This window comes from Pleurodeles waltl, chromosome 7 (assembly GCF_031143425.1).
Source record: "Pleurodeles waltl isolate 20211129_DDA chromosome 7, aPleWal1.hap1.20221129, whole genome shotgun sequence".
Taxonomy (NCBI): Eukaryota; Metazoa; Chordata; class Amphibia; order Caudata; family Salamandridae; genus Pleurodeles; species Pleurodeles waltl.
The window spans coordinates 261,327,261-261,399,349 of record NC_090446.1 but is presented as its reverse complement, the minus strand read 5'-3'; positions in this window follow the sequence as shown (position 1 = coordinate 261,399,349).

The following is a 72,089-nucleotide window of genomic DNA, read 5'->3' as shown; positions in this document are numbered from 1 at the left end:
AGTGGGCATGGAGTCCCCTCCAGGAGCAGTGGCATTATTCCATCTTCCTGCTGAGGCGCTCCACCCTCCCCGTCCCCCTGAGGTGCCTGTGTGTTTTCGACCTGATGCCCCTGCAGTTTTCTCTCTGTATTGAGGCAGGGGTCAAGTGTGGCTTGGCCTATGAGTTTTGGCCCAGTGGCCCACGGACATTTTGAGTGGACAATATACAGCCTTATGTACATATTGTATATTTTTGTAAATACTGTTATAAAAATTATTACGTATATCTGACTATTTCTAAAATATCACCGATTTGACTCGATTCCTTTTGTCCTTGCATTCTTCCAGGGGGTTATGGGGTGTAAATGTAATGTTGATTCATGTGGTTTGTGTTTATGGTGTTGTGGGTGATAGTGGGGGTGTGGGTGTTGCGTGTGTGTGTGTCACTCTCTTTTTCCTCCCTCCCTCTCCTGTGTAGTAGGTGCAGTACTCACCATGGTCGTCCCCGCCGTTCGTACCCCTGGCAGATGAGGAGGTAGACCAGCATGGGGAGGACCTGCAGCTCGGGCTACATGCCTTCTGATTCTTCATTGAGTGTCGAGAGGTGAGTGGTTCCCCTTCTGGGTACTGTTTCAGCCGTGCTTTTGATGCCGTTGGCATTGCCCTGTTAAAGCTGGCGGCTGGGCGGGTTGTGATGGGGTGGGCAGTACATTGACTTCCGTCTGTCTGTTGGCGGTTACTGCTGCGGTGTTTGTTGCTACCGCCGTGGCGATCGGAGTGTTAAAGGGCTGTATGTGCTGGTGGTTTCCACCGTGGTCGTGATCCCATTTTTTTTACTGCCGGCCTGTTGGCGGTATTACCGCCGCTTTAACACAGACCGCCAGGGTTGTAATGAGGGCCTAAATGCTTTGAGATACTTTGAATGCACCCCAAATATCTGAAGATCCATTGGTTAATATTTTCTGCTGAAGGAACCAGTGCAGCCCCTGCCTTTGAAAACATGGAGATAAACACAACTCTATTCAGAGAAGGTGAATCACATGCTTGGCAGACAGGACACTCAACACATTTTTGTGTTTGACTGCAGGTAAAAAAAACAGGGGCCCATATTTGTAAAAAACGACGAACAACTGTGCTAGCGCAGTTGTGCTTCAATATAACATGAGCTACTGTCATTCCCTCGCGCCATTCGCGCGCCATATTTAAAAAATGACGCACGATGGAGCTGAGGAATGGTTAGAATAAAAAAAATGATGCTAACCATTTCAACATGTCGTAAGGAAAAATTATGCTAATGCTGCAAAAGTGGCTTTACTCCACCATATAAATATGCAGCCCATTGCCTGGAAGTGAGGTGCAATTAGTGTGGCTGTGACTGTGCCACAAGAACACTAATTGCATATTGTCAAAGCCCCTGATCCTTCACAACTTGTTCATCAGAGACTAGGACTGAAGTCAATATCACCCGAGGGGTGGTGTCAGGGTGGTGTAACAGGCCAAAATGTTTCCCTTTCTTCTTGTCTCATTGCCCTTCTCATGTGTGATTCATCTTGCAGCACACATTGAAATGCCACCTTAGCAAAAATAGCTTGTACATGTGCAGGAAGGGACATCTCCATGCCCATAAACAATTTGTCCCCTCAAGGAAGGCATCCCTTCATCATGCTGCAACAATGCCTGTGTTGGTGCAGGGAGAACAAATCTGCAGATGGGGAATTGCAGGGGTGTACAGTATTCAGTAAACAAGGCACCTCCCTGTGCTCCTAAACTGGTGCAGCGTCGTGCAACACATATTGCTGCTGCACTGGGCAGTGCCACTTGAGAAAAGTTCAGGCCTAAAGTGTCAACTTGTGGAACGCAAACCACCCAGGGTGAACCCACAACAACTCACCCACAACTCCATGCGCCACATGGGAATGGCCACAAAATCACATATGACACATGGAGCATGTCTGTGAACATCATGTATGCAGATGTACAAGTAGCTGCAGTCTCACCAGCCAACAAGATTGAGGCCCTCATTTGGAACGCAGTGGTCTTTTTCCAAGACCGCCGAGGTACCGCCAGCCTGAAGACCCAGCGTATTATGACTTCTGGCAGCCCTCCGCCCTTTTTCAGATGGAAAGCCAGCAGCAGCCATACTAGCGGTCGGCGGTGAAGTGGAGGCTGCTCCACCTCCACCGCTTTGTCATCAGAACACCGCTCACCGAATCACAACCCAGGATTCGGCGTGGCGGTGTTCTGGTGACAGGGAGCTGGCGGCGGAGCAGCCCCCATGGATCCTGTTCCCTCCCGGAGGATCACCGGACAAGGTAAGATGATCGTACATTAGGGGAGGGGGTGGGGGGTTGTGTGTTGTGTGCGTGCATTTAGGTGTACATGTGAGTGTGTAGAGGGGGTGTGTGAGTGCGTGTATGCATGCGTGGGGTGTGTTGTGTGTATGGGAAATGTGTACATATATGTCTGTGTGCATATATGTCTGTGTGCATGTGTGCGTGTATGTCTGCGTGTATGTCTGCCTGTATATGTAGTAGTTGTGTGATCGTGCGTGTAGGGGGGGTGTGTGTGTCAATGTTTTGGGGGGTAGGGTTGGGGTGGGGAGTTTCGGTCCTACCACCTTTAGGGGTGGTAGAGGGATCGTGGGTTTGGGGGGAGGACTCTGGGGAGGGGGAGACCCCTATCAGTGCCAGGGAATGAACTCCCTTGCACTTATAGTGCCTAGTGCCATGGAATTCGTGGCGATACAAAACCCCACAAAATTCATGGTGGTATACGAGGTCCTGATACAGCCTGCAGTCTAGTGATGGCCGGAGGGCTGGAGACCGAAGTCTCCAGCCCAGCGGTCATTACCACCCTGAAGGTCGGAGTGTAGAAGTGGCGGTTTGGCATGGCGTTAACCGCCATGCTTGTAATTACATTTTTTTCCGCATGCTTGTTGGCGGTATTACCGCCACTTCTATACCGACCGGCAGGATTGTAATGACGGCATATAACAAAATTGTGCCATGCCAATGCCACCCCTGGGGTGGTGTAATATTTGTAAACTCTGGTTTACAAAAATTCAGAAATCTGAAGCTCTGTCAAAATGCAATGGGTTTTGCTGTGTCACTCCCACAGCATCGCCCATTGTATGCCCCTACCACGCAAAGTGCTGCGTGTGAAGGGACCCCTGTTACAAGATGGCCGTAAGCCATGATAAGTCGCTTAGCTCCACATTGCAAAACTGTCACAGGGCATTGCTCCACCCGAGCGTCACGAAAAGTATAACTCAGGTGGCACTAGGAGCACCTAAATATGCCCCAAATTACCTTGTGAGCTTGACCCATGTTAATGCACAATGCTACACATAATATACAACTACAACCTTGGGTCTGTAACATGTCACTGAGACTCCAGTAGCAAGTCAATGATGTGCCATGTCAACAGCCACCACAATCCAAGATTGCCATTTCACTATCTCATGGCAGAGGATAATGCTTTACCTCCTGCCGACCTGCCTGTCCTGTATTTTACAGATGACATCAATGAGGAGACGCTTTAGGATGTCCTAGGTTCCCTTCAGAAACCACCTCCAGTCTCACGGAGGACATACAGTGTCCTGGGGTCTCCACATGAACCACCTAGCTACCAACACACAGCACCAGCCAGTTCTGACACAGCCCTGGACTCCAAGGACCCATACATCACCTTCGAGAGGACAGTTGTACGAGTCCAGCGAGAGCTGGCCCAGCAGGTGTGGGTGGGGATGGAGACCATGGCAGGCAGCCTAGATGGAGTGCAGCGGTGCCTCAGTCCAATTAAGGACAACTCAGCTGCCATCAGAGGCACCCACTCCAAGCTACATGGATTCTACAGGAACTCTAGCAGTCCCTGGCCAAAATAGCTGCTGTCATGAGGCAGAGGCTTCAACAATTGCCCTCCCAAAGTGACAACAGCATGATAGCCATCAGGCTGCGGGCTATACAAAATACCCTGGAGTCCATACAGCGGGAAGTGGTCTCCCTCAGGGAAAACATGTCTCTCCTCCAGTTCCTCCTTGCTGCAGTGATGCCTTATGGCTTCCCACATATGGCAGGTGCCGGGACCTTTGACTCCACATCTCTAGCTCCTGATGTGTGTGGCCCCCTCAAACTCAACAACCCTTGGTACAGGAGGCACCACACACATCAGAGGATGAAGATGTGGAAGGAACAACATTCACAAGGAAAATCATCCAGTAGCACCAGTTTGTGCCACTTTGACAGTATCTCCTTAGTTCTGGGATTAGGATCATGCAAGTGTTGCGACAGCGTGAATTGTGCTCTCTTCACTCAACCAATGTTAACCTGTCTGCTATGTACTGTCATTGTCTCAATTCTTACTTATTGCCAATGTTGACACCTCCTCACTACTGCACATATCTCCTAACCATGTCTCATGACATGTCCCTCACCTCGGGACTCTGATTGTACTACAAATGGCTAAGGTTCTCTCATAGGGTCTGTGAACTGGACATTGTATAGCATTTTAAATTACACTTGCACCATAAATAAAGCAGAGTGTTCACATGTAACATTTCTATGTTTATTGTGATCCATCAACTCAGCTCAATGATTGCATTGTGTGAATCCATGTCAATGAGTACAGAACATCATTGCATGTGTGAATTACTGTAAGGCACAAAGCCACACACTAGTATCCTAACATGAAAAAGGTGCATGATGGCGTTGTGGGCTACAACTAACTTACAGAGTATTCAATACATATATTGAACAGAACTCCTTCAAAGTTGACATATGGAATGTATGGCCCAGAACCAACTCAATGGTAATTTACCCAGATGGTAGTACCAGTAGAACAATTTGTGTGGTACAGAAGAGGCTAACCTTATCAGTGACGGGCACCTGTCAGTGTTGCAGAATGCAGTCCCAAATGTTCCTGTTGTCATATGTGCCACACTTGCCAGCAATGATACTGCAAGACACCACCAATGACAGTTGAAGTTCCATACTTACCTGTCCAAGCGAACGTACACATACACAATGTGAATGGCTGGAACAGTGGATGACAAATGTATGGACTAGTTGATTTTATTTAGCAGCCAATCTGACAGCTCCTTGGTTATAGGGTATGCACATGGTACTCCATAGAAATCAAGACAGTAAGCATACCCTAAACCATTTCTCCAACTTGGCTAGTGCACACATGAGAACACACAGGCACTAAATCAACATGGAGAAAAAAAAGTCTTATACAAACAAGATTTATTTTAAAATACTTAAAATTGCATACCCAAACCATAGCCTAAAATCTACTCTTCACCAAACTAACATAAACTAACCTAACCTAACTTACAACTACATCTATCTAACCTATTCTAAATTAATCTTCAACATGGAAAGTCACACTAAACATTGTCCCCTCTTAAGAGACAAGAAATAAGTAGGACAACATAAACTAAGGCAACACATGTACTTACGTAACCTATGTCCTAAACAAATATAGATTTGTTTGTATTTTTTTGTTTTACATATATACCTCAACACAACTTCCCACCCAACCCCCAAATAAAAAAAAAGTACTAAAACCGATCCCCAACTATACTTACTCTAACCTATGTCTACCCTACACTATTTCACTAACCTAACAGTACCCATCTAAAACACAATCTAAAAAAATATCAATTGTAAAAGGGAGAGGGAAGGAACTGGGGGATTGTGGCACTACAACTTTACATCTTCTTCAATTTCTTTTTATGTGCTTCAACAACTTGCAGTTCTTAGCACTCTCCTTCTCTAAATGTTCTGATATGGCCAACATGGTGGCCATGTCCCATCTCATGCCACTTTCAAAGGTTGATGTGATGGCTGCAGCAGATGGCAATGCCGGAGCCTGGTTTGTGACAGTTACAGCTGATGTGGAGGGGGTCAGCCCCGCAGAGGCTCCCTAGACCAATGATGTTTTCCCCAATGTGTTTTTTTGTGGCTGCTGTGGAGGTCCCCCATGTGGGAAAGCATGCCATGCCCCTTGGCCTTTTCCTTCCAGAACCTCCTCTCCATCCTCTGGTAACCGGCATGCACATTCAAAATGTGACCGTATCTGTCTGCCTTTTTATGGAATGCATGTTGTGCTTCTGGTGCCATATTTGCAGCTGAAAAATGAGGAAATAAAGCATTAAATACAGCATTGGGTGAAGGTAATACTGACATGTAATGTACACTGCATCTGCAGGTGACACATGTAGTCCACCACACATTCCTTACTCCAAATCTATGACTATTTGCTTCCAGCCATCTACGGTATTTTGTACATGTCACTGGGATAACGCATATCCATTGTTGACCATCAGGGCTCAGAGGTGAGAGGACTCCTGCGTCCTTGCTCAACATTTGTGTTCACAAACTAGTGAGGATTACATGGCCCAACAAGTCTAGATTCCCTGTGTCCTTGTCAAAATGGGGGACTTTGTATGCAATCCACCACTTTGACACCCCTGGTGCTAAATCAAGCCTTGCCCAGGCATCATGGATGCAAGGTGGGGGTCAACTGATAGTGGGGCTGGAAACTTCCCACCAGCTATTCTAAGGTTTGTTAAAGCTTCATTCATGTGTCCTGGTTTAAGACGTGATCTGAGCATATGTTACAAGGGGGCACACCATTGCTCATGATGTCCCCACATGTACAACTAATGCAATGTTCCCATAAGGTTTGGCCAAAGCCTGACCATCACATCAAAGTTGTCCACAGATTACATAACTAATGCCCCTACCATATGCTATGTTGTGCAAAGAGTGTAATGGGGCACACAGATGGTGACTGTAGGGGTAGCCCTTTGGGCCACAGTAAGACTGGCACTGCACTGGTTGCTGCTACAGTATTCTTATATATTGAACATCATGTGCACACGCATGTCAGCCATCACCAAAGTACCAGGTACACACTCAGCATTCACATCATATGCACATGTTTATGCTACATCATTGTTTGTAGTTATTAATATGTGTGCCATCACAAGGCACACACACAAGTGATAATGCCATGGGAGTTTACTTATGTTCATTTAGTTGTAACTATCTGCACATTGACTGATTGAAATTAGGGATGTATTTCCGATACTGTGTGGCCAGCCATTGTTGGCATGGTATTCAGTATTTGTCCAGGAAGGGATTAGAACATTTATACAGACATGTGCCTCAACACAAACACACTTGCTCTGTGGTCCGAGGATGCTTGTGTGGGTGCAGGATTTTGAGTAATGTGCTAGTGGTAGTGCAGATGCAGGCATGCTCCATAATGTCAGTATGATGCGGCAGGCCTGTGGTACAAAATCAGCACATGTGTGTGGGATTATAAACATGTGATACACAATGTACAGGAAGAGGAAAGTGCTAGTAGTCTGAAACCAGTGCATAGTCATGCTCCCTTAAATGGTGTTGGCCAATGACACAAAGGGGCAGATTAAAGGAACGTGGTGCTGCACCAAGTGAGTCACTACAGTCCTTGTGGCTCTTGGTGCACCCCTTCCCCCTGCCATGTGTGCACCTAATGAGAAATACAGCACAGCATGGCACAGTTAGGGGGCAACTGCTGCTATCTATATTGACCCAAATAATGTTCTCAGCAGGATTAGTACAACTTCTGCTGAGTACATAGGGGCCCATAAAATACAATTATATGCCCCCTTGTAGCACCTGCTCTGAGCAGCTGTTCAAAGTGCAGGAAATACTGCACTAGGAAATTTCTCATATTTCCCAGAGGCATGTACTTTAACCCCCAAACAGGTGTAGGGTTCCCCCATCTCATACATGATGCCTGGCACAGGCCTCATGTTGTGCTGGTCTAAACAGATTGGAGCTATGCATGCAGCACACCACTTTTTTCTTTTCTGCCCTGGCTCTGGTTCATAACTGTTAATTACAATGGCAGCCCTAAGGTGTCACTGGGAGTCTTAGCACGGGCACAATACTACATGTCCAGATCTTTTGACAAAACATGCAGCATTCAACCTTATCAGCACTTGTCATGCACATGAAGATAATGGTGCTGCTATGCAAATATGATACTTACCAACTGCTTCACCAATCTCAATCCCCAGGTACCAGGTCATCCCAACAGTGTTTAAGTTGGTGGACATTGCGTCTGGCGCCGAATATGCTTGTCAGATGGTGGAGCACCCAAATAAAGCCCCCATCTCATCAGCCATTATCTTTGGCATCCTCCCTTTCCCAGACATCATGCAGTGTATGTATATTGCACATGCAATTGCAGGAAGAAAAAAAAACAAATGTAAACCATCCCAAATACCTAAAAAACTGTCCTTCCCCTAGACAAACACACCACATCACAGTGACAGATAGTGTACAAATAAACTACAAACATTGATTAAAAAGCAAAAAAAGACACAACAGCTACAGGACACAACACAGAAACACTCTAAAAACTCCAATCTACCAACAACACCAGCTCCACAGACCCTCACACAGTCACAGACAATAGGACTGTGAAGTGAAAGTGAACTCACTGTACCATGTATGCAGGGAGGGGGACTCGTAAACCCCTGGGCAGTGCTGCAAGCAGCGCTGCCCTGGAGGATTACTCCCGCCGGGACAAAAGTGGTGGGAAACCGCCGGTCCCGTCGGTGCGACCAAGGCGCTTTCGCCGCAGTCGCAATCACCAGGATTTCACCGCCAGCCTGTTGGTGGTGAAATCCGTCAACACAACCCTGGCGGTCAAAGACCGCCAGTGTTGTAATGACCCCCTATGAGTGTACATATGTGTTCTAACACATATATGTGGATGTACCTCATTGTTATGTCTGATATACAAATGTACACAATATACAAACAACACAATAGATATGCTGGGCTATGTTCAGTACATGGTAAGGCATGTGACAGCCATGATAAATAGAGGATGCAGTGGACTACGGCTGGGTTGAAGTCATGTTACCCCTGGCAATCTGTGTGCATGTGTGTCCACTCTGTGGTGTGTTGTTGGTTTATCCTTCATGATGCTCTTCTACATGTGTGACGTATAGTTCCCTGCCCATCTTAGTTGCAGGAGCTGGTGTACACACATGTGTCACTGAAGGTTGCTATGTGCTGTGTGTGTAAATATATGTGCAGTGTCATTTCAGTAACATAAGACCACAGCGGTCTGTTCATGGGATATGAACCCTCACCTATCCATCTTCCTGCATGGAGACATGTTGGACTTTGACAAATGCCTGTGTATTCATATCAGTGCCAGATATGTTTCTGTAAATCAGAACACATGTGAAGGTCATTTATTTCTGTCAATGATCTTTTGATATATATGCACTTACATTTGTGGTAAGCTGCCTTTTGTTCAGACTCCAATACACATTACCAGCCCTGTGCCATTTAAGTGGTACATGTGTGCTGAGACATCTGGCATATGTGTGCATGCCAACAACTAGGTACACACAATCATCCACATCATGTTTGTTATGACTGTCACATAGAATGGCATACCCCTGTAGCAGTGTTAAAGTCTGGCAAAGATAGCAGCCAACTCTTCATCACTACTGTGGGAGTTTTTATGCCAAGCACAGACCCATGGTTGCATGTGACGGTGCAGGTTTATGGAGCTCCAGACTACTCAGTCCCCCGTGCACATGCATTAGGCCCATGACAATGTTAATAGTCTATGTAGCCAGAGCAGTGGTGTTAGGGTGTTTGTGATGGGGATCTAACCTCTTCATGATTGCCAATCAGCAGAGCAATGCACAGTCCCCTGCAGACAAATACACGCACGCTCAAACAGTCTGGGATATCAATATTTCCTCTGGGATACTTGATGTCAGCCTTCCCCTGTCATGTACTGAGGCCTGGCTACTTGCACATGTACGACATGTCTCATCATTTGGTATGGTCTGACAGACATGATTTGATGTCCTTAGTAATTTCCATGGGAAGCTTGGTTAGGGTTTGTGTCTCTGTTGTGACTTCTATTTTGGGAACGTGCCAGTGGACAGATGGTGTTATCTGTCACTGGCTCCTGTCAAGTTGGTATGCAATGGGCAACTACCAGGTTAAAACAGTGACAAACATGAGTGGGTTATGTACTGACCTAGTCACCCCCTCTGTACATATGTTGGGTGACAATATGTAGACACTGATGTGTTGGACAGTCAGTACTGGTCTTTGTGTGTGCCTTCTCCACATTTTAACACATTACTTGTTAGGAATATTTTGTGTCCTACTTTGCTGCCATTCTTTAGGCTGCTTACACTTTGTACACATCTTCTACAGCAACATTGTCTGCTCATACATGGAGAAGATGCAACATGTGACTAGTGTAAATTGTAGATGTACACATCTTCTACTACTGACTACATCATAGTTACAGTCCAATTGCCTGGCTTTGCAAGATGTAATGAGTGCCACACACATATGAAATTACACCCGCCACAGCACTTGTGTTGTTTCCAAGTGACCTCCCATTTTGTATTTCCAAGTATCTGTGGATATCTCTCAGATGTCCATTGACATCCTTCATTGAACATGAGTATGTATTTATTTCTGCATTCCACAACCTATGTCTCTCTTACCATGGCTGTTTGATGTTGATGTGTGAATTAAGCTCAGTACTGCTTTTTTCATTAGCCACATGTAACATACCTGTCTACTATGGGTCTGTGACATGTTTGGACATTGCTGGGCATACTTGCACATCCCACACCTGATTGGCATGTTGGAGACCGAAACATATTAGGGAAATTTGCCACTGTGGGTACCTTCCTCTTACTCTGGCATGTGAGTGTCAACGAGTGGTAAGTATTGCTATGTGTTGTGCGATGGTGTAATAAAGACCATACTAGGTTACCATGCTGACACATGTCAACCATTGTTGGTACTTTCAAACCCTTTGCAACCTAGGCCATACACCTGTGCATCAATATTCACATGTAAATCTTGATTTGTTGTGGGCATTTGTCAAGACAGCAGATATGTGTGACAAGTGTGTATATAATGTACATAGGGAGTGGAACACACTCTGCCTACATTCCACCCAGACAATGACTTGGTGATGCATTGTCCCATTTAAATCTGAGATCCTGACAATCGGCCATATGTTTGGATAGTGATTCAACACCCATTGCTGCTTCATTTGTCTGGCAACCGATAGTGCACTCCACAGCCAACAAGTGTGTGCCATAAGTGAGGTATAGCGCACTATGGCCCTCATTCTGACCTTGGCGGTCGGCGGAGAGACGGCGGTCGGACCGCGAACAGACCGGCGGTATTAAAAATGGCATTCTGACCGCGGCGGTCACCGCCGCGACCGACCGCCACTTCCCCACTCCGACAGCCACGGCGGTCATGACCGACGGGCTGGAGTCTGCGCACTCCGGTCCGGCGGTCGACCCAAGACCGCCAACGGTATCATGACCCTGCTTACCGCCGCGGTTTCTGGCGGTCGGGAACCGCCATGCGAACCATGGCGGTAGGCACTATCGGGGCCAGGGAATTCCTTCCCTGGCACTAATAGGGGTCTCCCCCACCCCCCACTGCCCCCCCGAGTCCTCCCCCCACACCCTCCACCCCCCTGCCACCCCCCAGAGGTGGTACGAACCCCCTCCCCACCCCCACCCCGACATGCACATACACGCACCCCGACATGCACACACCCCCTACATGCACATATACACACCCCCTACACACACACATACACAACGGGGACACATACCCGCACACATACATGCCGACATGCACACCCGCCGAACTACACACATTGCCCATAGGCACAGCAGCACTCCCCGCCCGCATGCACGCACTCACACACCCCCTCTACACACTCCCACGCACACCCCCATGCACGCACACATCACACAACACCCCCCCACCCCCTCCCCTCACGGACGATCAACTTACCTTGTGCGTTGGTCCTCCGGGAGGTGACAGGAGCCATGGGGAGGTGACCGCCAACAGAAGACCGCCAACAGAAGACCGCCACACAGAAATGTGGGTCGTAATTCTGTGGGCGGTGTTCTGCTGGCGTGGCGGTGGAGGTTGACCAGTCTCCACTTTCCCGCCGACCGCCAGTGTGGCTGCTGGCGGTTTTCCGGCGGAACGCTCCCAGCGGTCAGAATGCGCACAGCGGCATACCGCCGCGGTCGGCGGTCTTCACCGCGGCGGTAACTCGGCGGTCTTGCGAAAAGACCGCCAAGGTCAGAATGAGGGCCTATGTGTTGGGATTGTGCCCCATGGGAGTGCCAGAACATAAGCCCATGGATACACAGTGCAGGCTCTGCCACTAACATTGGCTACAAGCCCTGTACAGTAACTGAAGGTTCATAGTTTCCAATGACGGCCCCCCATGTCACACATGCACAGTGGTGGCAAAGTAGCAATCCGCCTGAGATGTGACACTGTTCTGTTCTTACATTACTTCATCACCATTTGATAACTGCCCCTACCTTATGTAGGTCCCCCCTTGCATACATCCTGCCAAGCGTGGTGATGATGTGGGGAATGTGCTAGGAATTTGCACAATGCCCACTTGATGGCACGTTATATGTTGTGGTTCATGGAACTAGGCCTTCAAGAGCCACATGCCTGTGAGTTACGTGACACTGATGTGTGACATGGAAGCACTAGACCCTCTTACATCACAAACTATGTTGCTACTATACTCGTAACTGTTGTGTTTCTTTCTTTCTTTCTGTGGTATGAGGTATATTCCAATGGTATATGTAGTGAAGAATGAGTAGACCATGGAGATTCAGGTGCAACACAATTTATTGGTGATATTTACAAAGTGATTATATTTGTACAGTGACTGTGTGAAATCCTACAGCAGTGTTTCGTTGTCCCCCCTCCAACTGTGCTGCAGCATTGTCATCCCCCTCCTCATTGGGGACATCTACCTGTTCATCCCAGGGAACATTGGTCTATATACTCATATTATGCAGGATTGCACATACCAGTATGATCTTACATACCAGTGGTGGAGCATACAACAGGCTTCCTCCTGTCAGGACCAGGCACCTGAACCTTGACTTCAGAAGTCCAAATGTCCTCTCTACAACATTGTGTGTTATTCTGTGCACCTCATTATATGCACCCTCTTCGACCATTGTGGGATTGCCAAATGGAGCCATGACCCCTGGCTGTATGCTGTAACCTTGGTTGGCTGCAAAGGAATGAGAGAAGATCTGTTGGTAAAGTTTGATAGTGGATTGGTATATACCTTGGCAGCTGTTAGTTTTAGGTAGAGTGGTGACTCAGACTTGCTCCTGGTATAGTGTATGTTCCTATTTTGTGAAATGGTTTCATAGTTTTGTGTTGATGGACATGACACTCATGGGTTTTGGCTCAGGGACCTGGGGATTGTAATAATCAATGTGAACAGATGATTGTGCTCTTGCAAATGTGTGTTGTGTGTCCATAATTGTGCCAGTGTCCTATTATTGGTGGTACTTTCCACCACCTTGCACCGCAGTGGTGTCATATGTAGAGTCACCATGGTAGCTCTACAAAGCCAAACTCAGGCCTCCATGTTACCATGTGGCACTACGCATGCAGTGCAACACATAGTGACCCTTTGTGGCAGGTGATGAGTGTGCCAGCCATCAAGAGTACAAGGGTGTAAATCACACATTTGTAGAATGATCAAAAGTTGGTATAGTGCAAACTCCAATATTCCTGTACATGATTTATCCCAGACACTTTTAAAACATGCACAGTGCTGGAATTTGGTGGGGGTGCACCATTCTTTTGCATGGGTCCTTATGCATGATGCATGAAAGGTAAGGTATGTCCATTATACTCCTATAGAGTCTTACAATGACATCCATGATCTTTACATTATTGCACAAATGCTATGCAATGGTGGACCATTTGTTGTATATGGCACACACAAGGTGGTTCTAGGGGGCACTAAGGGGTGCATGTGAGGTGGCACTGGTCTAGGTGCTGCACAACTTCCCGTCATTCTGCCCCACGGTCTTTCATGGCAGGTAATGCTGTATTTCTATGTGTGCGTCACAATGCAGCAGACAAGTGTATGTGCACACTACAGGTATGTCAGGTATGTGTTGTTGATATTGAGTTGGTTATGGCAACACTTGGATGGCATTTGATATTGGTGCCGCCAGACGCTTGAACCCCATGACTGATGTGGGGCTGTGCCTATGTGTAGCTTTCTTTACATTGACATGCCTATGCAGTCACATTGCTGAGCTAAACATAATTAGGTGTAATATGTGTGGGATCTGTATTTAGTTGTCAACTAGTGGACACTTATAGTGGTTTGTGCCCAGCTTCTGTATGCAAAGAGGACATAGCTCCACCAGTCCTCATGTGGTGTGCCAGTCAGGTTGCGGCTGTATTATGTACATGTGGGTGTATATGTGCTTGTGATGTGCAATGATTTTGGTGTAGTGTAGCATGTAGCATATGTGTTGCTGCTTGTACACCTGTGTTCCCCTGCCTATGTGTGAATACTCTTGTGTATGTTTTGGTTGTCCTAGATGGTAGGTGTGTTGTCTGTGTACTGTTTGGTATGGTGGCTTACCTACGAGTAGGCCATTGCATATTAGCCATCCTGGAACTGCTCATTGATGGCGGAACACCAAAATATATAGGCATCATAGACACTGCAGGGGAATTTGGAAAGGATGTTTGAGAAGAGCCCACAGTGGTCAACAAATGGATGTGCTTGTGGTTCCTGTATAGGTGTTCTATTGCTACAGGTGGCACCAGTTGGACATGGTTTTAGTCCATTGCACCCAGAACATGCGGGAACCCAGCAATCAGTTAGAAACCTTGCCTTGTCTCTTGCTACTGCTGGGTATTTAGGAAGCAGATGTGGTGGGGTGTGAGGCATTTGATTGCATCCAGATACCTTGAAGGAAGACCGAGAAGGATGTCTGGGACATACCAGCCACTTGTGCGCCCAGTGACTGAAAAGATCCTGGCACCAGAATATGGAGGGCAGCAAGGAGTTTGGTATTGGGTGGTATGTTTGCTGGAGTTGCTATCCTGGCAGTGATGTCTGGCACAATGTGGTGGAGCAGGCATACAATTGACTCCTGGTTCAGACGATAAGTCCTGATGACATCTTATTCCCTGAGCCCAAGGTTGGTTGTACGCTGTCGAAAGATCCTCTCCCACCTTCTGTGCTGCCTTTGTGGCTGCTGTGGTGTGTTTTAGGTTGCTGCGGTGGTGGTGGAGGGGCCTGCTGTCATTGCTGACGTCTGCGGAGTGTGCCAAGCTGGAGTAGTAACACTTCCATGTTGTCCAGGAGGGTGTCAATGCTCCTTCTGGTTGTTTTCCGAAAGTGGTGGTGTGTGGGCCTCTTTTTAACGCCTGGTCTGACCAGGTTTTAAAATTCAACACAAATCGGCCTTTGCGTCATTTTTTGGGTACTCTTCCTTAGTGTGAGTTGTTTTTGTGTTGGCAGGTAGATATGTAGCTGGAGGGCTAGCATCATGTTTTGGAAGGGAACACCTACTTTGCATATCATTGTCACAATACGACACAAGGTGACGCTAACTCAGTTATTTTGACGTTAGACTGGTCTAGTGCCAAAATATAAATATGCCATTAGGTTTATGCTGCTTTTGCGTCAGAAAAATTATGCAAAGTTGGCGCAAATTTTTCATAAATATGGGCCGCCATGTTTTTAGCAAGTTTCTTAACTGAGAATGATTCTCTACCTAGTTTTCTGCTTCCAACCCACCTCTGTCTTCCCTGATTCTTCAAAATACCAGATATAGACGTTTTGCTCCCTTTTCTCTAGAAGGGGAGGCAGAGAGAACCAATCTCTTGTACATGTAAGTTTAGACGTTTACTCTTCAAGATGCACTGACAGAGTAAACAGGTATATTTCTACTGTCAAATAATACTACTTTCACTCTCATTCTTCCACTCAGTACTGCTATATGAAGTTTGGAAAATGTTCGAATAACAGTACAGTGAAAGCATATTTGCTGTAAATTTGCTAAACTGAACACAGTTTGTTAATGAAAAATCCGTTTTGGAGGAAAAGGCTGTTTATAATTCCAAACCGTTGAGTACGAGTGCCCTGGTAAATTTTGATATGTTTGATAACTCATGTTAATGCACATATCAGAATCTTGAGATTCGTGGTAAACACAGCAAACCTACAATTGCTCCCAGGTAGAGTTTGTAAGGATAACCATGCTGACAGTTACAAGGAAATAAATGCTCAGTGTTAGACCAGACTCTGCTGGAACGACTCTGCTTTCCTCCAAAAGTGCTCTCCAAGGCCTTGAATTGAGTTTTCTTTCTGTTTCTGAAGTCTCATGGCCAACAAGGACTTCACCCCTTCAGGAAATTCTTGTGCATCCGAAAACCAATGCAACTCCTGCAGAAATCGCCACAGCCCCTGCATCACGGCTGGAAAATCACGGCACTGCTGACTGGAACAAAGCAGTGCTGGACTCACAACTGGAAATCTGATGCAACACCTGTCTCACGGCTGAAAAATCACTGCAACACCTACCGGATTAATGCAGCACCTGCTCCCTTCTACTAGCACATCCAGGATTTTCAATGTATCGTCCCTGGGTGTCAAAGTATCCCTGCATTGGATTGAGAAACCAAGGCTGTGCTCCTAGAAATTGACATCTCAACTTGCAGATGGAAAGAAACAATGCATCGTCGGGGTCGCACCAGAAAATCCGACGCATCATCTTATTTTTCAATGCATCTCCACCTCTGCGGTCCCCGTTCGTCGGTATTTTTTACACACCCCAGGTACTGTGTGTTACAAAAATATAACAACTGATTTCTAAGGATTGAGACTCTTTAAAACTTTTAGAAAGTGATATCTCAACTTGTGTATATTGGATTTTTGTTGTTTTTAGCTTGTTTTATTCAGATAAATATAATCTATTCTTGAGTACCTGTGTGGTGTATTTTTGTGGTGTTTTCACTGTGTTACTGGATGAGTTATTGCACAAATACTTTACACATTGCCCTTTAAGTTAATCCTGCCTGCTATGTGCCAAGCTACCAGAGGGTGAACACAAGATAATTTGTGTTGTGTTGTAACTTACCCTGACTAGGATTGTGATCCCTACTTGGACAGCGTGCATACATCTGCCAACTAGAGACCCAATTTCTAACATTGATGATCAGCAGGGAGACAAGGACATGTGTTTGTGAAGTGGCATACAATAGCAAAGTGTACACCTCCCCACAGTTAAAGATCATTTCAATTTTTTCTCTCCTTTTGCAAACTTTCCCTGATTGACATTTTAACCAGTCCTATACATCATGTATCTGGCTGGGTCCACAAGTGGAGCTAGGGAGTTTGACCTTGCTGAGATGGAGGAGTGCATACCCAGCTCAAGGGCTTCTGCAAAGATATGAGGGACCTGCCTATGGAGCTTCCAAGAATGAAGAGTTTCAAAAGGCGCTGAGGTCCTGGGCAGAGTCCTGCGCCCAAGAGAATGATGAGTTGGGGGAGCCTGAGAAGGGCTCTTCCAAGGACCTGCCAACGGTAATAGGGGGTGACACCCCTGGATTTGTTCCTCCAGTGAGACCAGGGAGAATTGTCTGCAGTCATTGCCTAACCGCAAACGAAAAGAGGGAGGAGAGAGAATTCCAGCTTCGATTGGCAAGATTAAAAATAGAGACATAGGAGAGGAGAGTTGAAACCAGGCTGAGGCTGAAAGAGCCTTAGCTGAGAAGAAACTTATCTTGGCTCATGAACTGAGTCTGAAGGGGCTAAAGCTCAAGGCCAGGCAGTCTGAATCCAGCAGTGATGGTGGGAGCATACATGCAGGTCCTGCTGGAGACAAGAAGGTTTGTATACCCAAGGATTTGGTGCCCAGTTATGTGGTGGGAGATGACATTGACAAATGATTTTCTGCTTATGAAGTTGCACTGAGGGCACATGAGGTTCCTGAAGAGTGCAAGGGGGGGGGGGGGGGGCAGGTCTATGGAAACACATGCCTACATTTGGAAGGAACACAATTCTGACATTAGAGGTTGGAAACCAGAACAAGAACACTCCCACGAAAACCGTTTTAATTGCCAAATTTGGACTGACTCCTGAGAAGTATTGCAAACGATTCAGGGACAGTAACAAGCTCCCCAACCAATCCTGGGTAGAGTCCATTACTTACTCCAGTAAGGCACTGAATGGCTGGGTGCGGGGCAGCAAAGTTAGTGTTTATGTTTGGTTGTACAATTTAATCCTGAGAGAGCACATGCTCAGTACTTGTTTTACTGAGTTGTGCCAGCGCCTAGTTGACAGTAAGTCCACTGATCCCAGGAAGCTTGCTGAGGAGGCAGACCTCTGGGCTAGTACCAGAGTGTCCAACAAGGTATCTAGTTGGACACCCATAAAGGTGGTCAGGGTTCCCAACAAAAAAAAGAGGGGGGATAAAACTTAAAAATAAAGAGTTCTCTAAAGGCCACAAAATAATTCTCAAGGGAATAGTGGTAAACAGTTCCAGTCTGATCCTAAGAAGAAAGGGTTCTTTGATCACAAGTCAGGGAGGTGGGTTCCCCAACGTGCAGAGTGCTCCAAGTATGGTCACTTTTAGGATGACTCCAAATGTCCAAAGAGGGCATAGCCCTCCACTTGTGGGAAGATACATGGATTGGCTAGTGTAGCACTCGGGGAGGAGGTAGTCCCAGATAGCTTTGGGGAACAGACAGAGGTAACCCTAGTGTCCCTGAGGGATGCAGATACGGTGCAAAAAGTCCACATGCCTGCCAATACTTCTAAGTACAGGCAATGGGTCACCATTAATGGGCAAAGGGTTGAAGCTCTGCGTGACACAGGAGCCAGCATGACTACTGTAAGGGGACAGCTAGTATCAGCAGAGTAGGTCCTGTTGAACACATTCCACCAAGTCATAGTTGTTCACAATCGCAAGCGGACTCCGGTGGCTCTGGTTCCCTTTGAGTTGGGGGGTCTCTGGTACTCTGAAAGTAGCTGTGAGTCTTGCCATGCCCGTGGATTGTCTGGTAGACAATGACCTAGAGCACACTACTTGAAGGGAGGTAGAGCTCAGGTCTCAATTGGAGATGATGGGATTGCCTGAGTGGGTCTGTATGACCATATGCCAGGGAGGAGAGTCAAGGGTGTCTGGAGCCTGGACAAATGGCCCAGACAGCTGTCAAGGGGCATTGTAAACCGGTCTCAGAAGTTCCCACTGTGGAAGTTGACTGGGTCCCTGAGGAGGAGGCCCCTGAGCCAACCAGGGAGGACATTGCCGCCCTAGGAGACCTACTTGAGCTTGCTGGCTGGCAAGTTGAGGGTGGGCCCACTAGGGAGGAATTCAGCAAAGCACAGAAAGAGTGTCCCACTTTTGAGGGTTTGAGGCTACAGATCTCAGCTCATGCAGCAGGTGAAGCCTCTGGGGAGCACCTGATTTACTGGGAGAATAATCTCCTATATAGTGAGCATAAGGCTCTGGGTGCTCTGGCAGCACATGTGCTGGTGGTCGCACAGTGTTACGGGGTTGTACTATTGGGTTTGGCTCATGACATACCTCTGGCAGGACATTTAGGGCAAGACAAGACCTTTGCCAGGCTTCTCACCCACTTCTATTGGCCCCAAATGAAGACAGCCTCAGAAACATTCTGCAGGTCCTGTCCCACCTGCCAGACCGATGGGAAGTCAGGGAAAAAGCTGAAGGCTCCCCTGATCCCACTTCACGTCATTGGCACCCTCTTTGGAAGGGTGGGTATCAACGTAATTGGTCCACTGGACCCCAAGACAGCCCTATACTTGGTGGACCATGCCATATGCTACAGAGAGGCAATCCCTCTGAAGACAGTGACTGCATCTGTGGTGACCAGAGCTTTGATGGGGATCTTTACCCGGGTGGGGTTCCCCAAGGAGATAGTGTCTGACAGAGACACTAACTTTATGTCTGCATACATGAAGTCCATGTGGGATGCGTGTGGTGAAATCTACAGGTTTACCACATCCTATCACCCTCAATCCAATGGTCTAGTTAAGAGATTCAACAAAACCTTGAAGGGCATGATTGCAGGCCTACCTGAGGCCCTAAGGTGTAAGTGGGAAGTCCTCTTGCCATTCCTACTCTTTGCTTACAGACGGGTGTCCCAGAAAGGGGTAGGGTTCAGTCCCTTTGAACTTCGCTATGGCTACCCTGTTAGGGGGCCTCTAAGCATTGCCAAAGAATGGAGGGAGGAAGCTCCCAGGAAATCCCCCCAGGGTGTGGTCAGCTACATGTTGGCCCTCTGAAACCAGATGCACTGCTTCTGGAAAAATGCCAAAAAGCAACCTTGAGTCCAGTCAAGAGGTAATGAAATGTTGGTATGACCTGAAGGCCACTGTAATGGAGTTTCAAACCTGGTGACAAAGTATGGGTCATGGAGCCAGTAGAGCCCAGAGCCGTCCAGGAACCTTGGATTGGCCTATATGAAATAAAGTAGCGTAAGGGGTAGGCCACTTAGTGGACCGCCAGACCCGTAGGAACGCCCTGAGGGTGCTCCATGAAACAGACTAAAGCCTCAATTTGAGAGGTCTGAAGTCAGTATGCTCCTTGTGACAGATGAGAATGTGGAGGAGGAGAGCGAACCTCTCCCTGACCTCCTCTCTGCACAGGAAAATGATGGGTCAGTGGAGGGTATCAACCTCTCTGACTTCCTGACCCTAGAGCAAAGGGGTGACTGCTATCAGTTGCTGGGGCAGGTTTCCCCACTGCTCTTCCTCACCCCTGGATTCACACATCTGTGTGTCCATGACATTGACACTGGGGACAGTCCCCCTGTAAAGAACAAAATATGCAGGTTACCAAATAGTGTGAATGCCAGTACCAAGGAGGAATTTGCCAAGATGCTAGCTTTATGGGAGAATGAAACCTCCATCAGTACCTGGTCCAGCCCAGTGGTAGTAGGACCAAAGGCTGCCCCACCACATGCCAAACCAGAACTTCAGTTCTTTGTGGACTACTGAAGCCTCAGTTCCATCACCAAGACTGATGCACACCCCATCCCCAGAGCTGATGAGCTCATTGGCAGGCTAGGCGCTGCCAAATTCCTCAGTACCTTTGATTTGACATCAAGGTACTGGCAGATCACATGACTGAGGGGGCAAAAGAGAGGTCAGCATTCTCAGCACCTGAGGGACATTACCTATTCCGGGTGATGCCCTTTGGCTTGAAGAATGCCCCTGCTGCCTTCCACTTTTTGGTCAACAAGGTCCTAGCTGGTAAAGAGGCATTCTTTGATGCCTACTTAGATGACATTGCCGTCTACAGTGCCAGCTGGGAGGAACACATGCTTCACCTCAAAGAGGTGCTCCAGGCCCTGCAACAGTCAGGACTGACAATCAAGGCCAGTAAGTGCCAGACTGGGCAGGGTTCTATGGTGTATATGGGACACCTGGTAGGTAGTGGCAAGGTGCAGCCCCTCCAGGCCAAGATTGAAACAATCATGACTTTACAACCGCCTAGAACCCAGACTGAAGTAAGAACTTTCATAGGCCTCACTATGGCACCATGGTTGCCCCCTTAACTGAGCTGACTTCTAAGAAGCAGCCTAAGTTGCTGAACTGGACAGAGGCTTGCCAGAAAGCCTTTGATACTCTCAAGGAAGCCATGTTCACAGCACCTGTTCTCAGGGCCCCTGATTACTCCAAGGAATTCATAGTGCAGACAGACACTTCAGAGCATGGCAGAGGGTTAGTCTCAGCACAGATGAATGAGAAGGGCCTAGACCAAACTGTAGCCTTTATTAGCAGGAGGTTACTTCCACGGAACATAGGTGAAGTGTGATTGAAAGAGAAACATTTAGTGTGGTCTGGGCACTGAAGAAGCTTAGACCATATCTGTTTGGGTCTCACTTCCGGGTTCAGACAGGCTACAGGCCCCTCAGATGGCTCATGCAGATGAGGGGTGAAAATCCTAAACTCTTGAGGTGGTCCATCTCTCTAAAGGGAATGGACTTTACGGTGGAGCATCGCCCGGGGGCTGACCACGCCAATGCTGAAAGTCTCTCCAGATTCTTATGCCTTAGTAATTAAAGCTCCCAAGGGATTGGGTAGAACTCCCCACTTTCAGTTGTGGGGGGCACATGTTAGACCAGACTGCCTTAGGGTTGTCATCCCCCAACTTTTTTGCCTGCCTCCCTCCATTTTTCTGACCTTGCTGGTTTCAGGACTCTGCACACTAGCACTGCTGACCAGTGCTAAAGTGCACATGTTCTCTCCACTAAACATGGTAACATTGGTTCCTACTCAATTTGCATATTTAATTTACCTGTAAGTCCCAAGTAAAGTGCACTACCTGTGCCCAGGGCCTATAAATTAAATGCTACTAGTGGGCCTGCAGCACTGATTGTGCCACCCTCATAAGTACCCCCTTCACCATATCACAGGCCTTCCATTGCAAGGCCTGCATGTACAGTTTCACTGCCACTTCGACTTGACATTTAAAACTACTTGCCAAGCCTTAAATCCCTTTTTCTACATGTAAGTCACCCCTAAGGTAGGCCCTAGGTAGCCAATAGGGTAGGGTGCTATGTAGGTAAAAGGCAGGACATGTACTTATGTGTTTTTCATGTCCTGGTGGTGAAAAACCCATAATTTTATTTTCCACTACTGTGAGGCCTGCTCCTCTCATAGACTAGCATTAGAACTGCCCTTGTTTACTTTTAAGTGGTAGAATATGATCTGGAAGGAGTAGCCCTGTCATGTTTAGTTATACCAGAATGGTAATACAAATTCTGCTTACTGTTGAAGGTGGATTTAATCTTACTATTTTAGAAACGCCACTTTTAGAAACTAGACATCTCTCTGCACTTCCTTCCAACTGTGCCTTACAACTCTATCTCCAATCCACAATTGGTATGTGCTGGTTGACAGCTACCCTTGTGCATTCCACCTAGACTATCCTACACACAGGACACTCAATCACATCAGCATTCATCTACATACTGAATGAATCTCCCTGGGCAGGAAGGGTGGAGGGGCTATCTCTTACACTTCAAATGCCAGTGGCCTGCCCTCACACAAAGGATGATAACCCCCGCAGGGAACCTTCCAGACAGGACTGGGCTGAAAGGGGAACTTGTGCACTTCAAAACCACTCTTTGAAGGTTCCTCCACTTCAAAGGCATTTTTGGGTAATTAAACTGCGTCTCTGACCCCAACAAACCAGACACTTCTGGACCTACACCAGAGACTGCCTGGCTGCCCAAAGGACTCATCTGGTCTGCTTTGCTGAAGGACTGCTTTTCTGCTTGTTGCACTACTGCCTGATGCTCCTACTCTGATGGAAGGACTCTGCTTTCGTCTAAAAGTGCTCTCCAAAGGCTTGGATTGAGCTTGCCTCCTGTTTCTGAAGTCTTAGAGCCAACAAGGACTTCACCCTTTCAGAACAAATCCTCATGTGTTTGGAAATCTACTCAATGATTGCACAAATTAACTCAGCCCCTGCATCATGGCTGGAAAATCATTGCATCGATGACTGGAACAACGCAGCGCCGGACTCACAACTGCAAATCTGATGTAGCCCCTGTGTCACGGCTTAAAATTCACTGCAACACCTACCGGATCAACACAGCACATGCTTCCTTCTACCAGCGTGTCCAGGATTTTCAAAGCATCGTTCCTGGGTGTCAAAATATTCCTGCTCCAGAGTGTGCTACAAAGTCTGTGTTCCCCCTAAATCAGCTGAATAATGCAAGGACAAAATGAATTTACTAAAGTGAGTGGAATAATATCAACACAGTATAAAAATAACTTAGCCAATGTTACAGATACTTAGAATTGTACAGTTCAAGGGACACTGCCCAGTTCTCAGTTTGCGTGGGCCACATGGCCAGAGGCCAAAGTCCAAGGCCCCACTTGTAACCTGCATCAACACACAGAGAACACTGCAGGGGCATCAGTTGGTAAATAGGCAAGCATCTCAGGCAACAGGGGATGGGGGGCACCTCAGCCGAAAGATGGAATAAGACCTCTGGTTCTGGAGGGGGCAACATGCCCTGTCCTTGGTCCAGCGAAGTACAAGGCCACAGTCTTTCAAGTGGGTGACTTGCCCACACGCTCTGGAGGGGCAACATGCCCTCTGCCTGGTCCTGGGGAGTGCAAGGCCACAGTCTCTCAAGTGGGTGACTTGCCCACTGGTTCTGGAGTGGGCATCGTGCCCTGTGCTCTTGATCCTTGGGAGACTGTGGTTGGTGGGAGTCTTAACCACAGGTTCTGGAGGGGGCACTGTGCCCGTGCTCTTGAACCTGGGCAGTGCAAGGTCACAGTCTCTCAGGTGGGTGTCATATCCACTGGATTTGCAGGGGGCAGGCTGCACAGCAGCCCATGGAGGCAGGACTACATACCGTCTGCCGGTGGTGATGGCTGCTCAGTGGTGGTAGTGGTGCTGCTGCAGCTGCTGGTGGAGCTCCTGCATCCCCTGCAGCCCCAATGGCTGTCCTTTGGTGGTCGTGGTACTGCTGGTGGGGGGAGGCTCCAGCCCATCCCCTGCAGCCTCGGATGGCTGCACAACCATGGTTTGTGGTGGGGGCTCCATCAGAGTTCCTGCCCCAGGCCCCTTGTCCTTCCTGCCTGCTGTTGCTGCTCCTTGGTTTTCCTGGCAGCAGCTGGGGTAGGCTTCTTGGTCTTCCTGGCAGCAGCTGGGGAGGGCTCCTTGGTCTTCCTGGCAGCAGCTGGGGAGGGCTCCTTGGTCTTCCTGGCAGAAGCTGGGGAGGGCTCCTTGGTCTTCCTGGCAGCAGCTGGGGCAAGCTCCTTACCCTTGAGGCTGCCTGGTGCAGGCTCCTTCACCCTCAGGACATGTGCTACGGATCCTTTTCCACCATGAATGGGTGTGGTGACTACTGGACCCGTGCACTGGGTAGATGAGGTGCTTGGCTGGGTTTTTGCCACCCTGGGCAGATGTGCAGGACGTGGCAGTAGGGAAGAAGTCAATGGTGGATAGGAAAAGATTCTTAGGGACATTGAGGAGGAAGCGGGGGAAGGTTTGGGAGTGGAGGAAGAGGGAGTGGTTGTAGGAGGTGTCTGCTGATTTTGGGTGCAGGTGCATGGGCTGGATACTGTTGTGAGGTGGATGGCTGTTTGGTGTCTGAGTGCTTGCGTTTGTGTACTTTAGGAGGGAGGACAGAAACAGTGGGAGAGGACACAGGGGATGTGTGCATGGCTGTTGTGGAGGTGCCTGCCAGTGAAGTGTGTGTTCTGCTAGGTGTGATGCTGATGCTGGTAGTGGATGAGGATGTAGTGCATGCAGGTGTGAGTGTAGAAGGAACTGGGAGGGAGATGGGGGAGGGGGGAGGGGTAGACAGTGGAAATTGTGGATGTTGGCATGTCTGCATCTGGATGGTGTTTGTGTGAGTGCCTGTGGGATGATGTGTGGTGCTTGTGTTTGCCTGTGCCACTCTGTGTTGTCTTGTGTGCATGCTCGTCTGCCTGTGGGCTTGGGATAGGTTGGGGTTGAGGGGAATGGGATTAGGAAGAGGACGTTGGAAGGGGAGGGTGGAAACAGGGAAAATGGCTGCCATCAGAGAGGAGACCAGAGCCTGGATTGATATCTGTTGGGCCGCCAAGCCAGTGTGAATGCCCACCAGGAATATATTAGACTGTTGCATCTGGGCTGCCAACCCCTGAATGGCATTCACAATGGTTGACTGCCCTACAGAGATGGATCTCAGGAGGTCAATAGCCTCCTCACTCAGGGCATCAGGGCTAACTGGGGCAGGGCCTGAGGTACCTGGGACGAAGGAGATGCCCACCCTCCTGGGTGAGCGGGCATGGGAAACTCGATGAGGGGCTGCTGGTAGGGCAGTGCTGTTTCGCGTACCATAGCTGGGGTGGTCACAGAGGTGTCTGTCACCAGCATGGAGCTTCCATCGGAGGAGGTATCTGTGTCTGAACTGTCCCCTCCAGTCTCCGCCGTGGTGCTCCCCTTGCCCTCCATCACACTGGTGCCCTCAGCGTCGGTGGACTCCACCTCCTGGGTCCTGTGAGATGCAGCTCAGTGCCTCTGCTTCTCCGCCAGATGATGCTAATGCACATAAGGACAGGATGACAAAACAAAAAGGGACGAGACAAAGGATACACTTGGTCAATGGCTGCACCAACACCACTGTTGGCGTACACAGCACACTCAATCATAGGGTACACACCTATGCACTATGCATTGCACTACCAGTGATGTTGCTAGCCTCCAAGGCATGGGGTGGGGCACACACCGGCAAATCCAGCACACATGGGACCCAGGCAGCCTTGACCATTAGTGGATGCCTAGGGGCTAGGTAGCAGGATTATCCCTTCTGGACCCTTGCTACCAGGGGACCTATGCTGCAATGTCAGGCCTGGCCTAGGGTCACCCACTGACACACATCCCCCACCCGGATAGTACCCTACCATGTGTGAGTTGTAATGATGGGCAGTTTACTCACCCCCTTGTGGCTGCTGTGATGCCTTCAAGCACCCATCCAGCTCAGGATAGGCCACCGCCAGTATGCAGGCCATCGGGGGGTCGGGGTTCGACAGGGACCCCTTCCTTGTTGGGAGGCCATCCCCAGCTGGGCCTCCGCGGTCATCTGTGCCCAGCGTCTCTTGTCCTCCCACCGTTTCCGAAAGTGGGTGCTCTGCCTGCCATAGACCCCCAGGGTCTGCACGTCCTTGGCGATGGCACACCATATACTCTTCTTTTGATGGGCGGTGACCTGCAGAGGAAATACAGACAGGAAAATAGTATTAGTCAGACAGTCCTGCCTGTTACACTTATGGCCCACCATACCTTTTCACATCACCATTTACAAACACATGGCCCAGCACACAAACTGTATGCCCCCCAGGGGACATCCACTCAACCCCCTTACACAATGCCTTCACACACCGCTCCATGCATACATGCCACATGCATCGTGCCAATAGTGTACTCACCTGTTGGTCTGGAGACCCATACAGCAGTCCGTACTGGGGTAGGACCCCATCCACCAGACTCTCCAGCTCCGCCGTAGTGAAGGCAGGGGCCCTTTCCCCAGTCACATGGGCCATGGTTGGTTCCAGTCACAGGTCACAGCAGCACATGCAGTTTAGGTAGGTCCTCTCCTGTAGAAGGTCAGGTAGCAAGTGAAGAATATGATAGAAAATGTCGGTCACGTCAGTGGTGGTGCATACCGTCACCGCTGGCGTACATCACCATTGGCCACTGTAACACATAGGCCCTATGTTAGCCAATAAGGAGTTGCACGGTGGTCCCAGATAGCCTCCTGCAACAGCGCACAACATCAGCGGAATTACCTCACTTCCACCTGTCCCTCCACACAGGACAGGAGGATGCCATTTCAGGGGTGGGGGAGGGGTGCAGGCCCTGGATAACTACTGCATCACTGTTTAAATTTGGACATACAGGACAATACTCACTGACCCATTACAATTTGACAGCATGCATCGTACTGTTGTAGCCCCATTGTTCAGTCTGTGACCGGCTCCTCATTATTTTGACCCTTAGATTGCTACCGATTCGGATGAATAGGAGATGGAGACATACCCCTGTGTACAGACTACTGGTGGATTTGGCAACAATGGAGGATAGGCACATCATCCTCACCTATAGACTTCACAGGGCCACAATCACAGAGCTGTGTGCCCAATTGGATCCTGACCTGCTATCCATCACCCGACTGGGATCCCCCCTCTTATGCAAGTTCTATCAGTGCTCTATTTCCTGCCAACTGGTTCTTTCCAAGTGACAGTGGGCTTAGCAGCAGGAATGTCACAGCCAATGTTCTCAATTGTGCTGACCAGAGGGTTGTCTGCCCTGATTTAACACATGTGCAGCTACATTGTATTTCCCCACGTAGAATTTGGCCACAGTGAAGGCTGATTTCTATGCAATGGGACATATCCCCAACATTATTAGTGCGATTGTTGGAACACATATTGCATTTGTCCCCCTCCTTCAAAATGAACAGGTGTACAGAAATCGTAACAGTTTTCACTCAATGAATGTCCACATGGTGTGCTTGGCGGACCAGTACATCTCCCATGTCAATTTTAAGTATCCTGGGTCGGTGCATGAAGCCTTTATATTGAGGAATATCAGCATCCTAAATGTGATGGCCCAACTTCAGTGGCACAGGGTGTGGCTAATAAATGAGTCCTGGTTCCCACCCAGTAGATGTTGGTCTATGGGTATGGTGTGGGCCATATGGGATAGTGTCTGGCTAACTGTTGTCCCTCAATATTTGCAGGTGACTCTGGTCACCCCAACCTATCATGGGTACTGAACCCTGTGAGGAATGCCAGGACAAGGCAGAAGAACATTATAATGAGGCACATGGACGAACCAGAAGAATCACAGAAAGAACCTTTGGCGTCCTGAATGCCAGCTTTCGGTGCCTCCATCTAACGGGTGGATCCCTGTGCTACTCACCCAAGGTCTGCCAGATAACGGTGGTGTGAGAAAACAGGGCTGATTGCAGAGGCCCCCTAGCTTTTTCCCCCCATTTTCCACTTTATGCTGGTGTTTTCCTGACTCTGATGGTGCCCTGGGTACTGCTAACCAGTTCCAGGGCCTGTGCTCTGTGTAAAATCAATATGCAAATTAGGCTAATTATAATCGGCTAAGTTAACCTACCTATAAGTCCCTAGTATATGGTAGGGCATGTAGGTTTGGGGACCACAGCATAGGTAGTGCACCCATAGGTGCACTGCTGAGGTGCCCAGTGTCATTTTAAAGGCAGGCCTGCCTTGCTGGCTGCTTTTAAATTAAAGTTATATGCAAATTCGACTTTGGAATTAAAAGTACTTCCAAAGTCTTAAACTACCTCATTTTTACATATAAGTCACCCCTAAGGTGTGCCCTATGTGCCCCTAGGGCTTGGTGCCATGTAACTATAAGCAGGGACTTTATAAAAATAGATTTATAAACCCTGGTGAGGTAAAAACAGCCAAATTTGTTTTTCCCTCGTTGAAGTAAATGGCCTTCATAGGCTAGAATGGGGAGACTTTATTTTAAATTTTAAAGTCTCCTTAAATGTTGCATACCAAGAATTTGGTATCAAATTAATTGTTGTAATAAATCCCACAACTTCCAGTTGTGGGATTTAATATAACTTGTTCAGGTAAAGAGTTTTAGATTTTACCTAAAAAGTTGCCAATTTCAGCCCTGCATTGTTTTTGCTGCTGTGCTCTGATTGGCCAGCCTGCAGCAGCTTAGCCAAGCTGCCTTGATGAGGTGTGAAGTGGCCTGGCTTCACACAAAGGAATGTGCTTGTGGGAGAGAATCTCCCCTCAGCAGATGGTGAGGCAGGAAGGGGGAGGGCTGCCAAACTGGTCTTCAAAGGCAGAGAAAGACATTTGGAGCAACCAGCAACACCCCCACATCCTGCAACCCCAGACAACTAGGTGCCCCCTTGATTAGATTAGGAGAGGGCAGGAGAGGGGTGTGTTTATGATTTTTAGCCACACCAGTGGGTGGGCTCAGCCAGATGTAACCTCCAAAAATCAGATTCAGCCATGTTGGATTTTTAGAGAATGTTGCCTTCTGGGATGGATTTTTGCCACACTTCCCAGGAAGTGGTCATCACAGGGGGACGACCCTGTACCTGATTGGAGAACCAGGACCCCCCTGCTTTTCACCCACGAGCAAGGATAAAACTGGCAGACCTGCACCCACACCTCAGATCCCCACCAGATTTCAGCAAGAAAAGAACTAAAGGAGAAGAAGGACTGCCCTGCTGGACCCCTGGCCTGCACCTGGAACCTGCACTCAGAAGGACTGCACCAGCTGCACACTTGGGCTTCACCACAAGAAGGACTTTGCCTGGCTTCAACTGGTTCAAGGAGGGACTCCCTGTTTGCTACAGGTGAAAAATTGCTATCCAGAGTCCCCTGCACCAACTCCTGAAGAAAGTGACCAGCTGACCACTGTCCAGTGGCCAACAAGGAGTTTGCGCCAGGTGCATTCTGGGAGTGGTAGTCCGCATCCCCCAAGGACCATCTCAGAACTTCTGGACCCTTGGGGTGAGCTGTGGACCCCAAAAGAACCTTAAAAGAACATCTGGGTGAAGCCCCAGAAGTTTGGTGAAGATTTGAGAATTTTTGTAAAAAAGCTCCATAGAGGGACCGACCCGCCGCGGAAATTCTAGCCGGCTTGCCTCAACCGCGACCCGGCCTGATTTGGTGGTTCGTCCCGGTAAAGAAAAGTCTCCGAAAAAGAGACTAAGTCCGAAGGTAAAAAGTTGACCGGGACCTCCCAGCCATCGTATCCGAGAAGGGCTCCATGGACGTCGGATCAAGATCCAGGTTTACCCCGGTCGAAGGATTTTCACCTTGAAAAAACGACTAAGTCCAAAGGTAAAAATCTCCACCGAGGAATCCAGCATCACGTATCCGGAGAAGGGCTCCAGGAGGTCGGATAGGACTGGCAGGTACGTCCCGCTGAAGAAAATCTTCAAAATAAAGACTAAGTCAGAAGGTAACTTTTTAACCGAGGCCTCCCGCGACCTGTAGCCGAGCAGGGCTCCATCGCGGTCGGCCTGAAACTTTGACTTTGCCCCGGTCGAGGTGCAACCAGATGACCCGATTGGCGCTTTTTGTTTCTAAGCGCTAGAAAAACTAATAATTCTTTAAAAATTCATATCTCCGGTTCCCTTTATCCGATTTTATTCGTTTTGGTGTCATTTTAAAGATAAAAATATAAACTATTTTTATGAATTGGTTTTGGATTTTAAACAGTTTCCTGTGTTTTATTTAATTACTGTTTTGTGATATTTGAATGCTTCACACACTGTCTCCTAAGTTAAGCCTTGACGCTCGTTGCCAAGCTACCAAGGGTTGAGCTGGGGTTAATTTACTGAGACCTAACTGGACCTAAGTGGAGGTTAGTGGCATGTTGCTAGGTGTAGGTACCTACCTGCCCTTACCAATAACCCATTTTCCAACATTTTTGGTGGCAGCGGTGGGATCCTGTACTTGTGTTCAGTATCACGTTACAGTTTTAAGTAAAACAAATTAAAAATCCTTTAAATTGTCTTAGTGCAAAAATTGTTTAAAAAAAAAATAATAATAATAATAATTTAAAATGTTTTAATTTTTTTAATTTGGATTAATTGCTATTATTGAATTTTTGTAATTTTCTAAAATTATTGTTTCCAATTTTTGCACAAAGTTTTTGTTGACACAAAACCAGGGAACCATGGAGCTTGATCTGGCTAGCCTACCCACACTGACAGTAGTCCAGCTTAGGGGGTTGTGTACTGAAAGAGGGTTGCCTGCAACCACTGACCTCAGGAAGCAAGTCCTGATCAAATCCCTGACAGCATGGGCTGAGGCCCAAGAGGTAGACCTAGGGGAAGCTCCAGAGGAGGAAGAAACAGGGGAGGGTGCTAGCTCTAACCACTCAGGGGAGGGAGGGCATCTGAGCCTAAGTGAGGATGAGGAAGAACGGTCCTCAGTACATACAGTCACTAGGGGCAGACCCAAAGCTAGTGGTGGGAAGGGAGTCCTTTCAGGAGGAGAGAACCCATCCATCAGGGAAAGAGAGCTGGAGGCCCAGCTAGCATATATAGCTTTGGAAGCAGACAAGCTGGCCCTAGAAAAGAAAAAGTGGGCAAACAAGGAGAAAAGAGATGGTGGCAGCGATAAAGAAGCTGAGGTGTCCCTGGGTGAGGGTTTTTCCCCCAGATTACCCAAAGGGGTGGTTCCTGCCTATGTAGAGGGGGATGATATAGATAAGTGGCTGGGGGCCTTTGAGAGGGCCCTCCGTATGAGGAGAGTCAAGCCTCAGTACTGGGGTTCACTTCTTTGGGAGTTAGTTCCCAACTCTGGGAGGGATAGGCTCCTAACCATGAGGGGGGAGGATGCAGACTCATACCCCAGTATGAAGAGTTGCTTGACTAAAAAGTTTGGTCTGACCCCAGAGCAGTATAGGCTCAAGTTTAGGGACACCCAGAAGGTCAGGACCCAGTCTTGGGTTGACTTTGTAGACACCTCACTAAAGGCACTGGAGGGCTGGATTGTTGGTAACAAAGTAAATACTTATGAGGGGTTATACAATCTGATCATGAGAGAGCACATCTTGACCAATTGTACCCAAGAAAGGTTACGCCAGCATCTAGTGGACTCTAAGCAGACCAACCCTAGAGAGCTAGGGGAGGCAGCTGATGAGTGGTTGAGAACCAGGGTGGTTGTCAAGTCCCAGGTGGGAGACTCCAAGAAGGGGGGGTCAGGTCCCCAAAAACCTAAGGAGGGAGGTGGTAAGCCCACCACAGAGACTCCCTCTGTACCCCAGAACCCTAAGAAGGAGGAGAGTAAATCCCACTCCCACTCTGACAAGCAGAGACAGGGAGACCCAGGGTTAAAAAAGCTCTTGGACAGTAGGGCTTGCTTTGACTGTCAGCAGACAGGTCACTTCAGAGGGGATGCAGCCTGTCCAAAGAAGGTGGTTAGCACTGGGCTGTCCAGTGTAGCCATGGAGGAGGACTCCTCAGATGATGAAGTCCTCCTAGCATTGAGCTGGGAGACAGGACCAGATGGTAAGCTGGTGATCCCTGAGGGTGGAAGTAGGCACTTCCACCCCATTCAGGTGAATGGGATCCATACCACTGGCCTGAGAGACACCTGTGCCAGTCACACTATAGTGAGTGACCGGTTAGTGACCCCAGACATGTATGTCCCAGGAGAGACAAGGAAAGTCAGGATAGCCTCAGGGGAGGTCACCACCAAACCTGTAGCCATAGTGCCCCTAGAGAGGGAGGGTATCCTTGACTGGTTTAGGGTGGTAGTCAGTGCTGACCTCCCCCTAGATTGTATCCTGGGCAATGACCTCCCAGAGGTGGGTCTGGTCCCAGATGGGGCGGTCGCCCAGGGCGCCCCCCCAAACCAAAGTCCTGGGGAGTCAGTCCCTACAGTTAGGAGACAGGGGTCCCCAAGAAAAGGAAAGAAGAAAAGGAAGGGTAGGCCACTCTTAAAGAGAGTTCCAGGGAGCCAAAGGCCTTCTGCCCCAGTAGGGGGGGATCCCAGAGTTGGCACTGGTGAGGCCTCCCCTGACCCCAAGGAAGTCCTGAGTAGTCAGGCAGCAGTCCAGATGCAGGGTGTAGCCCCTGCACTGACAGAAGGGAGAGTGGAAGGAGGGTGTCTGCCACAGGAGGTGGTAGCCCCCCACTCTAGACAGCAAGAGGGGTGCCAGGACCCCAAAGTTGCCCCTAAAGCAGCTCAGCCACCTGTCAGTGGAGAGCTTAGGGTGTGGTTCTGGGTACTGACAGCTGTCAGTAGCCTCTGCTGGGTGCTAGCCTTCCTGGCAGCACTGTACTTGGCCTGGGAGGCAGACCCCAGGGCCAATAGAAAAGTAGGCCCCCTGACCCTGTTGGTCATGGTGGGGTTGCTCAAGTGTTGGGTGACCTCTTTGGGTAAGCTAGGTGTTGCCCTAGCAAAGTTAGGAGTAGGGGAGGTGGGCACCTCACTACCCAAGTTGGCAGAGAGAGAGGAGGAAGACCCCCCCTAGAGGGAAGTTTCAGTTTGAGATGGGTCCTTTCACTGTTGGGATGGCTTCACTACCCAGAGGGAGTGACCATGACAGGAGGATGTAAGGCAGAGTAGGCCCTGCAAAGAGACAGCCAGTTTTCTTCACTGTCTTCCTCGCCTAACAAGCCAGGAAGACTCTCCCAGGGTTGGGCTGAGTCTCCTGGGCGTGTGGGCTGGGGGGGGCTTATGTGAGAAAACAGGGCTGATTGCAGAGGCCCCCTAGCTTTTTGCCCCCATTTTCCACTTTATGCTGGTGTTTTCCTGACTCTGATGGTGCCCTGGGTACTGCTAACCAGTCCCAGGGCCTGTGCTCTGTGTAAAATCAATATGCAAATTAGGCTAATTATAATTGGCTAAGTTAACCTACCTATAAGTCCCTAGTATATGGTAGGGCATGTAGGTTTAGGGACCACAGCATAGGTAGTGCACCCATAGGTGCACTGCTAAGGTGCCCAGTGTCATTGTAAAGGCAGGCCTGCCTTGCTGGCTGCTTTTAAATTAAAGTTATATGCAAATTCGACTTTGGAATTAAAAGTACTTCCAAAGTCTTAAACTACCTTATTTTTACATATAGGTCACCCCTAAGGTGTGCCCTATGTGCCCCTAGGGCTGGGTGCCATGTAACTATAAGCAGGGACTTTATAAAAATAGATTTATAAACCCTGGTGAGGTAAAAACAGCCAAATTTGTTTTTCCCTCATTGAAGTAAATGGCCTTCATAGGCTAGAATGGGGAGACTTTATTTTAAATTTTAAAGTCTCCTTAAATGTTGCATACCAAGAATTTGGTATCAAATTAATTGTTGTAATAAATCCCACAACTTCCAGTTGTTGGATTTAATATAACTTGTTCAGGTAAAGAGTTTTAGATTTTACCTAAAAAGTTGCCAATTTCAGCCCTGCATTGTTTTTGCTGCTGTGCTCTGATTGGCCAGCCTGCAGCAGCTTAGCCAAGCTGCCTTGATGAGGTGTGAAGTGGCATGGCTTCACACAAAGGAATGTGCTTGTGGGAGAGAATCTCCCCTCAGCAGATGGTGAGGCAGGAAGGGGGAGGGCTGCCAAACTGGTCTTCAAAGGCAGAGAAAGACATTTGGAGCAACAAGCAACACCCCCACATCCTGCAACCCCAGACAACTAGGTGCCCCCTTGATTAGATTAGGAGAGGGCAGGAGAGGGGTGTGTTTATGATTTTTAGCCACACCAGTGGGTGGGCTCAGCCAGATGTAACCTCCAAATATCAGATTCAGCCATGTTGGATTTTTAGAGAATGTTGCCTTCTGGGATGGATTTTTGCCACACTTCCCAGGAAGTGGTCATCACAGGGGGACGACCCTGTACCTGATTGAAGAACCAGGACCCCCCTGCTTTTCACCCAGAAGCAAGGATAAAACTGGCAGACCTACACCCACACCTCAGATCCCCACCATATTTCAACAAGAAAAGAACTAAAGGAGAAGAAGGACTGCCCTGCTGGACCCCTGGCCTGCACCTGGAACCTGCACTCAGAAGGACTGCACCAGCTGCACACTTGGGCTTCACCACAAGAAGGACTTTGCCTGGCTTCAACTGGTTCAAGGAGGGACTCCCTGTTTGCTACAGGTGAAAAATTGCTATCCAGAGTCCCCTGCACCAACTCCTGAAGAAAGTGACCAGCTGACCACTGTCCAGTGGCCAAAAAGGAGTTTGCGCCAGGTGCATTCTGGGAGTGGTAGTCTGCACCCCCCCAAGGACCGTCTCAGAACTTCTGGACCCTTGGGGTTAGCTGTGGACCCCAAAAGAACCTTAAAAGAACATCTGGGTGAAGCCCCAGAAGTTTGGAGAAGATTTGAGAATTTTTGTAAAAAAGCTCCATAGAGGGACCGACCCGCCGCGGAAATTCTAGCCGGCTTGCCTCAACCGCGACCCGGCCTGATTTGGTGGTTCGTCCCGGTAAAGAAAAATCTCCGAAAAAGAGACTAAGTCCGAAGGTAAAAAGTTGACCGGGACCTCCCAGCCATCGTATCCGAGAAGGGCTCCATGGACGTCGGATCAAGATCCAGGTTTACCCCGGTCGAAGGATTTTCACCTTGAAAAAACGACTAAGTCCGAAGGTAAACATCTCCACCGAGGAATCCAGCATCGCGTATCCGGAGAAGGGCTCCAGGAGGTCGGATAGGACTGGCACGTTCGTCCCGCTGAAGAAAATCTTCAAAATAAAGACTAAGTCAGAAGGTAACTTTTTAACCAAGGCCTCCCGCGACCTGTAGCCGAGCAGGGCTCCATCGCGGTCGGCCTGAAACTTTGACTTTGCCCCGGTCGAGGTGCAACCAGATGACCCAATTGGCGCTTTTTGTTTCTAAGCGCTAGAAAAATAATAATTCTTTAAAAATTCATATCTCCGGTTCCCTTTATCCGATTTTATTCGTTTTGGTGTCATTTTAAAGATAAAAATATAAACTATTTTTATAAATTGGTTTTGGATTTTTAAACTGTTTCCTGTGTTTTATTTAATTACTGTTTTGTGATATTTGAATGCTTTACACACTGTCTCCTAAGTTAAGCCTTGACGCTCGTTGCCAAGCTACCAAGGGTTGAGCTGGGGTTAATTTACTGAGACCTTACTGGACCTAAGTGGAGGTTAGTGGCTTGTTGCTAGGTGTAGGTACCTACCTGCCCTTACCAATAACCCATTTTCCAACATTTTTGGTGGCAGCGGTGGGATCCTGTACTTGTGTTCAGTATCACGTTACAGTTTTAAGTAAAACAAATTAAAAATCCTTTAAATTGTCTTAGTGCAAAAATTGTTTAAAAAAAAAAAAATAATAATAATAATTTTAAAAAATTTAAAATTTTTAATTTGGATTAATTGCTATTATTGAATTTTTGTAATTTTTCTAAAATTATTGTTTCCAATTTTTGCACAAAGTTTTTGTTGACACAAAACCAGGGAACCATGGAGCTTGATCTGGCTAGCCTACCCACACTGACAGTAGTCCAGCTTAGGGGGTTGTGTACTGAAAGAGGGTTGCCTGCAACCACTGACCTCAGGAAGCAAGTCCTGATCAAATCCCTGACAGCATGGGCTGAGGCCCACGAGGTAGACCTAGGGGAAGCTCCAGAGGAGGAAGAAACAGGGGAGGGTGCTAGCTCTAACCACTCAGGGGAGGGAGGGCATCTGAGCCTAAGTGAGGATGAGGAAGAACGGTCCTCAGTACATACAGTCACTAGGGGCAGACCCAAAGCTAGTGGTGGGAAGGGAGTCCTTTCAGGAGGAGAGAACCCATCCATCAGGGAAAGAGAGCTGGAGGCCAAGCTAGCATATATAGCTTTGGAAGCAGACAAGCTGGCCCTAGAAAAGAAAAAGTGGGCTAACAAGGAGAAAAGAGATGGTGGCAGCGATAAAGAAGCTGAGGTGTCCCTGGGTGGGGGTTTTTCCCCCAGATTACCCAAAGGGGTGGTTCCTGCCTATGTAGAGGGGGATGATATAGATAAGTGGCTGGGGGCCTTTGAGAGGGCCCTCCAGATGAGGAGAGTCAAGCCTCAGTACTGGGGTTCACTTCTTTGGGAGTTAGTTCCCAACTCTGGGAGGGATAGGCTCCTAACCATGAGGGGGGAGGATGCAGACTCATACCCCAGTATGAAGAGTTGCTTGACTAAAAAGTTTGGTCTGACCCCAGAGCAGTATAGGCTCAAGTTTAGGGACACCCAGAAGGTCAGGACCCAGTCTTGGGTTGACTTTGTAGACACCTCACTAAAGGCACTGGAGGGCTGGATTATTGGTAACAAAGTAAATACTTATGAGGGGTTATATAATCTGATCATGAGAGAGCACATCTTGACCAATTGTACCCAAGAAAGGTTACGCCAGCATCTAGTGGACTCTAAGCAGACCAACCCTAGAGAGCTAGGGGAGGCAGCTGATGAGTGGTTGAGAACCAGGGTGGTTGTCAAGTCCCAGGTGGGAGACTCCAAGAAGGGGGGGTCAGGTCCCCAAAAACCTAAGGAGGGAGGTGGTAAGCCCACCACAGAGACTCCCTCTGTACCCCAGAACCCTAAGAAGGAGGAGAGTAAATCCCACTCCCACTCTGACAAGCAGAGACAGGGAGACCCAGGGTTAAAAAAGCTCTTGGACAGTAGGGCTTGCTTTGACTGTCAGCAGACAGGTCACTTCAGAGGGGATGCAGCCTGTCCAAAGAAGGTGGTTAGCACTGGGCTGTCCAGTGTAGCCATGGAGGAGGACTCCTCAGATGATGAAGTCTTCCTAGCATTGAGCTGGGAGACAGGACCAGATGGTAAGCTGGTGATCCCTGAGGGTGGAAGTAGGCACTTCCACCCCATTCAGGTGAATGGGATCCCTACCACTGGCCTGAGAGACACCTGTGCCAGTCACACTATAGTGAGTGACCGGTTAGTGACCCCAGACATGTATGTCCCAGGAGAGACAAGGAAAGTCAGGATAGCCACAGGGGAGGTCACCACCAAACCTGTAGCCATAGTGCCCCTAGAGAGGGAGGGTATCCTTGACTGGTTTAGGGTGGTAGTCAGTGCTGACCTCCCCCTAGATTGTATCCTGGGCAATGACCTCCCAGAGGTGGGTCTGGTCCCAGATGGGGCGGTCGCCCAGGGCGCCCCCCCAAACCAAAGTCCTGGGGAGTCAGTCCCTACAGTTAGGAGACAGGGGTCCCCAAGAAAAGGAAAGAAGAAAAGGAAGGGTAGGCCACTCTTAAAGAGAGTTCCAGGGAGCCAAAGGCCTTCTGCCCCAGTAGGGGGGGATCCCAGAGTTGGCACTGGTGAGGCCTCCCCTGACCCCAAGGAAGTCCTGAGTAGTCAGGCAGCAGTCCAGATGCAGGGTGTTGCCCCTGCACTGACAGAAGGGAGAGTGGAAGGAGGGTGTCTGCCACAGGAGGTGGTAGCCCCCCACTCTAGACAGCAAGAGGGGTGCCAGGACCCCAAAGTTGCCCCTAAAGCAGCTCAGCCACCTGTCAGTGGAGAGCTTAGGGTGTGGTTCTGGGTATTGACAGCTGTCAGTAGCCTCTGCTGGGTGCTAGCCTTCCTGGCAGCACTGTACTTGGCCTGGGAGGCAGACCCCAGGGCCAATAGAAAAGTAGGCCCCCTGACCCTGTTGGTCATGGTGGGGTTGCTCAAGTGTTGGGTGACCTCTTTGGGTAAGCTAGGTGTTGCCCTAGCAAAGTTAGGAGTAGGGGAGGTGGGCACCTCACTACCCAAGTTGGCAGAGAGAGAGGAGGAAGACCCCCCTAGAGGGAAGTTTCAGTTTAAGATGGGTCCTTTCACTGTTGGGATGGCTTCACTACCCAGAGGGAGTGACCATGACAGGAGGATGTAAGGCAGAGTAGGCCCTGCAAAGAGACAGCCAGTTTTCTTCACTGTCTTCCTCGCCTAACAAGCCAGGAAGACTCTCCCAGGGTTGGGCTGAGTCTCCTGGGCGTGTGGGCTGGGGGGGGGCTTGTGTGAGAAAACAGGGCTGATTGCAGAGGCCCCCTAGCTTTTTGCCCCCATTTTCCACTTTATGCTGGTGTTTTCCTGACTCTGATGGTGCCCTGGGTACTGCTAACCAGTCCCAGGGCCTGTGCTCTGTGTAAAATCAATATGCAAATTAGGCTAATTATAATTGGCTAAGTTAACCTACCTATAAGTCCCTAGTATATGGTAGGGCATGTAGGTTTAGGGACCACAGCATAGGTAGTGCACCCATAGGTGCACTGCTGAGGTGCCCAGTGTCATTGTAAAGGCAGGCCTGCCTTGCCGGCTGCTTTTAAATTAAAGTTATATGCAAATTCGACTTTGGAATTAAAAGTACTTCCAAAGTCTTAAACTACCTTATTTTTACATATAAGTCACCCCTAAGGTGTGCCCTATGTGCCCCTAGGGCTGGGTGCCATGTAACTCTAAGCAGGGACTTTATAAAAATAGATTTATAAACCCTGGTGAGGTAAAAACAGCCAAATTCGTTTTTCCCTCATTGAAGTAAATGGCCTTCATAGGCTAGAATGGGGAGACTTTATTTTAAATTTTAAAGTCTCCTTAAATGTTGCATACCAAGAATTTGGTATCAAATTAATTGTTGGAATAAATCCCACAACTTCCAGTTGTGGGATTTAATATAACTTGTTCAGGTAAAGAGTTTTAGATTTTACCTAAAAAGTTGCCAATTTCAGCCCTGTATTGTTTTTGCTGCTGTGCTCTGATTGGCCAGCCTGCAGCAGCTTAGCCAAGCTGCCTTGATGAGGTGTGAAGTGGCCTGGCTTCACACAAAGGAATGTGCTTGTGAGAGAGAATCTCCCCTCAGCAGATGGTGAGGCAGGAAGGGCAGAGAAAGACAGAAAAAGGCAGAGAAAGACATTTGGAGCAACCAGCAACACCCCCACATCCTGCAACCCCAGACAACTAGGTGCCCCCTTGATTTGATTAGGAGAGGGAAGGAGAGGGGTGTGTTTATGATTTTTAGCCACACCAGTGGGTTGGCTCAGCCAGATGTAACCTCCAAAAATCAGATTCAGCCATGTTGGATTTTTAGAGAATGTTGCCTTCTGGGATGGATTTTTGCCACACTTCCCAGGAAGTGGTCATCACAGGGGGACGACCCTGTACCTGATTGGAGAACCAGGACCCCCCTGCTTTTCACCCACGAGCAAGGATAAAACTGGCAGACCTGCACCCACACCTCAGATCCCCACCAGATTTCAGCAAGAAAAGAACTAAAGGAGAAGAAGGACTGCCCTGCTGGACCCCTGGCCTGCACCTGGAACCTGCACTCAGAAGGACTGCACCAGCTGCACACTTGGGCTTCACCACAAGAAGGACTTTGCCTGGCTTCAACTGGTTCAAGGAGGGACTCCCTGTTTGCTACAGGTGAAAAATTGCTATCCAGAGTCCCCTGCACCAACTCCTGAAGAAAGTGACCAGCTGACCACTGTCCAGTGGCCAACAAGGAGTTTGCGCCAGGTGCATTCTGGGAGTGGTAGTCCGCATCCCCCAAGGACCATCTCAGAACTTCTGGACCCTTGGGGTGAGCTGTGGACCCCAAAAGAACCTTAAAAGAACATCTGGGTGAAGCCCCAGAAGTTTGGTGAAGATTTGAGAATTTTTGTAAAAAAGCTCCATAGAGGGACCGACCCGCCGCGGAAATTCTAGCCGGCTTGCCTCAACCGCGACCCGGCCTGATTTGGTGGTTCGTCCCGGTAAAGAAAAGTCTCCGAAAAAGAGACTAAGTCCGAAGGTAAAAAGTTGACCGGGACCTCCCAGCCATCGTATCCGAGAAGGGCTCCATGGACGTCGGATCAAGATCCAGGTTTACCCCGGTCGAAGGATTTTCACCTTGAAAAAACGACTAAGTCCAAAGGTAAAAATCTCCACCGAGGAATCCAGCATCACGTATCCGGAGAAGGGCTCCAGGAGGTCGGATAGGACTGGCAGGTACGTCCCGCTGAAGAAAATCTTCAAAATAAAGACTAAGTCAGAAGGTAACTTTTTAACCGAGGCCTCCCGCGACCTGTAGCCGAGCAGGGCTCCATCGCGGTCGGCCTGAAACTTTGACTTTGCCCCGGTCGAGGTGCAACCAGATGACCCGATTGGCGCTTTTTGTTTCTAAGCGCTAGAAAAACTAATAATTCTTTAAAAATTCATATCTCCGGTTCCCTTTATCCGATTTTATTCGTTTTGGTGTCATTTTAAAGATAAAAATATAAACTATTTTTATGAATTGGTTTTGGATTTTAAACAGTTTCCTGTGTTTTATTTAATTACTGTTTTGTGATATTTGAATGCTTCACACACTGTCTCCTAAGTTAAGCCTTGACGCTCGTTGCCAAGCTACCAAGGGTTGAGCTGGGGTTAATTTACTGAGACCTAACTGGACCTAAGTGGAGGTTAGTGGCATGTTGCTAGGTGTAGGTACCTACCTGCCCTTACCAATAACCCATTTTCCAACATTTTTGGTGGCAGCGGTGGGATCCTGTACTTGTGTTCAGTATCACGTTACAGTTTTAAGTAAAACAAATTAAAAATCCTTTAAATTGTCTTAGTGCAAAAATTGTTTAAAAAAAAAATAATAATAATAATAATTTAAAATGTTTTAATTTTTTTAATTTGGATTAATTGCTATTATTGAATTTTTGTAATTTTCTAAAATTATTGTTTCCAATTTTTGCACAAAGTTTTTGTTGACACAAAACCAGGGAACCATGGAGCTTGATCTGGCTAGCCTACCCACACTGACAGTAGTCCAGCTTAGGGGGTTGTGTACTGAAAGAGGGTTGCCTGCAACCACTGACCTCAGGAAGCAAGTCCTGATCAAATCCCTGACAGCATGGGCTGAGGCCCAAGAGGTAGACCTAGGGGAAGCTCCAGAGGAGGAAGAAACAGGGGAGGGTGCTAGCTCTAACCACTCAGGGGAGGGAGGGCATCTGAGCCTAAGTGAGGATGAGGAAGAACGGTCCTCAGTACATACAGTCACTAGGGGCAGACCCAAAGCTAGTGGTGGGAAGGGAGTCCTTTCAGGAGGAGAGAACCCATCCATCAGGGAAAGAGAGCTGGAGGCCCAGCTAGCATATATAGCTTTGGAAGCAGACAAGCTGGCCCTAGAAAAGAAAAAGTGGGCAAACAAGGAGAAAAGAGATGGTGGCAGCGATAAAGAAGCTGAGGTGTCCCTGGGTGAGGGTTTTTCCCCCAGATTACCCAAAGGGGTGGTTCCTGCCTATGTAGAGGGGGATGATATAGATAAGTGGCTGGGGGCCTTTGAGAGGGCCCTCCGTATGAGGAGAGTCAAGCCTCAGTACTGGGGTTCACTTCTTTGGGAGTTAGTTCCCAACTCTGGGAGGGATAGGCTCCTAACCATGAGGGGGGAGGATGCAGACTCATACCCCAGTATGAAGAGTTGCTTGACTAAAAAGTTTGGTCTGACCCCAGAGCAGTATAGGCTCAAGTTTAGGGACACCCAGAAGGTCAGGACCCAGTCTTGGGTTGACTTTGTAGACACCTCACTAAAGGCACTGGAGGGCTGGATTGTTGGTAACAAAGTAAATACTTATGAGGGGTTATACAATCTGATCATGAGAGAGCACATCTTGACCAATTGTACCCAAGAAAGGTTACGCCAGCATCTAGTGGACTCTAAGCAGACCAACCCTAGAGAGCTAGGGGAGGCAGCTGATGAGTGGTTGAGAACCAGGGTGGTTGTCAAGTCCCAGGTGGGAGACTCCAAGAAGGGGGGGTCAGGTCCCCAAAAACCTAAGGAGGGAGGTGGTAAGCCCACCACAGAGACTCCCTCTGTACCCCAGAACCCTAAGAAGGAGGAGAGTAAATCCCACTCCCACTCTGACAAGCAGAGACAGGGAGACCCAGGGTTAAAAAAGCTCTTGGACAGTAGGGCTTGCTTTGACTGTCAGCAGACAGGTCACTTCAGAGGGGATGCAGCCTGTCCAAAGAAGGTGGTTAGCACTGGGCTGTCCAGTGTAGCCATGGAGGAGGACTCCTCAGATGATGAAGTCCTCCTAGCATTGAGCTGGGAGACAGGACCAGATGGTAAGCTGGTGATCCCTGAGGGTGGAAGTAGGCACTTCCACCCCATTCAGGTGAATGGGATCCATACCACTGGCCTGAGAGACACCTGTGCCAGTCACACTATAGTGAGTGACCGGTTAGTGACCCCAGACATGTATGTCCCAGGAGAGACAAGGAAAGTCAGGATAGCCTCAGGGGAGGTCACCACCAAACCTGTAGCCATAGTGCCCCTAGAGAGGGAGGGTATCCTTGACTGGTTTAGGGTGGTAGTCAGTGCTGACCTCCCCCTAGATTGTATCCTGGGCAATGACCTCCCAGAGGTGGGTCTGGTCCCAGATGGGGCGGTCGCCCAGGGCGCCCCCCCAAACCAAAGTCCTGGGGAGTCAGTCCCTACAGTTAGGAGACAGGGGTCCCCAAGAAAAGGAAAGAAGAAAAGGAAGGGTAGGCCACTCTTAAAGAGAGTTCCAGGGAGCCAAAGGCCTTCTGCCCCAGTAGGGGGGGATCCCAGAGTTGGCACTGGTGAGGCCTCCCCTGACCCCAAGGAAGTCCTGAGTAGTCAGGCAGCAGTCCAGATGCAGGGTGTAGCCCCTGCACTGACAGAAGGGAGAGTGGAAGGAGGGTGTCTGCCACAGGAGGTGGTAGCCCCCCACTCTAGACAGCAAGAGGGGTGCCAGGACCCCAAAGTTGCCCCTAAAGCAGCTCAGCCACCTGTCAGTGGAGAGCTTAGGGTGTGGTTCTGGGTACTGACAGCTGTCAGTAGCCTCTGCTGGGTGCTAGCCTTCCTGGCAGCACTGTACTTGGCCTGGGAGGCAGACCCCAGGGCCAATAGAAAAGTAGGCCCCCTGACCCTGTTGGTCATGGTGGGGTTGCTCAAGTGTTGGGTGACCTCTTTGGGTAAGCTAGGTGTTGCCCTAGCAAAGTTAGGAGTAGGGGAGGTGGGCACCTCACTACCCAAGTTGGCAGAGAGAGAGGAGGAAGACCCCCCCTAGAGGGAAGTTTCAGTTTGAGATGGGTCCTTTCACTGTTGGGATGGCTTCACTACCCAGAGGGAGTGACCATGACAGGAGGATGTAAGGCAGAGTAGGCCCTGCAAAGAGACAGCCAGTTTTCTTCACTGTCTTCCTCGCCTAACAAGCCAGGAAGACTCTCCCAGGGTTGGGCTGAGTCTCCTGGGCGTGTGGGCTGGGGGGGGCTTATGTGAGAAAACAGGGCTGATTGCAGAGGCCCCCTAGCTTTTTGCCCCCATTTTCCACTTTATGCTGGTGTTTTCCTGACTCTGATGGTGCCCTGGGTACTGCTAACCAGTCCCAGGGCCTGTGCTCTGTGTAAAATCAATATGCAAATTAGGCTAATTATAATTGGCTAAGTTAACCTACCTATAAGTCCCTAGTATATGGTAGGGCATGTAGGTTTAGGGACCACAGCATAGGTAGTGCACCCATAGGTGCACTGCTAAGGTGCCCAGTGTCATTGTAAAGGCAGGCCTGCCTTGCTGGCTGCTTTTAAATTAAAGTTATATGCAAATTCGACTTTGGAATTAAAAGTACTTCCAAAGTCTTAAACTACCTTATTTTTACATATAGGTCACCCCTAAGGTGTGCCCTATGTGCCCCTAGGGCTGGGTGCCATGTAACTATAAGCAGGGACTTTATAAAAATAGATTTATAAACCCTGGTGAGGTAAAAACAGCCAAATTTGTTTTTCCCTCATTGAAGTAAATGGCCTTCATAGGCTAGAATGGGGAGACTTTATTTTAAATTTTAAAGTCTCCTTAAATGTTGCATACCAAGAATTTGGTATCAAATTAATTGTTGTAATAAATCCCACAACTTCCAGTTGTTGGATTTAATATAACTTGTTCAGGTAAAGAGTTTTAGATTTTACCTAAAAAGTTGCCAATTTCAGCCCTGCATTGTTTTTGCTGCTGTGCTCTGATTGGCCAGCCTGCAGCAGCTTAGCCAAGCTGCCTTGATGAGGTGTGAAGTGGCATGGCTTCACACAAAGGAATGTGCTTGTGGGAGAGAATCTCCCCTCAGCAGATGGTGAGGCAGGAAGGGGGAGGGCTGCCAAACTGGTCTTCAAAGGCAGAGAAAGACATTTGGAGCAACAAGCAACACCCCCACATCCTGCAACCCCAGACAACTAGGTGCCCCCTTGATTAGATTAGGAGAGGGCAGGAGAGGGGTGTGTTTATGATTTTTAGCCACACCAGTGGGTGGGCTCAGCCAGATGTAACCTCCAAATATCAGATTCAGCCATGTTGGATTTTTAGAGAATGTTGCCTTCTGGGATGGATTTTTGCCACACTTCCCAGGAAGTGGTCATCACAGGGGGACGACCCTGTACCTGATTGAAGAACCAGGACCCCCCTGCTTTTCACCCAGAAGCAAGGATAAAACTGGCAGACCTACACCCACACCTCAGATCCCCACCATATTTCAACAAGAAAAGAACTAAAGGAGAAGAAGGACTGCCCTGCTGGACCCCTGGCCTGCACCTGGAACCTGCACTCAGAAGGACTGCACCAGCTGCACACTTGGGCTTCACCACAAGAAGGACTTTGCCTGGCTTCAACTGGTTCAAGGAGGGACTCCCTGTTTGCTACAGGTGAAAAATTGCTATCCAGAGTCCCCTGCACCAACTCCTGAAGAAAGTGACCAGCTGACCACTGTCCAGTGGCCAAAAAGGAGTTTGCGCCAGGTGCATTCTGGGAGTGGTAGTCTGCACCCCCCCAAGGACCGTCTCAGAACTTCTGGACCCTTGGGGTTAGCTGTGGACCCCAAAAGAACCTTAAAAGAACATCTGGGTGAAGCCCCAGAAGTTTGGAGAAGATTTGAGAATTTTTGTAAAAAAGCTCCATAGAGGGACCGACCCGCCGCGGAAATTCTAGCCGGCTTGCCTCAACCGCGACCCGGCCTGATTTGGTGGTTCGTCCCGGTAAAGAAAAATCTCCGAAAAAGAGACTAAGTCCGAAGGTAAAAAGTTGACCGGGACCTCCCAGCCATCGTATCCGAGAAGGGCTCCATGGACGTCGGATCAAGATCCAGGTTTACCCCGGTCGAAGGATTTTCACCTTGAAAAAACGACTAAGTCCGAAGGTAAACATCTCCACCGAGGAATCCAGCATCGCGTATCCGGAGAAGGGCTCCAGGAGGTCGGATAGGACTGGCACGTTCGTCCCGCTGAAGAAAATCTTCAAAATAAAGACTAAGTCAGAAGGTAACTTTTTAACCAAGGCCTCCCGCGACCTGTAGCCGAGCAGGGCTCCATCGCGGTCGGCCTGAAACTTTGACTTTGCCCCGGTCGAGGTGCAACCAGATGACCCAATTGGCGCTTTTTGTTTCTAAGCGCTAGAAAAATAATAATTCTTTAAAAATTCATATCTCCGGTTCCCTTTATCCGATTTTATTCGTTTTGGTGTCATTTTAAAGATAAAAATATAAACTATTTTTATAAATTGGTTTTGGATTTTTAAACTGTTTCCTGTGTTTTATTTAATTACTGTTTTGTGATATTTGAATGCTTTACACACTGTCTCCTAAGTTAAGCCTTGACGCTCGTTGCCAAGCTACCAAGGGTTGAGCTGGGGTTAATTTACTGAGACCTTACTGGACCTAAGTGGAGGTTAGTGGCTTGTTGCTAGGTGTAGGTACCTACCTGCCCTTACCAATAACCCATTTTCCAACATTTTTGGTGGCAGCGGTGGGATCCTGTACTTGTGTTCAGTATCACGTTACAGTTTTAAGTAAAACAAATTAAAAATCCTTTAAATTGTCTTAGTGCAAAAATTGTTTAAAAAAAAAAAAAAAATAATAATAATTTTAAAAAATTTAAAATTTTTAATTTGGATTAATTGCTATTATTGAATTTTTGTAATTTTTCTAAAATTATTGTTTCCAATTTTTGCACAAAGTTTTTGTTGACACAAAACCAGGGAACCATGGAGCTTGATCTGGCTAGCCTACCCACACTGACAGTAGTCCAGCTTAGGGGGTTGTGTACTGAAAGAGGGTTGCCTGCAACCACTGACCTCAGGAAGCAAGTCCTGATCAAATCCCTGACAGCATGGGCTGAGGCCCACGAGGTAGACCTAGGGGAAGCTCCAGAGGAGGAAGAAACAGGGGAGGGTGCTAGCTCTAACCACTCAGGGGAGGGAGGGCATCTGAGCCTAAGTGAGGATGAGGAAGAACGGTCCTCAGTACATACAGTCACTAGGGGCAGACCCAAAGCTAGTGGTGGGAAGGGAGTCCTTTCAGGAGGAGAGAACCCATCCATCAGGGAAAGAGAGCTGGAGGCCAAGCTAGCATATATAGCTTTGGAAGCAGACAAGCTGGCCCTAGAAAAGAAAAAGTGGGCTAACAAGGAGAAAAGAGATGGTGGCAGCGATAAAGAAGCTGAGGTGTCCCTGGGTGGGGGTTTTTCCCCCAGATTACCCAAAGGGGTGGTTCCTGCCTATGTAGAGGGGGATGATATAGATAAGTGGCTGGGGGCCTTTGAGAGGGCCCTCCAGATGAGGAGAGTCAAGCCTCAGTACTGGGGTTCACTTCTTTGGGAGTTAGTTCCCAACTCTGGGAGGGATAGGCTCCTAACCATGAGGGGGGAGGATGCAGACTCATACCCCAGTATGAAGAGTTGCTTGACTAAAAAGTTTGGTCTGACCCCAGAGCAGTATAGGCTCAAGTTTAGGGACACCCAGAAGGTCAGGACCCAGTCTTGGGTTGACTTTGTAGACACCTCACTAAAGGCACTGGAGGGCTGGATTATTGGTAACAAAGTAAATACTTATGAGGGGTTATACAATCTGATCATGAGAGAGCACATCTTGACCAATTGTACCCAAGAAAGGTTACGCCAGCATCTAGTGGACTCTAAGCAGACCAACCCTAGAGAGCTAGGGGAGGCAGCTGATGAGTGGTTGAGAACCAGGGTGGTTGTCAAGTCCCAGGTGGGAGACTCCAAGAAGGGGGGGTCAGGTCCCCAAAAACCTAAGGAGGGAGGTGGTAAGCCCACCACAGAGACTCCCTCTGTACCCCAGAACCCTAAGAAGGAGGAGAGTAAATCCCACTCCCACTCTGACAAGCAGAGACAGGGAGACCCAGGGTTAAAAAAGCTCTTGGACAGTAGGGCTTGCTTTGACTGTCAGCAGACAGGTCACTTCAGAGGGGATGCAGCCTGTCCAAAGAAGGTGGTTAGCACTGGGCTGTCCAGTGTAGCCATGGAGGAGGACTCCTCAGATGATGAAGTCTTCCTAGCATTGAGCTGGGAGACAGGACCAGATGGTAAGCTGGTGATCCCTGAGGGTGGAAGTAGGCACTTCCACCCCATTCAGGTGAATGGGATCCCTACCACTGGCCTGAGAGACACCTGTGCCAGTCACACTATAGTGAGTGACCGGTTAGTGACCCCAGACATGTATGTCCCAGGAGAGACAAGGAAAGTCAGGATAGCCACAGGGGAGGTCACCACCAAACCTGTAGCCATAGTGCCCCTAGAGAGGGAGGGTATCCTTGACTGGTTTAGGGTGGTAGTCAGTGCTGACCTCCCCCTAGATTGTATCCTGGGCAATGACCTCCCAGAGGTGGGTCTGGTCCCAGATGGGGCGGTCGCCCAGGGCGCCCCCCCAAACCAAAGTCCTGGGGAGTCAGTCCCTACAGTTAGGAGACAGGGGTCCCCAAGAAAAGGAAAGAAGAAAAGGAAGGGTAGGCCACTCTTAAAGAGAGTTCCAGGGAGCCAAAGGCCTTCTGCCCCAGTAGGGGGGGATCCCAGAGTTGGCACTGGTGAGGCCTCCCCTGACCCCAAGGAAGTCCTGAGTAGTCAGGCAGCAGTCCAGATGCAGGGTGTAGCCCCTGCACTGACAGAAGGGAGAGTGGAAGGAGGGTGTCTGCCACAGGAGGTGGTAGCCCCCCACTCTAGACAGCAAGAGGGGTGCCAGGACCCCAAAGTTGCCCCTAAAGCAGCTCAGCCACCTGTCAGTGGAGAGCTTAGGGTGTGGTTCTGGGTACTGACAGCTGTCAGTAGCCTCTGCTGGGTGCTAGCCTTCCTGGCAGCACTGTACTTGGCCTGGGAGGCAGACCCCAGGGCCAATAGAAAAGTAGGCCCCCTGACCCTGTTGGTCATGGTGGGGTTGCTCAAGTGTTGGGTGACCTCTTTGGGTAAGCTAGGTGTTGCCCTAGCAAAGTTAGGAGTAGGGGAGGTGGGCACCTCACTACCCAAGTTGGCAGAGAGAGAGGAGGAAGACCCCCCCTAGAGGGAAGTTTCAGTTTGAGATGGGTCCTTTCACTGTTGGGATGGCTTCACTACCCAGAGGGAGTGACCATGACAGGAGGATGTAAGGCAGAGTAGGCCCTGCAAAGAGACAGCCAGTTTTCTTCACTGTCTTCCTCGCCTAACAAGCCAGGAAGACTCTCCCAGGGTTGGGCTGAGTCTCCTGGGCGTGTGGGCTGGGGGGGGCTTATGTGAGAAAACAGGGCTGATTGCAGAGGCCCCCTAGCTTTTTGCCCCCATTTTCCACTTTATGCTGGTGTTTTCCTGACTCTGATGGTGCCCTGGGTACTGCTAACCAGTCCCAGGGCCTGTGCTCTGTGTAAAATCAATATGCAAATTAGGCTAATTATAATTGGCTAAGTTAACCTACCTATAAGTCCCTAGTATATGGTAGGGCATGTAGGTTTAGGGACCACAGCATAGGTAGTGCACCCATAGGTGCACTGCTAAGGTGCCCAGTGTCATTGTAAAGGCAGGCCTGCCTTGCTGGCTGCTTTTAAATTAAAGTTATATGCAAATTCGACTTTGGAATTAAAAGTACTTCCAAAGTCTTAAACTACCTTATTTTTACATATAGGTCACCCCTAAGGTGTGCCCTATGTGCCCCTAGGGCTGGGTGCCATGTAACTATAAGCAGGGACTTTATAAAAATAGATTTATAAACCCTGGTGAGGTAAAAACAGCCAAATTTGTTTTTCCCTCATTGAAGTAAATGGCCTTCATAGGCTAGAATGGGGAGACTTTAAATGTTGCATACCAAGAATTTGGTATCAAATTAATTGTTGTAATAAATCCCACAACTTCCAGTTGTTGGATTTAATATAACTTGTTCAGGTAAAGAGTTTTAGATTTTACCTAAAAAGTTGCCAATTTCAGCCCTGCATTGTTTTTGCTGCTGTGCTCTGATTGGCCAGCCTGCAGCAGCTTAGCCAAGCTGCCTTGATGAGGTGTGAAGTGGCATGGCTTCACACAAAGGAATGTGCTTGTGGGAGAGAATCTCCCCTCAGCAGATGGTGAGGCAGGAAGGGGGAGGGCTGCCAAACTGGTCTTCAAAGGCAGAGAAAGACATTTGGAGCAACAAGCAACACCCCCACATCCTGCAACCCCAGACAACTAGGTGCCCCCTTGATTAGATTAGGAGAGGGCAGGAGAGGGGTGTGTTTATGATTTTTAGCCACACCAGTGGGTGGGCTCAGCCAGATGTAACCTCCAAATATCAGATTCAGCCATGTTGGATTTTTAGAGAATGTTGCCTTCTGGGATGGATTTTTGCCACACTTCCCAGGAAGTGGTCATCACAGGGGGACGACCCTGTACCTGATTGAAGAACCAGGACCCCCCTGCTTTTCACCCAGAAGCAAGGATAAAACTGGCAGACCTACACCCACACCTCAGATCCCCACCATATTTCAACAAGAAAAGAACTAAAGGAGAAGAAGGACTGCCCTGCTGGACCCCTGGCCTGCACCTGGAACCTGCACTCAGAAGGACTGCACCAGCTGCACACTTGGGCTTCACCACAAGAAGGACTTTGCCTGGCTTCAACTGGTTCAAGGAGGGACTCCCTGTTTGCTACAGGTGAAAAATTGCTATCCAGAGTCCCCTGCACCAACTCCTGAAGAAAGTGACCAGCTGACCACTGTCCAGTGGCCAAAAAGGAGTTTGCGCCAGGTGCATTCTGGGAGTGGTAGTCTGCACCCCCCCAAGGACCGTCTCAGAACTTCTGGACCCTTGGGGTTAGCTGTGGACCCCAAAAGAACCTTAAAAGAACATCTGGGTGAAGCCCCAGAAGTTTGGAGAAGATTTGAGAATTTTTGTAAAAAAGCTCCATAGAGGGACCGACCCGCCGCGGAAATTCTAGCCGGCTTGCCTCAACCGCGACCCGGCCTGATTTGGTGGTTCGTCCCGGTAAAGAAAAATCTCCGAAAAAGAGACTAAGTCCGAAGGTAAAAAGTTGACCGGGACCTCCCAGCCATCGTATCCGAGAAGGGCTCCATGGACGTCGGATCAAGATCCAGGTTTACCCCGGTCGAAGGATTTTCACCTTGAAAAAACGACTAAGTCCGAAGGTAAACATCTCCACCGAGGAATCCAGCATCGCGTATCCGGAGAAGGGCTCCAGGAGGTCGGATAGGACTGGCACGTTCGTCCCGCTGAAGAAAATCTTCAAAATAAAGACTAAGTCAGAAGGTAACTTTTTAACCAAGGCCTCCCGCGACCTGTAGCCGAGCAGGGCTCCATCGCGGTCGGCCTGAAACTTTGACTTTGCCCCGGTCGAGGTGCAACCAGATGACCCAATTGGCGCTTTTTGTTTCTAAGCGCTAGAAAAATAATAATTCTTTAAAAATTCATATCTCCGGTTCCCTTTATCCGATTTTATTCGTTTTGGTGTCATTTTAAAGATAAAAATATAAACTATTTTTATAAATTGGTTTTGGATTTTTAAACTGTTTCCTGTGTTTTATTTAATTACTGTTTTGTGATATTTGAATGCTTTACACACTGTCTCCTAAGTTAAGCCTTGACGCTCGTTGCCAAGCTACCAAGGGTTGAGCTGGGGTTAATTTACTGAGACCTTACTGGACCTAAGTGGAGGTTAGTGGCTTGTTGCTAGGTGTAGGTACCTACCTGCCCTTACCAATAACCCATTTTCCAACATTTTTGGTGGCAGCGGTGGGATCCTGTACTTGTGTTCAGTATCACGTTACAGTTTTAAGTAAAACAAATTAAAAATCCTTTAAATTGTCTTAGTGCAAAAATTGTTTAAAAAAAAAAAAATAATAATAATTTTAAAAAATTTAAAATTTTTAATTTGGATTAATTGCTATTATTGAATTTTTGTAATTTTTCTAAAATTATTGTTTCCAATTTTTGCACAAAGTTTTTGTTGACACAAAACCAGGGAACCATGGAGCTTGATCTGGCTAGCCTACCCACACTGACAGTAGTCCAGCTTAGGGGGTTGTGTACTGAAAGAGGGTTGCCTGCAACCACTGACCTCAGGAAGCAAGTCCTGATCAAATCCCTGACAGCATGGGCTGAGGCCCACGAGGTAGACCTAGGGGAAGCTCCAGAGGAGGAAGAAACAGGGGAGGGTGCTAGCTCTAACCACTCAGGGGAGGGAGGGCATCTGAGCCTAAGTGAGGATGAGGAAGAACGGTCCTCAGTACATACAGTCACTAGGGGCAGACCCAAAGCTAGTGGTGGGAAGGGAGTCCTTTCAGGAGGAGAGAACCCATCCATCAGGGAAAGAGAGCTGGAGGCCAAGCTAGCATATATAGCTTTGGAAGCAGACATGCTGGCCCTAGAAAAGAAAAAGTGGGCTAACAAGGAGAAAAGAGATGGTGGCAGCGATAAAGAAGCTGAGGTGTCCCTGGGTGGGGGTTTTTCCCCCAGATTACCCAAAGGGGTGGTTCCTGCCTATGTAGAGGGGGATGATATAGATAAGTGGCTGGGGGCCTTTGAGAGGGCCCTCCAGATGAGGAGAGTCAAGCCTCAGTACTGGGGTTCACTTCTTTGGGAGTTAGTTCCCAACTCTGGGAGGGATAGGCTCCTAACCATGAGGGGGGAGGATGCAGACTCATACCCCAGTATGAAGAGTTGCTTGACTAAAAAGTTTGGTCTGACCCCAGAGCAGTATAGGCTCAAGTTTAGGGACACCCAGAAGGTCAGGACCCAGTCTTGGGTTGACTTTGTAGACACCTCACTAAAGGCACTGGAGGGCTGGATTATTGGTAACAAAGTAAATACTTATGAGGGGTTATACAATCTGATCATGAGAGAGCACATCTTGACCAATTGTACCCAAGAAAGGTTACGCCAGCATCTAGTGGACTCTAAGCAGACCAACCCTAGAGAGCTAGGGGAGGCAGCTGATGAGTGGTTGAGAACCAGGGTGGTTGTCAAGTCCCAGGTGGGAGACTCCAAGAAGGGGGGGTCAGGTCCCCAAAAACCTAAGGAGGGAGGTGGTAAGCCCACCACAGAGACTCCCTCTGTACCCCAGAACCCTAAGAAGGAGGAGAGTAAATCCCACTCCCACTCTGACAAGCAGAGACAGGGAGACCCAGGGTTAAAAAAGCTCTTGGACAGTAGGGCTTGCTTTGACTGTCAGCAGACAGGTCACTTCAGAGGGGATGCAGCCTGTCCAAAGAAGGTGGTTAGCACTGGGCTGTCCAGTGTAGCCATGGAGGAGGACTCCTCAGATGATGAAGTCTTCCTAGCATTGAGCTGGGAGACAGGACCAGATGGTAAGCTGGTGATCCCTGAGGGTGGAAGTAGGCACTTCCACCCCATTCAGGTGAATGGGATCCCTACCACTGGCCTGAGAGACACCTGTGCCAGTCACACTATAGTGAGTGACCGGTTAGTGACCCCAGACATGTATGTCCCAGGAGAGACAAGGAAAGTCAGGATAGCCACAGGGGAGGTCACCACCAAACCTGTAGCCATAGTGCCCCTAGAGAGGGAGGGTATCCTTGACTGGTTTAGGGTGGTAGTCAGTGCTGACCTCCCCCTAGATTGTATCCTGGGCAATGACCTCCCAGAGGTGGGTCTGGTCCCAGATGGGGCGGTCGCCCAGGGCGCCCCCCCAAACCAAAGTCCTGGGGAGTCAGTCCCTACAGTTAGGAGACAGGGGTCCCCAAGAAAAGGAAAGAAGAAAAGGAAGGGTAGGCCACTCTTAAAGAGAGTTCCAGGGAGCCAAAGGCCTTCTGCCCCAGTAGGGGGGGATCCCAGAGTTGGCACTGGTGAGGCCTCCCCTGACCCCAAGGAAGTCCTGAGTAGTCAGGCAGCAGTCCAGATGCAGGGTGTTGCCCCTGCACTGACAGAAGGGAGAGTGGAAGGAGGGTGTCTGCCACAGGAGGTGGTAGCCCCCCACTCTAGACAGCAAGAGGGGTGCCAGGACCCCAAAGTTGCCCCTAAAGCAGCTCAGCCACCTGTCAGTGGAGAGCTTAGGGTGTGGTTCTGGGTATTGACAGCTGTCAGTAGCCTCTGCTGGGTGCTAGCCTTCCTGGCAGCACTGTACTTGGCCTGGGAGGCAGACCCCAGGGCCAATAGAAAAGTAGGCCCCCTGACCCTGTTGGTCATGGTGGGGTTGCTCAAGTGTTGGGTGACCTCTTTGGGTAAGCTAGGTGTTGCCCTAGCAAAGTTAGGAGTAGGGGAGGTGGGCACCTCACTACCCAAGTTGGCAGAGAGAGAGGAGGAAGACCCCCCTAGAGGGAAGTTTCAGTTTAAGATGGGTCCTTTCACTGTTGGGATGGCTTCACTACCCAGAGGGAGTGACCATGACAGGAGGATGTAAGGCAGAGTAGGCCCTGCAAAGAGACAGCCAGTTTTCTTCACTGTCTTCCTCGCCTAACAAGCCAGGAAGACTCTCCCAGGGTTGGGCTGAGTCTCCTGGGCGTGTGGGCTGGGGGGGGGCTTGTGTGAGAAAACAGGGCTGATTGCAGAGGCCCCCTAGCTTTTTGCCCCCATTTTCCACTTTATGCTGGTGTTTTCCTGACTCTGATGGTGCCCTGGGTACTGCTAACCAGTCCCAGGGCCTGTGCTCTGTGTAAAATCAATATGCAAATTAGGCTAATTATAATTGGCTAAGTTAACCTACCTATAAGTCCCTAGTATATGGTAGGGCATGTAGGTTTAGGGACCACAGCATAGGTAGTGCACCCATAGGTGCACTGCTGAGGTGCCCAGTGTCATTGTAAAGGCAGGCCTGCCTTGCCGGCTGCTTTTAAATTAAAGTTATATGCAAATTCGACTTTGGAATTAAAAGTACTTCCAAAGTCTTAAACTACCTTATTTTTACATATAAGTCACCCCTAAGGTGTGCCCTATGTGCCCCTAGGGCTGGGTGCCATGTAACTCTAAGCAGGGACTTTATAAAAATAGATTTATAAACCCTGGTGAGGTAAAAACAGCCAAATTCGTTTTTCCCTCATTGAAGTAAATGGCCTTCATAGGCTAGAATGGGGAGACTTTATTTTAAATTTTAAAGTCTCCTTAAATGTTGCATACCAAGAATTTGGTATCAAATTAATTGTTGGAATAAATCCCACAACTTCCAGTTGTGGGATTTAATATAACTTGTTCAGGTAAAGAGTTTTAGATTTTACCTAAAAAGTTGCCAATTTCAGCCCTGTATTGTTTTTGCTGCTGTGCTCTGATTGGCCAGCCTGCAGCAGCTTAGCCAAGCTGCCTTGATGAGGTGTGAAGTGGCCTGGCTTCACACAAAGGAATGTGCTTGTGAGAGAGAATCTCCCCTCAGCAGATGGTGAGGCAGGAAGGGCAGAGAAAGACAGAAAAAGGCAGAGAAAGACATTTGGAGCAACCAGCAACACCCCCACATCCTGCAACCCCAGACAACTAGGTGCCCCCTTGATTTGATTAGGAGAGGGAAGGAGAGGGGTGTGTTTATGATTTTTAGCCACACCAGTGGGTTGGCTCAGCCAGATGTAACCTCCAAAAATCAGATTCAGCCATGTTGGATTTTTAGAGAATGTTGCCTTCTGGGATGGATTTTTGCCACACTTCCCAGGAAGTGGTCATCACAGGGGGACGACCCTGTACCTGATTGGAGAACCAGGACCCCCCTGCTTTTCACCCAGGAGCAAGGATAAAACTGGCAGACCTGCACCCACACCTCAGATCCCCACCAGATTTCAACAAGAAAAGAACTAAAGGAGAAGAAGGACTGCCCTGCTGGACCCCTGGCCTGCACCTGGAACCTGCACTCAGAAGGACTGCACCAGCTGCACACTTGGGCTTCACCACAAGAAGGACTTTGCCTGGCTTCAACTGGTTCAAGGAGGGACTCCCTGTTTGCTACAGGTGAAAAATTGCTATCCAGAGTCCCCTGCACCAACTCCTGAAGAAAGTGACCAGCTGACCACTTTCCAGTGGCCAAAAAGGAGTTTGCGCCAGGTGCATTCTGGGAGTGGTAGTCCACACCCCCCCAAGGACCGTCTCAGAACTTCTGGACCCTTGGGGTGAGCTGTGGACCCCAAAAGAACCTTAAAAGAACATCTGGGTGAAGCCCCAGAAGTTTGGAGAAGATTTGAGAATTTTTGTAAAAAAGCTCCATAGAGGGACCGACCCGCCGCGGAAATTCTAGCCGGCTTGCCTCAACCGCGACCCGGCCTGATTTGGTGGTTCGTCCCGGTAAAGAAAAATCTCCGAAAAAGAGACTAAGTCCGAAGGTAAAAAGTTGACCGGGACCTCCCAGCCATCGTATCCGAGAAGGGCTCAAAGGACGTCGGATCAAGATCCAGGTTTACCCCGGTCGAAGGATTTTCACCTTGAAAAAACGACTAATTCCGAAGGTAAAAATCTCCACCGAGGAATCCAGCATCGCGTATCCGGAGAAGGGCTCCAGGAGGTCGGATAGGACTGGCAGGTTCGTCCCGCTGAAGAAAATCTTCAAAATAAAGACTAAGTCAGAAGGTAACTTTTTAACCGAGGCCTCCCGCGACCTGTAGCCGAGCAGGGCTCCATCGCGGTCGGCCTGAAACTTTGACTTTGCCCCGGTCGAGGTGCAACCATATGACCCGATTGGCGCTTTTTGTTTCTAAGCGCTAGAAAAATAATAATTCTTTAAAAATTCATATCTCCGGTTCCCTTTATCCGATTTTATTCGTTTTGGTGTCATTTTAAAGATAAAAATATAAACTATTTTTATAAATTGGTTTTGGATTTTTAAACTGTTTCCTGTGTTTTATTTAATTACTGTTTTGTGATATTTGAATGCTTTACACACTGTCTCCTAAGTTAAGCCTTGACGCTAGTTGCCAAGCTACCAAGGGTTGAGCTGGGGTTAATTTACTGAGACCTAACTGGACCTAAGTGGAGGTTAGTGGCTTGTTGCTAGGTGTAGGTACCTACCTGCCCTTACCAATAACCCATTTTCCAACATTTTTGGTGGCAGCGGTGGGATCCTGTACTTGTGTTCAGTATCACGTTACATTTTTAAGTAAAGCAAATTAAAAATCCTTTAAATTGTCTTAGTGCAAAAATTGTTTAAAAAAAAAAAAAGAATAATAAATAATTTTAAAAATTTTAAATTTTTTAATTTGGATTAATTGCTATTATTGAATTTTTGTAATTTTTCTAAAATTATTGTTTCCAATTTTTGCACAAAGTTTTTGTTGACACAAAACCAGGGAACCATGGAGCTTGATCTGGCTAGCCTACCCACACTGACAGTAGTCCAGCTTAGGGGGTTGTGTACTGAAAGAGGGTTGCCTGCAACCACTGACCTCAGGAAGCAAGTCCTGATCAAATCCCTGACAGCATGGGCTGAGGCCCAAGAGGTAGACCTAGGGGAAGCTCCAGAGGAGGAAGAAACAGGGGAGGGTGCTAGCTCTAACCACTCAGGGGAGGGAGGGCATCTGAGCCTAAGTGAGGATGAGGAAGAACGGTCCTCAGTACATACAGTCACTAGGGGCAGACCCAAAGCTAGTGGTGGGAAGGGGGTCCTTTCAGGAGGAGAGAACCCATCCATCAGGGAAAGAGAGCTGGAGGCCCAGCTAGCATATATAGCTTTGGAAGCAGACAAGCTGGCCCTAGAAAAGAAAAAGTGGGCAAACAAGGAGAAAAGAGATGGTGGCAGCGATAAAGAAGCTGAGGTGTCCCTGGGTGGGGGTTTTTCCCCCAGATTACCCAAAGGGGTGGTTCCTGCCTATGTAGAGGGGGATGATATAGATAAGTGGCTTGGGGCCTTTGAGAGGGCCCTCCAGATGAGGAGAGTCAAGCCTCAGTACTGGGGTTCACTTCTTTGGGAGTTAGTTCCCAACTCTGGGAGGGATAGGCTCCTAACCATGAGGGGGGAGGATGCAGACTCATACCCCAGTATGAAGAGTTGCTTGACTAAAAAGTTTGGTCTGACCCCAGAGCAGTATAGGCTCAAGTTTAGGGACACCCAGAAGGTCAGGACCCAGTCTTGGGTTGACTTTGTAGACACCTCACTAAAGGCACTGGAGGGCTGGATTATTGGTAACAAAGTAAATACTTATGAGGGGTTATACAATCTGATCATGAGAGAGCACATCTTGACCAATTGTACCCAAGAAAGGTTACGCCAGCATCTAGTGGACTCTAAGCAGACCAACCCTAGAGAGCTAGGGGAGGCAGCTTATGAGTGGTTGAGAACCAGGGTGGTTGTCAAGTCCCAGGTGGGAGACTCCAAGAAGGGGGGGTCAGGTCCCCAAAAACCTAAGGAGGGAGGTGGTAAGCCCACCACAGAGACTCCCTCTGTACCCCAGAACCCTAAGAAGGAGGAGAGTAAATCCCACTCCCACTCTGACAAGCAGAGACAGGGAGACCCAGGGTTAAAAAAGCTCTTGGACAGTAGGGCTTGCTTTGACTGTCAGCAGACAGGTCACTTCAGAGGGGATGCAGCCTGTCCAAAGAAGGTGGTTAGCACTGGGCTGTCCAGTGTAGCCATGGAGGAGGACTCCTCAGATGATGAAGTCCTCCTAGCATTGAGCTGGGAGACAGGACCAGATGGTAAGCTGGTGATCCCTGAGGGTGGAAGTAGGCACTTCCACCCCATTCAGGTGAATGGGATCCCTACCACTGGCCTGAGAGACACCTGTGCCAGTCACACTATAGTGAGTGACCGATTAGTGACCCCAGACATGTATGTCCCAGGAGAGACAAGGAAAGTCAGGATAGCCACAGGGGAGGCCACCACCAAACCTGTAGCCATAGTGCCCCTAGAGAGGGAGGGTATCCTTGACTGGTTTAGGGTGGTAGTCAGTGCTGACCTCCCCCTAGATTGTATCCTGGGCAATGACCTCCCAGAGGTGGGTCTGGTCCCAGATGGGGCGGTCGCCCAGGGCGCCCCCCCAAACCAAAGTCCTGGGGAGTCAGTCCCTACAGTTAGGAGACAGGGGTCCCCAAGAAAAGGAAAGAAGAAAAGGAAGGGTAGGCCACTCTTAAAGAGAGTTCCAGGGAGCCAAAGGCCTTCTGCCCCAGTAGAGGGGGATCCCAGAGTTGGCACTGGTGAGGCCTCCCCTGACCCCAAGGAAGTCCTGAGTAGTCAGGCAGCAGTCCAGATGCAGGGTGTTGCCCCTGCACTGACAGAAGGGAGAGTGGAAGGAGGGTGTCTGCCACAGGAGGTGGTAGCCCCCCACTCTAGACAGCAAGAGGGGTGCCAGGACCCCAAAGTTGCCCCTAAAGCAGCTCAGCCACCTGTCAGTGGAGAGCTTAGGGTGTGGTTCTGGGTATTGACAGCTGTCAGTAGCCTCTGCTGGGTGCTAGCCTTCCTGGCAGCACTGTACTTGGCCTGGGAGGCAGACCCCAGGGCCAATAGAAAAGTAGGCCCCCTGACCCTGTTGGTCATGGTGGGGTTGCTCAAGTGTTGGGTGACCTCTTTGGGTAAGCTAGGTGTTGCCCTAGCAAAGTTAGGAGTAGGGGAGGTGGGCACCTCACTACCCAAGTTGGCAGAGAGAGAGGAGGAAGACCCCCCTAGAGGGAAGTTTCAGTTTGAGATGGGTCCTTTCACTGTTGGGATGGCTTCACTACCCAGAGGGAGTGACCATGACAGGAGGATGTAAGGCAGAGTAGGCCCTGCAAAGAGACAGCCAGTTTTCTTCACTGTCTTCCTCGCCTAACAAGCCAGGAAGACTCTCCCAGGGTTGGGCTGAGTCGCCTGGGCGTGTGGGCTGGGGGGGGCTTATGTGAGAAAACAGGGCTGATTGCAGAGGCCCCCTAGCTTTTTGCCCCCATTTTCCACTTTATGCTGGTGTTTTCCTGACTCTGATGGTGCCCTGGGTACTGCTAACCAGTCCCAGGGCCTGTGCTCTGTGTAACATCAATATGCAAATTAGGCTAATTATAATTGGCTAAGTTAACCTACCTATAAGTCCCTAGTATATGGTAGGGCATGTAGGTTTAGGGACCACAGCATAGGTAGTGCACCCTTAGGTGCACTGCTGAGGTGCCCAGTGTCATTGTAAAGGCAGGCCTGCCTTGCCGGCTGCTTTTAAATTAAAGTTATATGCAAATTCGACTTTGGAATTAAAAGTACTTCCAAAGTCTTAAACTACCTTATTTTTAAATATAAGTCACCCCTAAGGTGTGCCCTATGTGCCCCTAGGGCTGGGTGCCATGCAACTATAAGCAGGGACTTTATAAAAATAGATTTATAAACCCTGGTGAGGTAAAAACAGCCAAATTCGTTTTTCCCTCATTGAAGTAAATGGCCTTCATAGGCTAGAATGGGGAGACTTTATTTTAAATTTTAAAGTCTCCTTAAATGTTGCATACCAAGAATTTGGTATCAAATTAATTGTTGGAATAAAACCCACAACTTCCAGTTGTTGGATTTAATATAACTTGTTCAGGTAAAGAGTTTTAGATTTTACCTAAAAAGTTGCCAATTTCAGCCCTGCATTGTTTTTGCTGCTGTGCTCTGATTGGCCAGCCTGCAGCAGCTTAGCCAAGCTGCCTTGATGAGGTGTGAAGTGGCCTGGCTTCACACAAAGGAATGTGCTTGTGGGAGAGACTCTCCCCTCAGCAGATGGTGAGGCAGGAAGGGGGAGGGCTGCCAAACTGGTCTTCAAAGGCAGAGAAAGACATTTGGAGCAACCAGCAACACCCCCACATCCTGCAACCCCAGACAACTAGGTGCCCCCTTGATTAGATTAGGAGAGGGCAGGAGAGGGGTGTGTTTATGATTTTTAGCCACACCAGTGGGTGGGCTCAGCCAGATGTAACCTCCAAAAATCAGATTCAGCCATGTTGGATTTTTAGAGAATGTTGCCTTCTGGGATGGATTTTTGCCACACTTCCCAGGAAGTGGTCATCACAGGGGGACGACCCTGTACCTGATTGGAGAACCAGGACCCCCCTGCTTTTCACCCAGGAGCAATGATAAAACTGGCAGACCTGCACCCACACCACAGATCCCCACCAGATTTCAACAAGAAAAGAACTAAAGGAGAAGAAGGACTGCCCTGCTGGACCCCTGGCCTGCACCTGGAACCTGCACTCAGAAGGACTGCACCAGCTGCACACTTGGGCTTCACCACAAGAAGGACTTTGCCTGGCTTCAACTGGTTCAAGGAGGGACTCCCTGTTTGCTACAGGTGAATAATTGCTATCCAGAGTCCCCTGCACCAACTCCTGAAGAAAGTGACCAGCTGACCACTGTCCAGTGGCCAAAAAGGAGTTTGCGCCAGGTGCATTCTGGGAGTGGTAGTCCGCACCCCCCCAAGGACCGTCTCAGAACTTCTGGACCCTTGGGGTGAGCTGTGGACCCCAAAAGAACCATAAAAGAACATCTGGGTGAAGCCCCAGAAGTTTGGAGAAGATTTTAGATTTTTTGTAAAAAAGCTCCATAGAGGGACCGACCCGCCGCGGAAATTCTAGCCTGCTTGCCTCAACCGCGACCTGGCCTGATTTGGTGGTTCTTCCCGGTAAAGAAAAATCTCAGAAAAAGAGACTAAGTCCGAAGGTAAAAAGTTGACCGGGACCTCCCAGCCATCGTATCCGAGAAGGGCTCCATGGACGTCGGATCAAGATCCAGGTTTACCCCGGTCGAAGGATTTTCACCTTGAAAAAACGACTAAGTCCGAAGGTAAAAATCTCCACCGAGGAATCCAGCATCGCGTATCCGGAGAAGGGCTCCAGGAGGTCGGATAGGACTGGCAGGTTCGTCCCGCTGAAGAAAATCTTCAAAATAAAGACTAAGTCAGAAGGTAACTTTTTAACCGAGGCCTCCCGCGACCTGTAGCCGAGCAGGGCTCCATCGCGGTCGGCCTGAAACTTTGACTTTGCCCCGGTCGAGGTGCAACCAGATGACCCGATTGGCGCTTTTTGTTTCTAAGCGCTAGAAAAATAATAATTCTGTAAAAATTCATATCTCCGGTTCCCTTTATCCGATATTATTCGTTTTGGTGTCATTTTAAAGATAAAAATATAAACTATTTTTATAAATTGGTTTTGGATTTTTAAACTGTTTCCTGTGTTTTATTTAATTACTGTTTTGTGATATTTGAATGCTTTACACACTGTTACCTAAGTTAAGCCTTGACGCTCGTTGCCAAGCTACCAAGGGTTGAGCTGGGGTTAATTTACTGAGACCTAACTGGACCTAAGTGGAGGTTAGTGGCTTGTTGCTAGGTGTAGGTACCTACCTGCCCTTACCAATAACCCATTTTCCAACAGGTGGCATGCTGCTTGTTGCACAACCTTGCCCTGAGACACCATGTACCTTTTCTGCAGGAGGAGGAGTCTAGAGATGCCCGTTCGGCAGCAATGGATCCTGTGGACTGTGAGGATGAGGAAGCAGAGGATGAGGATGAGGACAATGACAACAGAACAGCAGTGATCAGACAATATTTTCAATGACACACAGGTGAGACAGTGTAACTTCACATTTCATTGTCATTTTGTTGAAATTCTTTGTCACTGGCATGCTGTTAGTTCCCACTTCTCTGTACCCTTTGCAATTCATTTTACAGATGTTGGTTCCTCACAATAGCTCATGGTGTGATCACTGCAGCCAACTGCAGGTCTTTCATATTTACTCATTTATTGTACAGTTGAATTGTGATGTTCATACATGGTTAAACGTATTCATACTTAAAAAATGTGACATACTTTGATTTTTTTCAACAGATTTATTGAAGTGCTAAGATATTGAGGGCCAAGGTCAATGGGATGGGGTGATGATGGAGGAAATTCCAGGGTATAGTTCCAATCTGTAGCACGGGTGCATTGTCCATGGGGACATAGGAAAGGGAAGAACAGCAGTTCAAGGTGAACAAGGTGGACAAGGTGAAAGAGTGGGACACAAGGGTGACAATCAGGAGAGTCTAATTTCCTGGTGGTGGTCTTGGCAATAGTCTCTGGCTTCTGCCTGGATCGCAGGGAACGTTTGAGGGGTGGTTATTCTTCTGCAGAGGGAGGGGTGCTGGTGGACTGTTAGTCCTGTGCCAGGACCTCCTGTCCACTAGCGGCAGTGGAGGTGGAAGGCAGTTCAGATGCCTGGCTAGTGGCAGGGGCATGCTGTTGTGAGACTGCCTCCCTCATAATATTGACCATGTCTGCCAGCACCCCTACTACGGAGACCAGGATTGTGTTGATGGCCTGCAAGTCCTCCCTGATCCCCCGGTACTGTCCCTCCTGCAGCCACCTGTTCTCCTGCACATTGTCCAGGATCTGGCCCATCATGTCCTGGGAATGTTGGTATGCTCCAAGGATCTCTGCAAGTGCCTCCTTGAGAGTCGGTTCCCTGGGCCTGTCCTCCCCCTGGCGCACAGCACTCCTCCCAGTTTCCCTGTTGTCCTTTGCCTCAGTCCCCAGAACCGTGTTACCACTGCCACTGACCCCAGGTCCCTGATTTTCGTGGGTTTGAGGTGTGCCCTGGGGTCCTTGTAGAGGTGGACACACTGCTGATTGGCGTGTCCTGGGGACAAAGGTGTGGGTACGTTGGGTGGGTGCTGTGGTGGTGTTTCCAGATGGGGGGTGGGGGGCTTTGTGGTTGTCTGTGACTGGGCTTTGGGTAACCGACTGTCCAGAGTGCCCTGATGTGTCAGGTTGGTCATCCAGATCCAGGCGACCCGAGTTGCTGTCATCACTGTGGGCCTCTTTAGTTGGGGGACTGGATATTGCTGGCACCTCCTCTCCGGTGACATTGGCTAGGATACCTGTGGGGATGTAAATGATGTGTTATTGTTTCTGTATCTGACATATTGTGCATCAGTGGCTTGCTGTCTTTGGTTGGATTTTGCATGGCAGCTTTCACTTGTGTAAGTTGGTATGTGGTGGGATAGCTGATTCTCTCTAGTGTGCATGCTTTAGTGATAGGTGTCCATGCAGGTCGGTGAGTGGTGTCCATGCATTGGTATAGCATGCAGGGCTTGGCATTGGGATGAGTGAGATGTGATGGTGGGGTGTGTGGGAAGTAGTGGAGTGAAGGAGAGAGGGTGAGGGTGGGGGAATGTGATGGCATGCAGGTAAGGGGGTAGTAGTAGTAGTAGAGAGTTGACTTACCAGAGTCCAGTCCACCTCCTACTCCGGCCAGGCTCTCAGGATGCATGATTGCCAAGACTTGCTCCTCCCATGTTGTTAGTTGGGGAGGAGTTGGGGGTCCACCGCCAGTCCTCTGTACAGCGAGTTGGTGTCTTGCAGCAATGGAAAGTCCCTTCCCCTGTAGGTCGTTCCACCACTTCCTGATTTCATCCCTGGTTCTTGGGTGCTGTTCCACAGCGTTGACCCTGTCCATGATTCTCCGCCATAGCTCTATTTTCCTAGCTATAGATATCTGTTGCACCTGTGCTCCAAATAGCTGTGGCTCTTCCCTGATGATCTCCTCTACCATGACCCTTAGCTCCTCCTCTGAGAATCTGGGGTATCTTTGTGGTGCCATGGGTGTTGTGTGAGTTGTGTAGGTGAGGGTGTGTAGGGTGATGTGTTGTGGTGTGTGATAAGGGGTGTGTGGGTGGTGTATAGGTGTAAGTAGTATGTGGCTCTGGTTTTGTCTGTGGTCATGGTGTCTGTCTTGTGCCAATGGTTTGTATTCGTAAAGGGTTGTGGGAAATATGGGTGTGTGTTTTATAGCAGTGTGTGTGTGTGGGTGTGGTGTGTGTATGGGTGTCAGGTGTGTGTTGTTTGAATTGTCCAATGTGGTGTTGTTTTGTTTGGGTGTGTGTATTTTGAGTGCGGCGGTATGTACCGCCAATGGTTTACCGCCATTGAATGTCCACCGCGGTGTTTAGTGGGTCATGATGTGATGGGCGGTTTTGTTGGTGTAACGATGTGGGTTTGGACACCGCCAGTTTATCTTTGACCTTTGGTGTGGCGGACTTGTGTCTGTGGCTGAATAGTAACGGATTGGTGTGTGTGTGCCATAATATGGTGAACGGATATTTGCCACCGCCATGGTATGTTGGCTGCAGTCAGCTTTGCTGTAAGTGGGATTTACTGCCAATGTCTTAATGATGGCCTATATATTTTTCTAAACCTGTGTGGTGTATGTTTGTAGTGCTTTCACTGAGTTACTGTATGAGTTAGTGCACAAATACTTGACACATCGCCTTCTAAGTTAAGTCTCCTTGCTATGTGTAAAGCTACCAGAGTGTGAGTACTGGGTAATTTGTGTTGTGACTTACCTTGACTAGGATTGTGATCTATACTTGCATACGTCTGCCAACTAGAGACACAATTTCTAACACTTGGTAAATACCAATGCATGCAGGTTTCAGTTTGTTGACATATTTTAAGGAAGAAATTGTGATTGGTGTTCTTTACCTCACATGGTAAATTCTAAACTCTGAGTTGTCAAATTGTATTGAGTGAGGTAAGTATCACACCAGGCTCCATGGCACTCATAATCAGAGTGTATGAGAAATAGATGTAGTAGAAGAGGCAACAACTTTTTTCTGAAAACATACTTGTTGGACCTGGCCCTTTTACCAGGTCATTCCCCAGATATTTTGCTTTTTGCCTCCTTATGTTTCTGACCTTTGTTGGCTGACGTTTTGACTCTGAACACTTTTTCACTGCTAACCAGTGCTAAAGTGCATGTGCTCTCCCTTACAAAATTTGTATAACTGGCTTATACCTAATTGGCATATTTAATTTACCTATAGGTCCCTTGTAAAGTTGTATCCCCATACCCAGGGCCTGTAAATTAAATGCTACTAGTGGGCCTGCAGCGCTGCCTGCACCACCCACTGAAGTAGCCTGTCCTAGCTAGCGCAGAGCCTGTGTGCGCAGTTTTCTGCCACAGGGACCTGGCATCTAAATTTGCTTGCCAGGCCCAGAACTCCCCTTTTACTATATGTAAGTCATCCCTAAGGTACGCCCTAGCTAGCCCTTTGGGCAGGGTGCCATGTATGTTGAAGGCAGGACATGTGCCATGTTGCGTGGCCTGTCCTGGTAGTGACAAACACCTAACTTGGTGTCTCACTGATGTGAGTGCTGCCTCCTCATAGGATTGCATTGGAAATGCCTTGCATTATGTGTAAGGGGTATTGTCTGATTTATGAGGGGTAGCATAGGCATGTTTGGTATGGTTGTGATAGTGGTGAGAAATGCTGCTTACTGGTGTAGGTGTATTTTTTATTACTACCACAGAAATGCCACTTATAGAAAGTGCACATTTAACTGTGCTTATGACTTTGGTGTTTTGCAGCTTGCCTCCAATCCACGTCTGGGCAGACTGACAGTTGGGGCTTTGTGCATACTTCTCAGACAGCCTGAAAACAGGGAGGGTGGAGGTGTCACAGAGGTGCATCTACATATTGTAAAGCCTTCATGGGCTGAGAGAAGGGAGAGGTGGGGCACACCTGCATTTGTAAAGGCTGTGCCCTGGCCTCACACAATAGGATCATTTACCCCCCACTGATGTTTGGAGCCTGTGCTGGAGGAGAGAAAGGACACTCCCAGAACCAGTTGTAACTGGTTGGAACCCCCTCTCCTGGCCATTGTAAAACACACTGTAAACCTAATATAAGTACAGGGGAATTTTCCCCACAATTTAGACATCTTTTGGACATTCTTGAGACTCCAGGAACCTTACCTGAAGCTGGACAGGACACTGTTGAAAGGATGCACCAGGACCACTTTGGACTGCTGCTGCTGTGCTGACATGTGACCTGCCTGGACACCAGGAGGAACTGCCACTGCTTGCACCCCCTTGTTGTGCTGACCTGCTGCTGGGTTCTCCAGCCCTGCGCCCCCCTTTCTCATCAGTTGTCTCAAGAGGCAGGGTGCTGTGATCCCTGACATCTGTACATTTCTTCCAGCACGAGGAGTGCTGCTGTTGCTGCCTAGCGCTTTGGGAGCGCTCCTTTGTGACCAAAAAGCACTTTTCCAGAAGTGCGCTCTTCTGACTGGAGAAAATCACTGCCGCAGCCCGGGCTGCAGATTTGGTTATAGCGCTTTGAAAAGCGCTCTTTTTTTGCCCCCAAATCACCGCCGCGACCAGGGTGTCTAGTTTATACTCAGTGCGAGGATCGCGCACTCTCCAGTGCCCCCGGGGCACAAAAAGAAGCCAAGCGGAGCAAGCGTGCTCCTGTTGGCGCCCCCGGGGCACGGTCTGCTCTCGGGAGCGCCCCTGGGGCACCATCGTCTCCAATTCTGCAGAGATCACTGCGGCGGCCGAGGAAGCTCTTAAAAACACTTGCGCACCGCATTGGGTGCTGGCGAGTATCTACTCGGGCCCAGGAGGGGTCCGATCCTTTCATGCAGGATTCGGGGGAAGGCATGGAGAGCGCCCCCTTCCTCCGGCCTCTGCCTCAGGAGCAGGGCGCTCCTTTCTTCAAACTGGGCGGCATTTTGTGTAGAACGGGGAATGGAGACCTCGAGGGAGGCCCCTTCCTCTTGCCCCCATATCTGCTTGTTGGGCCTCGCCTGGCCCCCACCCCGAGGACAGGGTGTGAGGAGGCCAAGGCAGGTCCCCACCATGATCGCGAGCCCCCAGAGGGGCCCGTTCATCAAGCGCAGAGGGTTCCGACTGCCCCTCTCCCCAGGAGCACTGCGTGGCCCCCATGGGTGCACAGGAGAGTCGGGGCCCCCATACTCCTCTTTCCAGGCACTAGGAGTGTCTTTTTCTCAAAAACAGGTACTCTTTTGGTGTACATATGATTTCCCATTGTTCTTGCTATGGGCATTATGGATATATGTTTTTTCATGACTTGCCAGATGTAATCATATTCCTTTTAAGGACATGTATGATGTATTCATGACAAGTGCATAGAATTCTTACTGTAATTCCTGACTACTGCTTATGTTGCAGAATCCTGAGTACTTATGTGTTCTAATGTTGCAACTGCGTATTCTTGCGGAGTATAAGTAACTTGTGTAACGTTCTGACAACTGCTAAGGTAGCAGGGTATTACTTACGTGTAATGTTGGTCTAATTATGTTTTGTTCAATACAGTTTATTTTTACATAGCTCAGTATTGTGTTTACTTTGTGGTGTACATTTTGCATCACGTGTGTTGTGGGCGTTGTGCAAACGCTTTACACATTGCCTCTGGGAGAGGCCTGACTGCTCGTGCCAAGCTACCAAGGCGGTGAGCAGGGGTTATCTTGGACGTGTAACTCCCTTGCTCTGACTAGAGTGGGTAGGTTCTGCCTGGCTGAGGTGCCTACCCTAGCCAACCAGAAACCCCATTTCTAACAATACTCTTAGTGGTACAGTAGTGTAATAGAACATAAGAAATGTGAATATATCGATCAGTCTCTGAAGAAAGCAGTGCTTAATTAGTGGAGAGAGCTGCAGTTACTTTTCATCTTCAGAGTTCTGACCCAACGCAAGAGAGAGAAAGGAGAAAAAGAGAGAATGAAGGGCAAAAAGAAAGATAGGAAAACAGAGAAAAAAGTATACTGCATGTATTGCAACACATTACGAACTCACCAAATCTGCTTTCAAAATATGGTGTTAAAAGTTGTTTGTATGAGGCACTGCCTTCATTACCACCATGGAAGAGTGATAGAACCAGTCAAAAAATGCTATGAGCCAGCTTAATCAAGTCAAAGAGTTTGTTTAACTATGGAAGTCGAGTGCTACTGCTGGAAGTGTAGGATTATCACTAGCAACCATGTTATGGTTTTGCACAGAATATTTTAAAAGTGTATTAGGCTGAAGGGGTGCATATTCTTGATCAATGCTCTTTCCTAACTTGTATGTGAGTGACTATGGGGGTGATTCTCACCCTGGCGGGCGGGGGAGGCCGCCCGCCAGAGTTCCCCCCTCCAAAATACCGCTCCGCGGTCGCAAGACCGCTGAGGGTATTTTGGGTTTTGCACTGGGCTGGCGGGCGACCGCCAAAAGGCCGCCCGCCAGCCCAGTGCAAAACGGCCTTCCCACTAGGACGCCGGCTCAGAATTGAGCCGGCGGAGTGGGAAGGTGCGACGGGTGCAGTGGCACCCATCGCGTATTTCAGTGTCTGCATAGCAGACACTGAAATACAAAGTGGGGCCCTCTTACGGGGGCCCCTGCAGTGCCCATGCCATTGGCATGGGCACTGCAGGGGCCCCCAGGGGCCCCGCGGCACCCCCTACCGCCATCCTGTTCCTGGCGGGAGACCCACCAGGAACAGGATGGCGGTAGGGGGTGTCAGAATCCCCATGGCGGCGGAGCGCGCTCCGCCGCCATGGAGGATTCACAAGGGCAGCGGAAAACCGGCTGGAGACCGCCGGTTTTCCGCATCTGACCGCGGCCGAACCGCCGCGGTCAGAATGCCCTGCGGGGCACCGCCGGCCTGTCGGCGGTGCTCCCGCCGACCCTGGCCCCGGCGGTCTCAGATCGCCGGGTGTCAGAATGACCCCCTATGTGTTTGGATGCACACAAGGGTGTTGCATCGGTCCATGCAGCCCCTGCTTCGCATGGGGGCTCCCAGCGCTTTGAGGCGGGAGTCCATATTCAGCCAAAGCCTGTGAATATTTGTGAGATATTGGATATTCCGGAGCCAGATATCAAATTCTGAAAGGGGCTTCATTTTGCCTATACTACTGGAAATACCTGTACCTATCACAATAAAGATGGCTTGTTTAACACTTGTTTTAATTAAAAGTATTTAAATAGTTTAGGCACCATGATGTTCATATGTCCACGGAAATCATCACTGTAGCTTACTGTGTAATTTTTAATCAATAATAGTATTTAGAATAATATGTACTATTTCAGAATTTAGGTTTACTGCTATTATATTTTACAGTTCTTACCATAAATTCTCAAATAGCTCCTCAATTCTCTATGACAGGACTTGATTCAAGAATGTGTAGCAAAAGCATTAGTATTGCTTTTTCAAAAGTGATGTCTTAAACCTTACTGAAATCAGACAGCTCTACCACCGAGTGGATGGGTAAGGCTTCCTCAAGATCGAAATCTTTTTATTAAACCAGAGAGATATGAGTACATTTATTGTCCGGACAGATAATAATTAACCTGGGATCAAATTGTGGAGAAGCCTATAGATGCAGAGCGCTGCTGCTTCAATTCTGTGTGTGTGTGGGTGTGACATTCAGACAGGAGCATCTGCAGATATACATTGGAAGTTTACTGTCATTATTTAAGCGAAGGTCTTTGAAAACGGAAGTAAAAAACAAATTGTACTCTAGTTTTAAATTCTGACAGTAATGAAAGATCTGCTAAGAAATTCTGGGGCACACAAGCCTCGGGAGCCTTCCTGCTTCACATCAATGTCAGTTGTTTGTACGCTAAGGTGGCATTAGGAAGGCTTTTTTGCCAGTCCATTTTTACAAAGTGGCGCAATGCTCGCACCTTGCACCCCCTTGCACTACATTATGCCTGCGCCAGGCGTAATGAATGCAAGAGGGCATTCTGGTGGTAGGAGACCTGTAAAAACTCAATTTGTGGCGTAATTTTTAACACCTGCTCAAAGCAAGTGTTAAAGTGACACACCCATAGAAACTCATAGGCCTCCTTGCACTCAACATTTTTGACGCTAGTGCAGTAAAGAGTCACAATAGCATAAAAAATGGTGACGCCATTGCCTAGTAACCTCCATGGTGCACCGTATTGTAAATATGGCACACCCTTGGTGTCATGAGGTGGGGCAGAGGCAACAAGAAAACTGGTGCATCAGTTTCTTTTGAATATGTCCCTTTGTTTGCCCAGTACTGATAGGTCATACAGGAACTACTAACACATGAGAATGTGCTCTAAAATTAGTTTGTGGGTTTATCCAAAGATATCAAAGGGAGGTAATAATACAGATTTCAAATGTTTCAGGAATATTGTTGTTGTGTCTGCAGTTCATTCACGTATGAATCTGAAAATACATTTATAAAAGTAGTTAAAAGAAGCTAAGCTTAACATAGCATATATTTGCCCTAGTTCATTGCTCAATAGAAGGGGAATTATGATGATCTTTCTCACAAGTATTACATGTGGGTGTGTGAACTCCCTGTGCATCAAAAAATGTTTTTTTTTAATTCACAAATTCCTGCTTTGTGAGTTTGTTGTTAAAAAAGAAAGAAAAATTGCAAAGCAAGAGAAAAAACAATGCACCTGAAGAGTATTTAGCCTGATGAAAGTCTATTGCCACTCCAGTAAACACGTTTTCAGCACAGATATCCCCTACAGACAGGGGGTTTTCTAATTATTACAGGTGAAGGCCAAAGCCTCAGCTGAGCGAAGAGGCTGGCAGACTGCCACACAAACGCATTCTAAGGTCCTCTGTCTTTTCAACAGTTATATCCCACTACATCCTAACCCCAAATCATCTTGCAACCCTAAAGGTACTCTCGCCATCTCACGATTAAATCATTGTATTACACCGTGGCAACGCCTGTGATCCTATCACCACACTCATGGCATATCACTAACCACCTTCAAAAAATCCTAGCAGTCTCTTTGCCAACTTGCGTACCCCATCTTTCTGTACGTCCCTCTTCCCGTTCCCCACGTTTGATGTCACGCACACAGAGTATATAATAATCACTTCTTGAACGATGATGTTGTACAATGTAACATTTGTAGTATGTAAAATCTTGTAACGGAGCATTCTCAATTTTACCTAATTGTTCCTCTTTCTGTTAGTAAAATATACTCACTGGAGCAGTTTATACACACACTTTTTACTTTAGAATTCTCTATCGAAAAAAACATACACAGGAGAATTTGTCTCAAATGTGATCAATTTGCAAAACGCACATATGTTCAAGAGGCCAAAGTTTTTTTTCAGAGCTCTGCGCAGGTGCTGCTGAATGCTGGGGTTACCAAATAAGTAGGCTGCTTAGTTTTGAACCAACGTCTTGCCTCTTTCGGCCACAACTCTACACGTATTTGCTTTATCTTTCCTTTACTATTGGTCAAAGTGTATGATGAAAAATAAGCCCTGGTCCTCAAAAATGATCACGAGTGGGTACGAGCTGCAACCACCAGCACAAATTAATCATTGACGTGGAGCCACGTGTATTTGTTTT